Source organism: Pagrus pagrus (assembly GCF_965226575.1).
Source record: "Pagrus pagrus genome assembly, chromosome: 5".
In the NCBI taxonomy this organism is placed as follows: Eukaryota; Metazoa; Chordata; class Actinopteri; order Spariformes; family Sparidae; genus Pagrus; species Pagrus pagrus.
In genome coordinates, this window is record NC_140189.1 from 25,461,142 (window position 1) to 25,533,230 (window position 72,089).

The 72,089-nt window shown below is 41.3% G+C and overlaps 2 protein-coding genes across 3 annotated transcripts in view; both read left to right on the forward strand.

Annotated features, from left to right (window-relative positions):
* The first annotated feature begins 10,816 nt into the window (after positions 1–10,816).
* ahnak (AHNAK nucleoprotein) lies at positions 10,817–45,420 on the forward strand. Its single transcript, XM_084352659.1, has 6 exons — positions 10,817–11,063; positions 18,467–18,518; positions 23,693–23,752; positions 23,866–24,022; positions 24,149–24,366; positions 24,482–45,420. The coding sequence occupies exons 4-6, from the start codon at positions 23,866–23,868 to the stop codon at positions 44,456–44,458; spliced, it is 20,352 nt and encodes a 6,783-aa protein (XP_084208785.1). The 5' UTR covers positions 10,817–11,063; positions 18,467–18,518; positions 23,693–23,752; the 3' UTR covers positions 44,459–45,420.
* Positions 45,421–50,125: 4,705 nt separating this feature from the next.
* klhl4 (kelch-like family member 4) overlaps positions 50,126–72,089 on the forward strand; it is a 32,893-nt gene continuing 10,929 nt past the window's right edge. The window contains exons 1-6 of one of the 2 annotated variants that reach the window (XM_084353688.1): positions 50,150–50,225; positions 56,428–56,894; positions 66,017–66,184; positions 67,372–67,508; positions 68,569–68,765; positions 71,218–71,430. In XM_084353688.1, coding sequence (XP_084209814.1) covers positions 56,434–56,894; positions 66,017–66,184; positions 67,372–67,508; positions 68,569–68,765; positions 71,218–71,430 — 1,176 coding nt within the window. In that variant the 5' untranslated portion in view covers positions 50,150–50,225; positions 56,428–56,433. Of the gene's footprint in view, positions 50,226–56,427; positions 56,895–66,016; positions 66,185–67,371; positions 67,509–68,568; positions 68,766–71,217; positions 71,431–72,089 lie in introns of both variants that reach the window. The other variant, XM_084353689.1, reaches the window with a different exon arrangement.

Here is a 72,089-nt window from a genome sequence, read left to right on the forward strand (position 1 = left end):
CGAAAAGTGTGCACACTTTGGCAGAAATGCATACATCCTCGTATATCCTCATTCTACAGTGACCTTAGTATCTTAACCTCAGTTCCGGAGCGAGGGGCGTTTGTTCCAATTCGTGCACTTAAATGGGTGTGAGCTGCACATTTTTCTCCGGCACTAAAACGCAGTATTGTAATTTAGTACTGGAATGGAATGAGGGAGGTCAAAGGTGAGTCCGCTGCGGGGAAATAGCTAAAGAAGGCTGGGAGAGACAAGACGATCATATCAGTCGTATGTAGTAAACCAAACAACGCCCGCGAATGCCATCCAAAAGCTGAAGTGTGACAGCCATTGTTTACAGAAGTGACTCTTAATCAGTTCTTTCTCTGTGAGCTGGTGTCGCCCTTTGACGGAGGCTGCCAGAGTGAGAGTGGAGAGGAAAGTGCGTGACACGAGGGAAGAGAGGAGAGGTACGGCAGAGGGAAAACAGACAGCCCCTGCGCTTTTGGACATGAAACCCCATAGTTGCCTCTGGCTCATATTACCAGAATCTGGAGGTGGGGCACGAGGAGTGATGTTGTCAAACTAAAGGAAAACTATAATACGCACTACCATGACTACCAAGTGGAGAAATATTGATCACTGTCCTGGAAGAACAAACCTAAAAAATGAAATATATAATAATATTAATTGATTTCCTTCGTCATCCTTGTAGTTGATGCCCTACTTACCAATGATATTCAGCAGTGAGAATCGGAATTATTAGTCATAACAGCTGCGTAACCACTGTCTGGTTTGGGTGTGTACTGAACATTCAGTCTTCAAGTTGGCCCAAGGCTATCCATTATCTTCTAATGTAACACAGTTGCAACACTTCCTTGTTACGTATAGGCACTTTGTGGGTATGAGAACTTAAATCAGCACAATTTAGAGTTACTTAAAACATAAAAATATATTGTAACTTACATCGTTTCAGTTCTTTTAAAAGGTATTTAACAGACTTTTTCTTGCAATGTCCTGTTGAGAAAGAACAGTTTAGACCTGCATGAGCTGTCTGAACAACCAGGTACCCCAACCCCTTGATTGTGAAAGGATTGATTGCCGTTTCATGTATTGACTTGCTGTTGTAGGCGGTTAACGGCTTACATCCCACCCAAAGAAAGGGTTGGAGTGTTGGAACGTTTCCAGCTATGACTGGAATGTGCAGCTCAGGAAGGTATCTGCATGTGTTGAAGCAACAACAGATGGGTTGTGAGACACAGGGAGGAGAATCTCTTGCAAAACTCCTTATCACTCCCTTGGATCAATAATTCGGGGCAGTTAACAGTGAGCGATTGTTGGAGCGTGGAGAAATTGATGAAGCAGTAGGCTAATCAGATGCAAACACAGGTGCTACTGTGTCTCCATGAATGTGCCACATCTATGATGTTGCTTAACACTGGTGACTGATGCGTTGAAGCGATTGGGCGTTGGTTACACACCTCATGTGAGCTTTCTCCATGAATGCGTCGAATCTGTGGAGTTAAATCACTCCTGGAGGCTAATACGTTGAAACACATTAGTGTTGGGGCAATTAGTAAAACACCTAATGTTAGTTTTCAGTAACCTAACTTTTATGACTGCACAGTGACCGCATAGTTGTGACTGAACCTGCCAAAGGTGTTCCAGCCGTCAATCTGTTTAGATGTGTCTAGTGCGCAGACAGTGAAAGGCCGCGGGGCTGTATTGAAGCAACAGGAAGGGTGGAGGATCATCTTCCCTTAGAAACAATTCTAAACCTTGTGCGACAAAGTAGAGCAGAGTTCCTCACTACGTCACAAACTGCTTTGCGGCATGTGATATTTATCCATACACACACAGGGCACTGCTATGGAAACATCCCTGCAAGTACCTGCCCCCTTGCTTATTATGTTGCTATGGCAGCCATCCCAGAATAGTCTCTTTTTTTTTTCTCCCTCTCCGTCCCTCCCTCGTGTTCATGACTCACAACTCGCAGTGGAAACCGCAATTCAGTCTGTCTCTCATTCCCCTTTTTCCCTTTACATTCTTCTCTGAACCAAAGGAACAGCTCGCCTTTCTGAATCATCACTGTGTGTTGTGTGTTGTGTGTTGCGTGTGTGTGTCAGGGAGCACGCGCTGCGGGGAATTCCAAACAGATTACCAATGATGAGTTACTATGGTGATGGCAAATATCAGGCGGGGTGACCTGTGTGTTGTCAGATAGTGTATCTTGAGCACTGCACACTGTCATTAGCTGACTGTGATTTCTTCGGAGTTGTAATCTCTCCATGGACACACTCTGCTCTCAGTGGTTACTTTAGGTCCACTTTGTTTTGAGAAGTCCCAGCTTGCGGTGCGCCTACTCACAGGGCTCGGGGGGCAGGAGAGCACAAAATCACATGTATGGTAACACGTTGCACACAACGTAACAAATGATGCACGTGGTAATTAAGTTTGGGATAAACCTCTGGATGGCTTGGTGAACAGGGACACGATCTCTTGTTTTGTTTTAGTTCCATGGTCCAACTCGTTTGCCAAGAAGATGAGGAAAATCCAATTATAAGTGATGATTAAATCAAGTTAAATTGGATTCACATACTGGATATGAGGCCCTTACTTTTGCAGCAATTTTACAAGTCAGGAATTTTCCAATTAAAGCCGATGCTTCGCTCGCCTCAGTTTGAGCAAAATGAGGAACGGGAAGAAAAAACGTTGATTTTCACTCAGTTGAAGAATCTTAAAGATTTTTTGAGGTTAACATTTTGGATTATAATTCAAATATGTCTGAAAACTGTTTAAAAAATGTAATCAAAGTAAGTAAAAGTAACCAGAAGACTGTCTCATTCTGTGTTTTAGTCACAACATATGTTCTCCTACCACCAAAATTCTTGATTATTATTCGATCACAGTTCAAATAATAATCCCATTTTTAATTCCCGTTTATAATAATTGGACGAGCTCCCACTTTTGCAACCCTTCACAACCCTTCAACTACTTCTCCACACACATTAAAGCCAGCAACTCAGTTTAGGGTACGCTTTTAAACATTCAACATGCTAACTCATTCACACGGCAATTCCTTTAGAAATTGCTTCTCTTGCATTATAGATTATTTTATTGGATTATGACATTGATTGAAGACGTATTAAGATCATTTTACTTAAATGTACCACAATGAACTTTAACTTGTTATGAAACTATCTCAATTTAATAATATTGCCAATGTATGACTTCAATAACCAAATGAGACCATCAGCAAGGAGATATTTCTAGATATTCTTAATGTTTGCCAGCGGGTTGACTTCTCAAAATTGAAACAATTTTTCATGGCGGAACGCTGAGGTTCAATCGAGGACTCTCTCACGGCCTGGGGAAAGAAGCTGCTCTGCCTTGTGATAATAGAAAGTAACTAGTAACTATTTGCAAAATGACTGCAGTGGAGTAAAACATGCAATATGTTCCTCCTAAATCTAGTGGAGGATAGAAGTAAAGAATAGCAGTAGTAGTTTAGATGACACAGTTTATTTGATTACATTAAAATAAAAAATACTATGTCAATTTGAGGGGACTTAACAGCAACCTGTGGGATCAATTATTTCATTTCATTAATATTTTTATCTCCACAATGCAGATGAGAAACAGTTGTTTCAAAAATTGAACTGATGTGTCCAACTCACCATGTTTGCATTAAAGCTACTGTAAGTGTTGTTGGCGTCAGCAATCTCCTCCCTTCTCTCTAAGTCGCCACATGAATGCACAGCGGTAATCACCAGACATAGCAGCAAACTGGAGGATGCTGCTCGCTGCAGACAGGATCGCCTTTTTATGGACGTCTCTGTCCTGATTGGATAAAGTGGGCAGGGATACCAGACGATGTATTTTCTCTTTTACTGCATGAGCAGGAGGAGGAGGAGAGACATGGGTTACTGACCGTCACGCTATAATAGTGATTACTGTAGAAATACAGAGCTATTTAACACTCATTTTAATAAAAATATATCACTGACCACAGCTTTATTATGACACAACCCAGAAGTAAAAGATGTCTGTTTGTTTTGCTGTAACCACTAAACTCTCTGTCATCGTCCTGATTAAGGAATGGGCGGCTGACAGGTCAGATGCTGCATGTGATCACGCAAAACTTACAGTCATCACTGTCATTACAGAGGAGGAAGTGTGGTCCTATTTTTATTTTGTCTTTACAACCTCTGTATTGCAGAGTCAGTATTTGGTTTATGTTTTCCTGCACAATGAAAAGGAGATCTTGATCTCAATGTGACTAAGGATAACGAAATCTAATTCATGAACAGTAACAAGACCAAGAGATATCAATGAAATTAAATAGAAGACATGGCATTCTGTATTAATAAACTGGAAACAGCAGGAACATATCATAGGTCCCTGATTTCACTGCTTAATTTTGCAGTGTTTTGGACTCATCATCAACAGTAGTGCATTCATTCACCTCTGAAGAACACAAACTGGATCTGTAACACATTTCCTTTGACATTCTCCGACACTGACAATGCCTCTTTGACAATGTTTATCTAACTGTGTCTTCAGCATCAGCTGGTGAGACACTTGTCACAGTATTGACAATGTTACATTGTGTAAAAAATCTAATGAAGTCGGTACACAAAGATCTCTTCTATTTGCACACAACATGGTTTGTGTAGTGAGCGTCTGCTTTTAACAATGATCTCCCCAGATGCAAACTGGACTGCTAAAAGAATTTTAAGTGTATTGACATTTTCAAGCGACCACAAACGCAGCAAACAAGATCACTTTGAGTGAAAGACGACACTTTGAATAGGCTCGCTGTTTTTGTAAATAACCATTTGTTTCGGATTACTGACAAAGAAAGTCTTGACATTGCTGTCATTTCAGAACAAGGTGATAAATAAATCCCACAGTCACCAGCATTTTGAATATGTTTCACATGCAATTACAGAATTGTTTAAGTTATTGGTTACAACTTACAATAGTTAATTTTAGTAGTAGTTGCCTATTGTAAACTAGGGAAGAGGATTAGGGCCACTGTTTTCTTAGAAATCTAGACAATTCATCCTTGCAAAGTACAAGGATTCTCTCTTTTGACCAGATCCTAACCTTTATCAGCTATTTAATTGTTTTTCCCCAACAATTCTGACTTTAAAGGACCTAAATGTAAGAAAAATTGATTTCTGAGCCTCACTCCCAATTGGTCAAAAATTGATGTTTTGGGATGGCGGCTGACCTGTCCTGCAATCACAAAGTGTCATTTTTTTGACGAGTTGGAAATGAGACTCAAAAATCAACTTTTCTTACAAATAGGACCTTTAAACTTAAAAATCTTTAAACCTAAAACTAAACATAAGGGAGATGTCCCAAATAATTTATAACATCCTGTGCATCATGTTTTTTACACAATCAATCCTGTCTTGACTGTCACCAAAAAATAAAAGTAACTTTTTTTCTCTGAACTCCTAGGGGAAAAACAACAACAGAAGGCTTCTGTAGTAAACATGCAGAAAAAAGAAAAAAAACAAAAGATAAGAAATCACCGAGTTATGTTCTCAAATATGTTTTGGAATAAAACTCCTCTATTGTATCCCATGTTCTCATAAATTATCCTGATGACTCATAGAAACAAGCCTCTTACCAAGCACACTGCCTGCATTGTCTGAATTTAGGAAAGAATTTCTGTTAATAATCATGACATTCTGCCCAATACAAGAATTTTCGCTCTTTTGACCAGATCCTAACCTTTATCAGCTAATTTCAAAACTAATGTGAATTCCTTCGGGTTAAAAAACTCCCCTGAAATCTTTTGTCATACTCCTTTGTGTCTGATTAAACTTTCGTTACGCAATCAAATGTGCAACCTCTGCTCATCTGGCTCTCATGCCTATAATGCGCAGAGCCAAGCAGTTGCACAAGGAAATCTGATTTTCAGAAATCATTAGGTCCAGGTGTGGCGTCACTTTTATTAAGTTGTATCACAAGTTACAGTTTTGCTCAGAACGGTGCCGTGTGACTTCCCTTATGCAGACACTAATCACGCATGCACACTCACACGTACGCACACAAGCATAATATGCGGGCAAATACACACAAACACACACACACATTCAACCGTCCAACCCCATCTAATCCTCTGATTTTCCTCTCCTTTACAGTCTGAGCTTCCCTGTTTTCATTGTAGTCATGGGCTGTGAGTCACTGTGCGCCTGAGCCAAGCTATTTGCGCTGGTTCACACTGGCTGACACACCTAGGACCAGGAAACACACCCATTCCCACATATCCTTGTATTCATCAAGAGTGACCTGCCACAAAGTGGTGACAGTCAGACGGGATTCATTTTGTAAAAACATGCACTGGATGTTTCAAAATGATTTGAGACATCTCTCATGTTTAGTTTTATCTCTGTTACGCAATCCGCATATTAGCTGTCTCTTCTACTTATCTTTGCTTACTTAAGGCTATCTACTTATATTGAACTACAACTCCTGCTGTCTATTGATTTAGATTCAATACGGGCGAATCAATGAGTAATAAAGGCTTTTATCTGGGTTGACCCCATCAGTGGAAGAATGAGCTGTTGAGTAACAGTGAAAGGGCATAAACACGTAGTACAGAACAAGCAGTAGCGCTAGTCTTAATTGTGGGGTTTGTCAGGTGGCCAAAAACATTTAAAACCTACAGCAAAGATGTTGAGCAGCACAACGTCCGGACAGACATCTTGCTACGTACATGCTCAAACATAATAGGAGTCGTACGTCTGGAAGCAGCAATTGCTCTAAGCGGAAAGTGTTCTTCAAAGGCAACAACGGCCACACCTCAGAGGCAAGAAGGCAAACATGTATGGAGCTGAGCATACAGGCGCAGCAGCAGGACACTTTTGTGAAGAAGATAATGATCCTTTCTACTGATTAAGCAACGCAGTTCTGTGGCTACAACATGTAACTCTGTAGACACGCATGCAAGGGTTACTTTAAAAATACAACACGTGGACAATATAAATGATCTCTGCCTTCAATAAAATAATACAATAAAACGTAATACAATCAACCCACTCATTCACAGAATGTCTTCAGAAGTTTCTGAGCCCTACAGTAATGTTTTTTTTTATGTCAGGAATTGTTTGACTGTCCTTCAGCACTGTTTATTTAAAACACTGTTGCAGTCCAAAGAGTAAAGCAATACCACACTTCATGCAGAGTTTTTTAGGGTTTTCTGCTTATCTTGCACATGTTTGGGATTACTCCTTCACTTTTATCTCAGCATGCACACAATTACAGATAAATACATGCACACATGCGCACACACACACACACACAAACACTAAGTGGGTCTTCTTTTTGTTGGAGAGCTGCACCCTGTTTTTAAGAGAAAATAAAATCAGAGCTCTCTTGACTCAGGGTGGTGTAATGTGGCAATATTACAGTAGTAATGTGCACATATACGTCTGTGTGCCACGCCCTGTTCGGTCCTTACAAAACCACGCAGTAACTTCCTCTGTGTTTGCTCTGCTTCTTGTATGTTTGCTGTTTCACCTCACCGGCCATGGGTGTAACATGCTGGTAGTGGGGTGTTTCAAGGACGTTCAACATTGATGTGAAAGGTGAAGAACACACATTAACACATGCCTGCACATACATCTGTCCTCTTGCACACACATAACCTAAGTAGGTCATTCCCAACCAGGGGGACTTGTTCTCCAAGGGTTTCTCCTGCCATTAAGACTATAGAGGATTTCAAATAATTAAGGTAAAGAAACACCCTATATGTTTTGTAAAAAATTACCATATTGAGTCACCTGTTAACACCTATACATATCAGATTGCGCTTGAGAGTGTGTGTTGTGCATGTGAAAACTATTAGCAAGGAGGTCTAAACTGTAGAGATAATAAATAAATGGTTTAAATAATCTTAAACCATTCAGAATTCTAACAATGTAATTGATAAGAAGATGCAAAATACTGTAGCTAAAAGTAATGGATAAATGGCTGAAACAGCCAACATAGCGAAAATCACTGGATACATGAAGTACAAAGCTAAATAAATACAACAGCAAAAGAAATGGACAAATGTTAAATACATAGCTAAAGAGATGCTAGCAGATACAGATAGGGTACAAGTAATGATGGTTGAAATACATGCAAAAAGTACTGGATATATGTTTGAAATAGTTAGCTGAACTGATAAACAGTTGAAACAGCTTGGTAAAAATAATGGACAATGGTTGAAATGCCTTGTTAGAAGAAAATGGATAAATTGTGGGAAAAAAAAACAACTAGCTAAAATAAGTTAATAAATAGTTGAAACTGGTAGCTAAGATAATGAATAAATGGCTGAAATACCTACAAGTAATGGATGAATAGCTGAACATCTAGCTATGATAAAACAATTAATGGTTGAAACAGATAGGCCGAGCACACATAATGGATAAATGGTCGAAATAGCTCAAAGTAGGCTAATGGATAAATAAATGGAACATCTAGCTAACATAAAATTTGAAAAAATGGGTGAAATAGATAGCTAACATAAGGGATGAATGGTCAACATAGCTAAACGTAGGCTAATGGATAAATGACTGGAACATCTGGCTAAAGTAAAAAAATGCTAATGTAACGGATAAATGGCTGAAATGTTCAGCTTCTGCTATTCCATGTAGTAGTACTATGAATGCCACCTTAAACAAAGCAACCTAAACATTTTATACTTCAACTGTAAAAAACTATAAATGATATCCACTTGTATGTTAACAGTGTTAAACAACATTTAAAATCAGTTAAAATGGGCACATTTGGGACATGTCAGGCAATGTTGATGAGGGGGTACTTGTGTTTATCTGACAGGGGTGTTGGGGTACAAATACCAAACAAGTCTGTGAATCACTTTTCTGAACTTTTCTTTCCAGTTACGCAACGTTTTCATCTATAAACCCGTAATGTCTCTCCAAAATAATCCATAATCCCAGGCCGAATTAGTTTGAGGCACCACCCTATGACTGTGTCTCAACAGCTCATGTCATTTCTTCTATTCTTTCTCCTCTTCACTGAAACAGATGCACAAATTCAACTTTACCATGTATGTATAACTCTTGTTGTTTTGAGTTTTCCAAAACAAAAGTCAGAGTGGAAAAAATATAGTTTTTTTTAGGCACAGCCCTGTTTGATTTGGCTGACTCTGCCACAGAGCTTGTAGAGACAAAGCCTGTGTCTCAGCGCTGACTGAAACGTGTGCAGCAACAGTGCTGTGAAAGAGGAAACCCCGACACATCATTCAGAAGATCGGGGCTTTAATGTATACTTGAAATACTTGAAAATAACAGTGGGCTGGAAGAGGAACAGTACCTGTGACAATAAGAGTTTCACTGAAAATGTGACAAAGGTAAATTACAGAATCATGCGGGGAGGAGAGTTGGTCTTCCTGCTGATAATTACTGACATTACTGTTGCAACTGCTATTTTCTGAAATGGTGCCTCGAGATAAAAAACAAAACAAAACAATAAATATATAAAGTATGCTTTCAAAATCGAAAAACTCTTAAAACACATTTTAAAACTGCAAACAGAAACAGAATTATGCAACATAAAACATACAGCTGTTACAATTTAGTAGGACTTGGTTCAGGGTGGTCATTGTTTAAAAAAAAAAAGTCTCGTAAATACACTTTGCCTTTTGTATGTAAGTAAAGGACTCACTCCTGAGTCATTTTGTTAATGATCACTTTGTGTCACTTAGTGTGCAGAAGTTTAAATGCTGTAATAACATGTTTATGTCATTGTCCATCATATGATACTCATTTCGTGGTGTGTCGCTCTGTGTACTTCAGTCCTATTCTAAAATTTGAAACGAGAGCTGATGAAAAGCAGTTTTATTTTACTAAAATTAGAATCCCAACAAGTTAAAGGCATACTGTCATTCTTAGGTTATCAAATACCAACGCTTTGGGTTGGTGGCCTGCCAACCCATTGCGTCTGCAGTTATAAATATCTTGGGAACAAAGCTCAACAATCAGCTATCATTCTTGATACAACCTGGGAATAAAACTTTCTCCAGAATCACTGACACTTACAAACGCTCCGACCGCGGGAAAAAATATAAGAAAACAATAAATTACAGGCCGAGGACAGGATACAGACACTGCCTAGTGGATCATACAAGATGACTGAGAGGGTTTACTTAAGTCTATAAATATTTTTTAAGGAAAATCCTGCACGCTAAGGCCAAGAATACATTTTGATTGCTGCTCTTATCATTGTGTAAACTTTTATGCAAGGAAGTTAAAGGCTGCCTCTTGTGCATGGCTGTCAGCTGAGTCTAGTGAGGCGTGTCACTTGCTTGAATAAGCTTTAAACGGTCAACATTTTTCCTCCCAGTTTAAAAAATGATTATTGGCAGCACATACGAAGCAAAAAAAAATCTCCAAAGCGTCAAAAAGGTCTCGTTAGCATGTGCTTTTCTGCTTGAGTGACATACTATATGGCTCAAAAGAGATCTTCTCAGTCACTGCTCTCCGCTCACTTTGACAGTACAAGTACTTCGGATTAAAGCGGTGTCAAAAGCGCTGACTGCTGCATAAATCTTTATGATAAATGTAGGTAGGTAGATAGATAGATAGATAAGGTAGCTATTTCATCTGTCAATTAAGATTTATTTGTATTTTTTGAAGCAGCAGTTACTTCTCATGTTTCATATCATTGGAGCCCTCTGTGTGAAGCAGTGGGTGGTCCCACGGCTGCTGAGAACCACTCCCTCGCACCGGTCCCCTCCCCAGCATTCCCCTCCCTCTGCAAACCAGGAGCCCTACCCAGCTCTCTATCCAACCACTCTGCTCAGCCCAGAGGAGCAGCCACACAGAAAAAAAGAAGTTTAAATCAACTCAGAGACGAGGAGGGAGGGAGAGAGAGAGGGGGAGAAAACGCCCTGGAAACTTGGTTGAACGAGAAAAAGGAAAAAGAGTGACAGAGTCCTACCAGACTTGCAAAGTTGTGAGTGGAAGAAGTGCTTTTCTTGGGCTGGGGAGACGGGGCGAGGGCAAGTTTTCAAGGATGCTCAGGCTGGAGTGAGGCTTCGTGGGCGCACGGACTGCGCACAGGTAAAGATGCACTTTTTTTTTTTCTCAGACTGAAGTGAATGCTCTTTTTGTAAACTGCGTTTTGAACTTTGTTGCCAGTTGTGCTTTGCTCAAAACTTTAACTGTGCTGAAAAGTCACTTATAAAAACTGTGCCAAAGTTGAAAGAACTAAGTTGGAAAAAGTGTCTGTCCAGCATTCCTGTAATATCCCAAACGGCTTGTGTACGGAGTGTGTGTATCAGTGGGGAGACTACAGTGGCTCTTTGTTTTAATTTTATTGCATGTGTCCTGTGGTATCCTACGTTTTTTTCACGGACGTTTTACTGTAGAGAAGCTTTGTATGAGGAAAAAGCATGTATAATTACCTCAGGGTTTTCCTGTGAAGCTGTAAAGTAGCAATGATTCTGTGTGAGTATTGTGATAAGTTTTATAACCGATTTAATATAGCACAGAGGATGAGAAGTGGGTGTGTACCCACAGCCACCACATGAATGCAGAGGACTTGACTGCGCACTTCACTTTTCCTTTCCCTGCACACAAAGGTTGTTAACTGAGGTGCATTTAAGTGCTAAACCCAGAACATAGGGTATGTTTTGGTGATTTTAGGGCTTTTAGAAATAAGAGGTAACACCCAGAGTCACTCTATTTGTATATTGAGCTGACTATTGTGCAACGTGGATCTTCTTTGCATACACATAATCCCTAGCCTTTGGGTTGGCAAACTTTTTTTACAGCACTAGACTATCCCACAATGGTGGAAGCGCAGGGAAAGATAAAAGTCGTGTCTGCCTTGATGTTATCGTTCAGGTGTTTTTTCTTATCTGTCCAACGCCCTTTGCCGAGCCTTAAAAAGTAAAGGTACTTCCCTACGAGAGCCTGCAGCAACAGGCTTGGGTGTGGATTCCTCTCTTTCACGTCCCTCCACCCCGTCCCTTTTTTTCCCCTCCCTCCCTTCTTGCTTTGCTGTCTCCTCACAGAGGCACACCCTTTACTGCCAAAAAAAAAAAAGAAAAAAAACCCCATACATGCTGCGGACGGTCCCTACTAAGGCATCCAAAAGTCCTTCATTGGGTACCTAGGGAGCTCCAGCAACGTAAAAAGTACTGATAAGAACTTTTTTTTCTGTGTTCTAGCATACTGTGTAATTATCAGTCATGTGGAACGATGAACACATCTTATAAGGGCCTTTTAAATGCGGTCTGCTTTTGTGGAATGCGGCGAATCCGTCTGACGCTTCTTGATACGATATGAATCACGTTCTGAACACCTCGAAAAAGTTGGAAATTGTCACTGCTGCTTTGTATTAAGGGATGTATGTTTTCTTATGACTGACTTTTTTAATTTTAATTTTTAAAGTCGTGAGCAGATAGAGAGAGAGATTTCTGTTTCTTTCTTTTACCTTGGGTTTCTTAACCTGGGCTCCCGGCCAGGGTGTGCAGGGGAGGGAGAGGGAGAGGAGAAGGAGGAAGAGGAGGAGGAGGAGGAGGAGGAGGAGGAGGGGAAGACGGGGAGAGAGAGAGAGAGTCAGGGAGTGAGTTAGTGAGGGGGGATGGGCGGGGGGCGAGGAGGGGAGTAATGGAATGTAGTGGTTTGGAAAGACAAGCTAATTGAAACCAGGTTTGAGGCAAAGAGGAGGGAGCTCAGACTTCGCACATTTTAGAGAACGAGAGAAACGTATTTCATCCGCCCCAAAAGTTGAGATGTTTATTTTCCTGCCCGACTTACACCAAAGCGTACATGGCATCTTTCCAGGTGTTGTCACATATAGTTTGGTCTGCGTTTGACACGTGTTTGTTGAAGCTGAGAAAAAGAAAAAAAAAAAGCAGATACAAGATCCAAACCAGACGTGATCCTTTGTTGAATCTCGGTTTGAAAGTCTCTGTGTAAGTTGCCTGTCCTCCGCTGCGCCCTCCTGCCACACCCAAAATCACTCCAGTGCCGTGTGAGGGAGTGCTGCTTTTTGCTCTACTCTGCACAATCTTCTCTACAACGCGCATGTTTAACGCCTTACAGCTGTTGATGCCCGGCATTTCTCAAATTGCTCTTGTCAAGGTGATTGATTGTGATACAGGCTGCTTAAAGAAGGTGAAGAGGTCTTTGGGTAGTAGGTTGTCATTTAAGCTAGACCATGTTTAGAGTTCTTAGCGTTTCAGAAATTCATGTTTTACTTGGCGATGATGTGGCACGGAGCATTGAGTTGTGTTCCTACAGGAGCAGAGTTTAGCTGCAAGCAAGGGGACAAGTTAACACAAACATTAATATATGGAACAAATACTTCAACCGCCAGAACAGAACTGGTTCTTGACTGCCTGCAGCTAAAGCGCATGTCAGTTAACAGGGCTTCATTTGGGCCTGGGGCAGATTCAATTTGTCTAAATACCTCTTCACAAGTGTGACAGCACAGGGGCTTCGTTATGTTAAACCCTGAAGTAATGTAAGGCGGTTGGAATCCCCAAGAAGAAGCTCTTAACGGCCATCGCAGCTGCTGACGTTGACAGTGCACAGTGCCAGTCATGCTGATTTTGTTGCACTTGCCACCCATGTGACAAACAGCATCTTTACTCGCCTGAAGAACAGGACATGCCTCATGACTGTTACTTGTCTTAGCTTGACCGTGTTAAGTTATTTATCACAGCGCTCTACCAGAGCCGCCATATATTCTCACCCCGTTGACTGGCAGCACAGACGAGAGGAGTGGTGTTACTCAGTCGTACCACTGTGAAACGGAAAGAAACTGGTCTCGAGCACACTTCCTCTGCCATTTCCTCATGGGCTTGTTGAGTGGGTGGTTGGAAGGAGGGACAGCGTGGAGAGGCGAAAAGAGGGAGGTGGATGTATTGAATAAGCTGAATGAAAGAAGGGAGGGTGATTGCAATCATACTGTAGTTTATTTTCTTTCACACTAGGCATTCTTCAAAGCCCTCCTGAAGTTCCAGCAGATTAAGTGAACTCCCACTGCACAGATTGGTTCGATAAAACAATAGCAAATTTGTAGATACACAACTGTTCCCGCGGGGGAAGTTTAGTTTTCCTTTTGCTTCAAATAAACCTCTAACTGGAGTGTGTGATTTTCGAGAGTCTTTCGAGGCAATCCACCCAACTGCCACTCCCTTCTCACCCATGCAGTGCTGGTTTGGAATGTTTCAGTGTGTCCTCAGCATGCTCCGGGAAGCACCTATCATTAGCATTTCTTGCCTTGTTGTCGCCAAATAGTGATTTGAGAAGTATGATGAGACAGTCATCACCCCCTTCAGTCCCGCCCATGCACATGCATGCAATTGAGGCTTGTTTATTGTAACTACAAGCCCGGTGGGACTTTGGCAAGCAATGGATTTTTTCTGAAAAAAGGGTGTGAATCATACTTCTGATATGCCAATAACTACTGTTGCCCTGCCAAACATCTGCAGCACGACACAGTCCAAAAACAGTAAATCTTACACAATTGTTGCCATACCTGCCCCACTAACTGTCTGACCTGCACCCCAACCCCCACAAATGCTGTCACGTTGCCCCGTGCAAAGGAATGACACGCAGCATCTGTTACAAAAACTCCAGGCAGCCAAAATGTCAGGGCAGCAGGGCTTGGAATGTAAATTTAGAAATACATTCAGCCTTGTTTAGGTTTTCTTTATCTGGCACAAGATACTCAAGGATGGCACTCGTCACAATCCAGCACTCTCTCTTGCTCTAAACAACTCTGCACTGCTCTGGTGTGGTCTAAATACTGTGTGAAGTGTGAAGTAAATACAATAAATAATAAGTATGAATACATATCCTAACACTGGGGTTATGCTTCAAGTCTCACTTCTCCATATAGAGCATTCTTTTACTATGGTTGCCACATAGCCGTTCTGCTCATTGAACAAATATTTGCATTTATTCTTGTTCAAACAGCAGCTGTAGAAGACCGAAACAAACACTAATGAAGCCACTAAACTGAGTTGAAGGCGGTTACATGACTATGTTATGATGATATGGATATATGTACAAGTCTTGTGATCTCTTATTTGTATGACAGAGCTGTTTAAACTTCACACACTCTCTCTGGTGTAACTAGTTATGCCAGTTTAAAACATTTGCATCCTCAACTTGGATTTACTGCAGCTGTGCTTCTCTTTATCCTTTACCTTACTTTATTAGTTGCTCAATATTCTTGGCACTGAATCTGCCCATGGGCACCACCCCGGGATCACTTCTCATTTCAGAACCTCAGCTACAGCCAAAATGTTTTGTTTTATTTCTGCAAAAATGGCACTGCTGTCTGTTTTTTGGCATAGCCCAATATTACGTAAAATGTGTCAGAGTGATTTACTGGCACGCAACTGCAACAGTTTGTGATGAAGCCTAAGTCCCTAGGAAGACAATGAAAAACTCCCCTGAAAAACTTAGCACATAAGGAAAAAATGGAAGAAACCCCAGGAGAGGAAACTCAAAGTGAGATCCTCCCTTCTTGGATGTCATGGGGTGTAATAGAGAACAATGAGTAATGACAGGAGCCGTGAGTTATCTGGTACTTAACACCTCATACAGCATAGATCCTTTTACTTGTCCTTATATGTGACCATGAGACTTTAATATTATTTACATGAAAATCAAGACAAAGTTGAAATGTGCTCACAACACAACCCCTGCTCTTGTTTGTGATACAGACTTTTCTTCAGTTTTTCCATTTTGTGCATGACTCCTGCCAAAGTCACAATGGTTTAATCAACAGCAGGCCAAGTTGGCGTCAGTGGGCAGGCTTTGGTCTTATGCAGGAATTGTGGTTTGGTTTAGGGCTATGTGGACCCAAGTGCAGAAAAGAACCAGTTATTTTGACGTGCATTCCTTTCATATGCGTCACACATGCATGTCCTATCTGCGTTTTTTGAGGGAAGAGTGAGCCTACGCAGGGGCCTGCTGTATCTCTTGCTGTATTTGTTGTACTAGCTGCGTCAAACTACAATGGAGAGAGAGGAACAGGGAGTCTATTCTGTTGTGACAACATGACTGATTTGGTAACTGCTCCTCTCTCCTTCTTTCCGTCTCTGCACTGAGGCCTTTTTATTTGTTCGTAATCAAATCTTATCACTCACCGGCACTGCTGTGCCTGATTCACTTACAATTGAGCTTTAATCTTTGTCACACTGCTCCTGTTTACTGTTGACTAAATTGATTGGATTTGGCAATCAACCTGATGGATTGACCAAAGTCACTTTGATCAGTTTCCAGCATATGTTGTGGCCTAGTTAAGTACAATCTATGACAAACAGGTATGTGACCTCAGGCATGGAAGGGTGTGGTAGAAATGTATAGCGGTGAGGTGTAGAGTGCTGTTTGTGCATCTACCTGGTGTACAGGTGGTGATGACAATGGTGATATGAGGATGTAAACAGGATCTGTTCCGCTGATCCTGTGCTGCTTCTTAGTGTTCATTTGGGAGTGTGTGTCTCAGAGTGTGAATACCTGACTGAATGTGGTGTTCTTGTTTATTTGAGCAGAACCTGGAGGCTGGGGTGGGTGGTGGGCTGACTGCAGGGTGGTGGGCGCTCAGGCAGGGTGCAGGGTGGGCAGCATAGAATGGAGCTGAACTCAGAGAGAAAGAGGACATTTCTTTGGAGTTAGTCACTGCGGGGAGAGGCCGGGCTGCCTTCCAGCTGGCCTGACGGCTCTATCAAGGAATGTGTGTGACTGGAGGCCTGGGTGGGGCTGTGCACTGAGTTACTCCCTCTGCAAGCACTGCACAGAGGTGAAGCGACGTGATCCGCCTCGTGGACTGCGGCGCAGTATTTCTTCCCTTCCACACCGGCATGTGTTTTTGTTTACTTTCTGTGCTGTTGGTAACCACATTTCACCAACCAGTGTTTATGGGTGTAGTCTCACCAAGGTATCAGTGACAGAAGATTAGGCAACCTATTGCTTATCTTTTGCGTATGTGTACTCAGATAAAGGCATTGTGAAAAGTTTTGCTTGCATGAGATAATTTTTGTTTTTTACAAAATCACATCATCTCTTTCACAGTCAGAGGTCACACGTACACTTTATCTCTATATTTTTTTTTGCATTAGTGATCCAGACAAATTCTCCTTCAGTCCCTTAAGATTTATACTAAAAATGTACCACTGTCACTCAGCCAGCCCTTAACCTGAATGAATTCTGACGCGGCAGAGTCTGATTAATATGTCTCTGTAACAAGAGTATGCGCTAGAGAGTGTACACAGCTGCTGCGGTGCAAGTCTCCCTACACAAATACAATGACAACCACGTGCTGGCAGATATTTATCTCAACTATGTCCCATCTATTTTAGTATAGGACTCGTTCAAAACAGCACTCAACAATAGCACATTCTTAGGCAAAACCTTAAAGCGTTTCACAAGCTTTGCCCCAAGGTCGCTGGTTTTAAGTTTACTCACCTTCTGTTGTATTTAGTGTTAAACATAGGTATTTAAAATCACAGAGTTGAGAAAAGCTTTCAGGGCCTCACAAACAGTCAGTCATTTGGCAGACCTTTCTCCAAAGTAATGAGCAATTTAGTTTATTGAATGTAGGGGACTGGGGAGGGGGAGGTTAATGATGGGGTAGGAGAGCCTGTCTCAGAAGAATTTTTCAGGGGACATGTTCCCACCGGTAGATGCCTGTCTGTACACACATCAGATCTGGTTCTGTTTGTGCTTGGACTGACAAAGAGAAGGCTTTGTTTCACAATATGCCCGTGGGTTGAAGCAATGATCCTAGTAAGTCCTGCAGTGTTTTGGGCTAGTCACAGCGGGTAAAAGTAAGATTGACTTGGAATGTAGAATGACACTCTAATGACGAAGACAGTTGCAACAGCGATAATGTATTGCTAAATTTAGTGATGTAACTGCACATAATTGCTGTGATACTACAGAGGTTTTATACTTTACAGCTTGGCAGTGCAGCCTTGTCAATTCATATCTTTCAAATCTTGGTGGATAATGTGTTAGTGTATCTGTCTTATCTTCTCATTTGCAGAAGTGGGCGCTTGCTAAACAAGTAGCTGGATTTATTTACCCAAAGGGAGTCTTTGCATGACTACTTCCCAGGGTCAATACTGCTACCATAGGTTGGTTAATTATTAAAGACACTGAAGGCTCTGATTGGTCATGGAAGGTCCATTGAGCATGTGCACTAAAATGCCACGAGTAAATCCTGACTGTCAACACAAAATGTGTTGACAGTCATGTTGGGACACACCTCTTAATGCAACGGTGACTCTGCATAAGGAATATGTTGTGCTATCTGTCAATCACCAACTGAAACATGGTGTGATGTTGCAAAACAGGGCAGCATGATACGTGTGGTAAAGGTGTGTTTGGCACCACCCGTGATAACAGTAGAACTTCCTTCCTTCCGTAGAACAGGATCCTTAAATTACTTCTTCTCCTTGTCATTTAAGTAATACTTTATCTTTTTCTGTCAACAGAAGTCAAGAACCACAGCATCTGAAGCCCTTGGCCTTGCTTGAGCAATCTGAGGTAAGTGTCCTGAGACATAATCAAAGATATCCACATCTGTTATTGGTTATGTCAAGGAAAGAAAACCATATTTCTTATGACCCATCACTCCACTCCAAGGCCATCTAGTCAGTGTCACCTTAGAACAGCGTTTTATTATGTGGCTAGACGCCAAACCTCTGTTGGAATGTTTGTTGCAAAGCCTCCTTTGAACCTGGAAGGTCATGCCACTGCCATTCAGCTGTGAAAGGCCTGCGTTGTGGAAACCAGACACTCGGCTGCTTCTGCTCCCTGCGCCTCCTCTTTGCACCCCTCCTTCCTCCCCCCAGGCACCACCTGTTCCGCTCGAACCCCTTTCCCCTTCTTATGAAGCAACCCTGTCAAAAGCCTGCCAAGCTCGCGCTGTTTTAACTGTTTGCAGTCGGCAGCTGCGGTCGGTTGTATTCCTGAGGAGTTGGAGGGAAAGCTTGCAAAAGAAACAACACCAAACCCAAAGCGTATGCAGGCCAATGGCAGGCCACCAGAGAGGCGTATCCAGAAATGATCTGTGGTTGCACTCTAGTTAACAGACACTTTTGTCTGGCTGGCTGTCCTCACATTCCCCCTTTCACATACCAGACCGTAATAAAACATGATAGATAAACAAGCTCATCTGTCTCCTTTTGCCTCATCGGCTCCCTTTAACTCCTCCTCTAAATAAACTAATTTTGCGTGTTCTTTGAATATACTTTTGATGATGTCACAAAGCAAATCTAACGTGACATCAGGGATGTCACTCTCGGGCATTTCGGAAAAATAAAAGGGAAAGAAGTGGTTGATTGTCAGGTTGCCTGATCGCTTTGAGTCACAGAGTGCCTTCCTGTCTTATGATCCCAAGAACAGAGGCTCACTTATTTAGCATCTGTTTACAACAAAAGTCCATATCCAATCATATGATCTGATCAAGTTAATTGTACTTCTGTGCTCTATTTCCAAAGAAGGTTATACTGTTAGGGCACATGCTAAAGTAGGGGGAGTTATATTCAAGACTGAATTTCATAAAGTATGAGGACAGAGTCAGAGTGTAGTCTGTAAACACTGCTGCTGAGGAGAGTATTCTTTGATTCCCCCGTATTTTCATTTCTACTGGTCTGTTTTCTTCCCCCTCTTTCTGTTACCTCATAGGCTAACATTCCACAGAGCAGTTTCACAACCGTTCCTCTCCCTTTCTCACTGACTATCTCGCTCACTTTAATTTTTTATTTTTTTTTACCATTTCCTCTTCTCTCCATCTCCCTCCCTCTCTCTCTCAGTTCCTTCCTTCCCTCCTATATTGCTGTGAGCCTCAGCTCCTCCCTGCAGCTTGCTGCCCGAAATATGTCAAAGCTGTGAGAACAAGGACAGCTCAAATAGTTCACTCTCCATCACAGAGAGCCCCAGAGCGAGTGTAAACTGTGGGAGGAGGAAAATAAGTTTGAATATGAAAGGCAATTATGTATGAAAATAGATAGATGCATAGGGAAGGAAAGAAAGAAAGACAGTAGAGTCCTGAGGTTGTCTGTTTGATTGAGAGATAGAGAAATGAATGAGAAAATAATTTGTCCTTGCCCTTGTTTCTGAATCTGAATCCAGCCAACAATAATATGTGCTTTGCTTGAGATTTAAAATGCTTTTTATTCCCTGTCCCTCTCTCAAACATTGTTTCTACGCGCGAGTTTGTCAGCTATTTTTGTCTGTATTCATAAACTAAATGAAAAGGGGAGATGGATTTGTAAAATGAGCCGCATTCTGGCCCGTGGGGAAAAATTAGAAATTCTTATGTTGTTCTCTCAGGCTGGGATCAGAGGGATCCGTTTGAGAAATTGTAACTGGTGGTGTCAGTTGACCTTTGTGGTATTTGATCTACATGAGTTAATTGGGTAAACTGCCTTGTTTGACCCCTCCATACTCACACATTTCAACTGTGTTTGATGCATATAATGTTGCTGATACTGTGAGGCTTGAGGTCTTGATAGATTCATGTTACTTGCTTCAGTAAAGTCACACTGACAGAGACAATAAGCTAGAAAGGCAGGGAGGAAAGAGAGAGAGAGCGGGGTATCAGGTTGTAGATTCCTGCAAGTGGTTGGCGTCATCTTTGGCATAAACACCATCTGTAGCTCTGGTATTATCACTCTCAGTGGCCCTGGCCCTTGTTATTTAGTTCTGAGAGTCTGCGAAAGGCTATTTTAGAGAGAGAGCTTTATATTACCTCAAAGCATTGCAAGCATTTTCCCGTATTCCCAATCAAGCAGGACCAGTCTATTTATTGACTTGCGTTAATTGGTATATGGCCTCCAGTGTGTCCTTGGACCGGGTCCAGCAAACTAGGAAGACCAGTTTGCAAAAACACTCTTGTATTCCAAACTCTCTGTTTATTGCGTCGTCTTCTAAACTTCTCATTTGTTCAAAATACTGCATATTGGCAGTGTGGCAAGAGTGGCAGACGGCCGTTGACTGAGTGATGCTTGTTAACAGACCCCGTTGAAACAGCTGTTTCTTTATCTTTGCCCCAGCAGCTTGTTATCTTGCAGAACAGTGGGGCAGCTTCAGTGAATGGGGAATGGGTCTGTGGTATACTGGTGTAATTATGTTATTTACAGTGGTGCAAAATAGTATGGAAGAATGTTTAAGTGTGATTTTTAGTGATTATTTCTCAGATTGACCATATTCTGTCTGATAATTAAAAAAAATGTGAGAATGTAAAGCCAGGAGAATTAATCATAAGATGTTTTTTTCTCATAGTTTTTCTTACAAGAGAAACTTTTTATTCAGTCCTTAAACTAATGTTTTCTGATCCAGCTTTACAATTACAATCCTAACAATGCATTCTTCCTCCCAAAAAACTTGTTAGCGGCTAGCTGGGTCAAATTCTTATGAGCTGTCATATCTTATTATATTTTCAAGTATATGTGAATTAAATGGTCACGCACAGCTTGTTTTGCATCATCCCAGCAATCTGATTACATGACATTACCTCAAATAATGGTCCTGGTCTACCTATCTCAGTGTCAAGAGAGACCCCCCACCTCACCTCCAACGTCTTAGCTGACAAACATGAAGTTGTATCTTGTAATGCTCTGAACAGGTATACAGCAGTGATGCTACCAGTAAAAATCCTCCAAGCTTCCTTTCCAAGCTGGTCTCTGGTCCACCCCATAAAAACACAGGCAACCAGTCACCACTATGACTCATATCCTGTTTCTTTGTGCCATCCCGTGGATAAGCTTTTGCCATTTATACTGGCTGATTATAGACAAATAGACAATTTGCTGAAACCTACCGAATGACTGCACAGTTTAATGTGGTGAGCTGAACCAGGCAACAGCAGAATGGTTTTCATTGAAATGACTGTGCTCATACAGCTTTGTCACAGTGCAATATCTATCAAAAATGTAAAAAAAATAAATGCTGTACTATCAAATATTGACTGGTTGCACTTGGTCTTTGATCAAGTCAAATGCTCAAGCAGTGGATGATAATGCAGCACACAGAATGACCTTGCCTTTTTAAAGGAAACGATTTACCAAAGCAATTTGTGCTGTTTTGGATAGCATACTGAATGTCTAGATTCTCTATAGTCAGTGGGACCTCTGGAAACTGAATTGTTGATTAATGAAATGAACTATTAAATGGCTGGATGGCTGTAGTTTAGGTAGTAGAAATCATCTGTTAATGTTAAGGTTGATGTTTTGATCCATGTGTCGTCAAGTACATGCAAAGTATCTTAGAGCAAGACTTTGAACACAACATTGCTCCTTACGTGTGTGTATTTAAGGGAAACATATCACTTTGACACATGGCTCAGACTGTGTTGTGTAATTGAGTGTGTGGGTTGTAGAGAGTTTGGTATTAATGAAACAATGGGTTGTCTGTTTCAAAGAGGAGAGTGGGTAGGACAAGTCAGCATATTTGAAGAGGCAGGTCTGAGAATGATGTAAACAAACCTTATTATCTTTGCGAAATTTGCAAATGAATAAATAAAAAACTACGCCTGCCTGTAAATTGGCCCGATATGCACTGATAGAAAAATATAGTGAATTGTTGCATCATTGTTTTCTTACTGAAAGCGATCGTGCATTATGGCCAGCAATATCTAGTAAAGTTTTCATGTCACACAAAACGCTGGATGCTGTCACAGCAAACTTGTAGACATTTGTGAGCGTGTTTGTGTGTGTGTGTCTGTGTGTGTGTCTGTGTGTGTGTGTATTTGATGGGGGGGTATATTTGTTTATAAAAGTTGGCGGGAGGGGGGTAATTTGTTTTGAATTGTTTTCATTTTAGTGTTATGGGAATATGTGTATTCATCTTTTTGTAAATTTAGCAACTGTTTTTAATTTGTGGATGTTCCATCTACCTGCCCAGGGACTAGGGTGGAAAATAGCAACTTGCTAAAACCTGGTGCAATGCATCTCTCCTTGTTATACGCAGGGTTAATGTTTTATTGTGCACTGTCCCTGTTCAAATAAAAGAAATAACATAACATAAAGTCTAATGGCCACAGCCAATAAATTACATGATATGTGCTTTTGTATTGCTGAGTGCACCTTATAGGTCATCAGTTTTGTGAGGCAACGATGGTCATGAATACGATTACAACAAATACTGTGTATGGTAAACCTAGATCGAAACTGATATGTAGCTATCATGAATAAACCAAATAGGAAGTTTGATGTGCATTGTGTGTATGAGCATCTACAAATGTGCACTTGTTTCAGTACTACTGTTTGTGGGTATGAATTTGTGTTATAAAGAGAGGGCCTGCGCTAACGTTTTGATTTATGTGTTACTGTGCATTTTCTGCAGCTCTGTGTGTGTTTTCATAAGGCAAGGCCTTACAAAGCTTTAACCATCATTGTTCTCGCTATTGACTTTGGAGCTCGGGTGTACACACAGGATTGGGCTTCTTGCCTCAAGGCAGGGTGTGGTCTGACTCCAACCAAATTTCCAAAACACAGATCACCCAGGAGGGAGTTGTTTTGGGGGGTTAGAGACTGTGTTGTCTGAAAGGGTTTAACACCACCTAGTGTTCACCATTGGGTCTACAAGCCAGACCCACTTACTGAGAGGGGTTGGTACATGTTTACTAAATGAAAAAACATTTTGTCTAGAATAAAGTGATGCATTGTTGATAATGATTATGTCTCAATAGTGATAATTAACTTTTCTTCATGCAGGAAAACCAAGATAGAGTTTCCATCACACCAGGGCTTTAATAGAGGACAGCGAAAAACAAGGTATTTTAAAGTTAAAGTCACAATAAATCCCTTGCACATCCTCGCATATAAGTTCTTGCGGAGTGCCTTTTTTCTTTATCTTATACCCATTATTTGTATGGTTATGTTTACAGATGGCTGAAGAGGAAGAAACTAGGGAGGTGCTCTTTCCAGACTGGGAGGGTCCAGACAAAACTGGCCTGACCATTGAGCAGACAACTGGAGGAGAGATCTTTGTTAAGGAGGTGAAAGGAGAGTCACCTGCAGCACGGTCTGGAAAAGTATATGAAGGTATCAAGTTGGATTTTTTCCACAAATCGTCCAGTATGAAATATGATTGGTTTCACCTACATGTTGACTAATCTCATGTATTCTTAACATACTTTTTTTGTGCTGCTGTCTCTACTTGATTCTTAGGTGACCAGATAGTAGGCGCCACTGTCTACTTTGACAACATGACCTCAGAAGAGACAGCTGAGCTACTGAAGACATTGAACCGCCACAAGGTTGGACTGAAACTACAAAACAAATCCCCTTGCTGCTCACCCCTGAGCACACCATGTCGTTCACCAATAGGGACCCTGACGTGGGAAGGGAAGACCCGGTTTGGAGGTTCCAGTCCAGACATTATCCTTGTAAGTTTTTAAAATTTTATAATCACTGATTTGTTTGTGGGGAAGCTACTGAAAAAAACACATGGCATAATATAATTTCCATGTTCTATGCCCTCCTGTGTTTTTCTATCAACAGAGTGGAGATGATGAGGACTACAAGAGAATATACACAAAAAAGATTAAACCAAGGCTGAAGTCTGAAGACCTTGCAGAGGGAGTAGATGTTCGCACGGAGCGGCATAGCAGCACAAGCAGCGATGGCAGCACGATTACTACCATCACCCGCCGCATCACTACTTACACTGTGGATATGCCAGGTGGCATAAGTGAGCAACTTGAACTTTCGAGCCCAGAATTCAAGGGGCTAAGGCACGAATCTGGAGATGGCTCTTCTCATATCAGAATCTCACATGGCAGCCCATCAGGTAAAGTGGGAGCAGAAGAGGGAGTTTTTGAGTCAAGCAATGTCTCTTACACTGGGCCCCAAGTTAGCTCAACAGAGACACGCTGGGCCAGTGGGGGAGTTCAGACTACAACATTTACAAGAGAGGGGGATAGAGAAAGAGTTACAGGTCTCAAATTCAAAGGGCCTAACTTTGGGGGTACAGACCAGGGTGGCTTTCAGATCTCAGGAGGGAGTGGAGAGCAAGGAGACAGAAGCATTCAGGTGTCAGGAAAAACCATGACACTAAGTGACAGCACAAACACTGGTAGTAGACATATTACAATAGGAGGGTTGCGCACTGCAGAAGTAACTTCAGCTGATGAGAACGGAGGGTCAATTAGTCTGTCTTTACCAGGAAAAAGCATGCAGATTTTGACTCCATCTGTGGAGGGAAGTGTTGACACCAGTTTAGGTGAGAGGACAAAGGTGAAGGTATCTGAAAGTGACATCAGTCTCCCGCAGGGAAAGGGATCAGGCAGTATTGATATTCAGAATGTCAGATTTAGTGGAGGTTCCAGAGATATTGATACAGAATTGAGAGGCAGCAGGATAGAAGGATCCGCAATAACAATAGGCAATGTTACCTCAGGATATTCCTCAGCAGCAGGGAAGATTTCAATGGCAGATGCGGATGTCAATCTTACAGGTTCAAAGTTGAAGGGTGAGGTTGATGTCAACCTGGGAAGCACAAAGGGAGGAATAAAAGCATCTGGAACACACAGTGAAGTTCCAGGCTATGAAACTGAGGGCACTGTGAGTGGCATAAAAATGTCAACAATCAAGATGCCTGTGAGTGGAATGAAAGGAATCAAGAAAGAGGGAACTAGTGTTGAAGTTAAACTCACTGGTGATGCAGATATGTCAGTACCTGTAACACATAAGGAGGTGCAAAAACCGGAGCTAGACATCAAAGGGACAGCTATACAGATCAGAGGTCCTAATGCTAACACTGAAGGGCCTGTGCCCAATGTTAGACTTCCAGAAGCTGCCAGTGACTTCACAGCACCTGCAATCAACTCTAGCATTAAAATCAAAGCACCTAAGAGTGAAAGCAAATACAAAATGGAGGTGTCTCATGTTAAAATGGGGCCAGATACAGATGTAAGCCTGAAGAGTTCTAAGGTAGAGGGAGATCTTGATGTAACAGTGCCAAAGATTGAGGGAAAAATAAAAGCACCCAAAATAGACATTAAAGGCCCAGCTATAAACATTGAGGGGAAAGAAGGGGATTTCAAAATGCCAAAGACAACACCATTTGGGGCCAAAGGAGCAAAAGTTGACGTAAAAGGTCCTGGGGTTGACATTGAAGCACCAGAAGCTGATAGTGGGGGGTCTGATCTTAGAATTAAAGGACTGAAAGGGAATATCAGTCTGAAAGGAAAAGCAGTAAAGGGAGACGTGGATGTGTCAGTTCCAAAGATTGAGGGGCACGCAACAAAATCAGGAGCTGAAATCAAAGGACCAGAAGTTGACATTGAAGGTGGATTTAAAATGCCTAAAATCACAATGCCATCATTTGACATCAAAGGTCCAAAACTGGAAGGTCCTGATGGTAATGTTCGCCTTCAAAAAGGTAACATTGACGTGAAAGCACCTGGTGTTAAAATAACTCCAGAGATTGACATTGAAGGCCCTGATACAAACAATCAGGGACCCAAAGTCAAGATACCAACCATAAAAGGACAAAAGATACCAAATGTAGACTTTAAACTTAAAGGTCCTAAAGTGGAGGGAGATGTGGATGCTTCACTTCCAAAGATTGAAGGAGATGTGAAAGCTCTTGATGTGAATATTGAAGGACCAGATGTTGACATTGAGGGCCACAAAGGAGGATTTAAAATGCCAAAAATGAAAATGCCAACATTTGGCTTCAAAGGTCCAAAAGTGGAAGGTCCAGGTGTTGATGTAAACCTTCCAGAAGCTACCATTGATGTCAAAGCACCTAACGTTGACATTAAAGGACCAGAGATTGGCGTTGAAGGACCAGATGCAAAGCTCAAAGGAACCAAAATGAGCATGCCAACAATTTCTGGACCAAAGGTCTCCATTCCAACTGTGGACTTAAATCTGAGAGGTCCCAAACTCAAAGGTGATGTGGATGTATCAGCACCAACGATTGAAGGAGACATCACACCACCTGAACTTGACATCAAAGGGCATAAGGGTGGATTTGCAATGCCTAAAATTCAAATGCCATCACTGAACATTAAAAGTCCAAAGTTGGAGGGTGCTGATGTTGATGTAAGCCTTCCCAAAGCAAACATTGATGTGAAAGCACCTAACACAGACCTTAAATCTCCAGAGATCGACATTGAAGGCCCAGATGCAAAAATCAAAGGACCTGAATTGAAGATACCAACCATTAAAGGACCAAAGATGCCAGACATCAAAGTCAAAGGTCCTAAAGTGGAGGGAGATGTGAATGTTTCACTTCCAAAGATTGAAGGAGATATGAAAGCTCCTGGTATGGATATTGAAGGACCAGATGTTGACATTGAGGGCCACAAAGGAGGATTTAAATTGCCAAAAATGAAAATGCCAACATTTGGCTTCAAAGGCCCAAAACTGGAAGGTCCAGATGTTGACGTAAACCTTCCCAAAGCTGACATTGATGTGAAAGTACCTGATGTTGACATTAAAGGTCCAGAGATTGATATTGGAGGGCCAACGGGTGGATTTGAAATGCCAAAAATGAAAATGCCATCACTTGGATTCAAAGGTCCAAAAGTGGAAGGCCCAGATGTTGATGTAAACCTTCCCAAAGCAAACATTGATATTAAAGCACCTGACGTTGACATCAAAGGACCAGAGATTGACGTTGAGGGTCCAAGTGGTAAAATCAAGGGACCAAAATTCAAGATGCCAACTATCACAGCACCAAACATTTCCATGCCAGACATGGATTTCAAGCTGAAAGGCCCCAAAGTAAAAGGTGATGTGGATGCTTCACTTCCAAAGATTGAAGGAGATGTGAAAGGTCTTGATGTGGATATCGAAGGACCAGATGTTGACATTGAGGGCCACAAAGGAGGATTTAAATTGCCAAAAATGAAAATGCCAACATTTGGCTTCAAAGGCCCAAAACTGGAAGGTCCAGATGTTGACGTAAACCTTCCCAAAGCTGACATTGATGTGAAAGTACCTGATGTTGACATTAAAGGTCCAGGGGTTGATTTTGAAGGGCCAAAGGGTGGATTTGAAATGCCAAAAATGAAAATGCCATCACTTGGATTCAAAGGTCCAAAAGTGGAAGGTCCAGATGTTGATGTAAACCTTCCCAAAGCAAACATTGATATTAAAGCACCTGAGGTTGACATCAAAGGACCAGAGATTGACGTTGAGGGTCCAAGTGGTAAAATCAAAGGACCAAAATTCAAGATGCCAACTATCACAGCACCAAACATTTCCATGCCAGACATGGATTTCAAACTGAAAGGCCCCAAAGTAAAAGGTGATGTGGATGCTTCACTTCCAAAGATTGAAGGAGATGTGAAAGGTCTTGATGTGGATATTGAAGGACCAGATGTTGACATTGAGGGCCACAAAGGAGGATTTAAAATGCCAAAAATGAAAATGCCAACCTTTGGCTTCAAAGGCCCAAAACTGGAAGGTCCAGATGTTGACGTTAACCTTCCCAAAGCTGACATTGATGTGAAAGTACCTGATGTTGACATTAAAGGTCCAGAGATTGATATTGAAGGGCCAAAGAGTGGATTTGAAATGCCAAAAATGAAAATGCCATCACTTGGATTCAAAGGTCCAAAAGTGGAAGGTCCAGATGTTGATGTAAACCTTCCCAAAGCAAACATTGATATTAAAGCACCTGATGTTGACATCAAAGGACCAGAGATTGACGTTGAGGGTCCAAGTGGTAAAATCAAAGGACCAAAATTCAAGATGCCAACTATCACAGCACCAAACATTTCCATGCCAGACATGGATTTCAAGCTGAAAGGCCCCAAAGTAAAAGGTGATGTGGATGCTTCACTTCCAAAGATTGAAGGAGATGTGAAAGGTCTTGATGTGGATATTGAAGGACCAGATGTTGACATTGAGGGCCACAAAGGAGGATTTAAAATGCCAAAAATGAAAATGCCAACATTTGGCTTCAAAGGCGCCAGACTGGAAGGTCCAGACGTTGACATAAACCTTCCCAAAGCTGACATTGATGTGAAAGTACCTGATGTTGACATTAAAGGTTCAGAGATTGATATTGAAGGGCCAAAGGGTGGATTTGAAATGCCAAAAATGAAAATGCCATCACTTGGATTCAAAGGTCCAAAAGTGGAAGGTCCAGATGTTGATGTAAACCTTCCCAAAGCAAACATTGATATTAAAGCACCTGATGTTGACATCAAAGGACCAGAGGTTGACGTTGAGGGTCCAAGTGGTAAAATCAAAGGACCAAAATTCAAGATGCCAACTATCACAGCACCAAACATTTCCATGCCAGACATGGATTTCAAGCTGAAAGGCCCCAAAGTAAAAGGTGATGTGGATGCTTCACTTCCAAAGATTGAAGGAGATGTGAAAGGTCTTGATGTGGATATTGAAGGACCAGATGTTGACATTGAGGGCCACAAAGGAGGATTTAAAATGCCAAAAATGAAAATGCCAACATTTGGCTTCAAAGGCGCCAGACTGGAAGGTCCAGACGTTGACGTAAACCTTCCCAAAGCTGACATTGATGTGAAAGTACCTGATGTTGACATTAAAGGTCCAGAGATTGATATTGAAGGGCCAAAGGGTGGATTTGAAATGCCAAAAATGAAAATGCCATCACTTGGATTCAAAGGTCCAAAAGTGGAAGGTCCCGATGTTGATGTAAACCTTCCCAAAGCAAACATTGATATTAAAGCACCTGATGTTGACATCAAAGGACCAGAGATTGACATTGAGGGTCCAAGTGGTAAAATCAAAGGACCAAAATTCAAGATGCCAACTATCACAGCACCAAACATTTCCATGCCAGACATGGATTTCAAGCTGAAAGGCCCCAAAGTAAAAGGTGATGTGGATGCTTCACTTCCAAAGATTGAAGGAGATGTGAAAGGTCTTGATGTGGATATTGAAGGACCAGATGTTGACATTGAGGGCCACAAAGGAGGATTTAAATTGCCAAAAATGAAAATGCCAACATTTGGCTTCAAAGGCCCAAAACTGGAAGGTCCAGATGTTGACGTAAACCTTCCCAAAGCTGACATTGATGTGAAAGTACCTGATGTTGACATTAAAGGTCCAGAGATTGATTTTGAAGGGCCAAAGGGTGGATTTGAAATGCCAAAAATGAAAATGCCATCACTTGGATTCAAAGGTCCAAAAGTGGGAGGTCCAGATGTTGATGTAAACCTTCCCAAAGCAAACATTGATATTAAAGCACCTGATGTTGACATCAAAGGACCAGAGATTGACGTTGAGGGTCCAAGTGGTAAAATCAAAGGACCAAAATTCAAGATGCCAACTATCACAGCACCAAACATTTCCATGCCAGACATGGATTTCAAGCTGAAAGGCCCCAAAGTAAAAGGTGATGTGGATGCTTCACTTCCAAAGATTGAAGGAGATGTGAAAGGTCTTGATGTGGATATGGTAGGACCAGATGTTGACATTGAGGGCCACAAAGGAGGATTTAAATTGCCAAAAATGAAAATGCCGACATTTGGCTTCAAAGGCCCAAAACTGGAAGGTCCAGATGTTGACGTAAACCTTCCCAAAGCTGACATTGATGTGAAAGTACCTGATGTTGACATTAAAGGTCCAGAGATTGATTTTGAAGGGCCGAAGGGTGGATTTGAAATGCCAAAAATGAAAATGCCATCACTTGGATTCAAAGGTCCAAAAGTGGAAGGTCCAGATGTTGATGTAAACCTTCCCAAAGCAAACATTGATATTAAAGCACCTGATGTTGACATCAAAGGACCAGAGATTGACGTTGAGGGTCCAAGTGGTAAAATCAAAGGACCAAAATTCAAGATGCCAACTATCACAGCACCAAACATTTCCATGCCAGACATGGATTTCAAGCTGAAAGGCCCCAAAGTAAAAGGTGATGTGGATGCTTCACTTCCAAAGATTGAAGGAGATGTGAAAGGTCTTGATGTGGATATTGAAGGACCAGATGTTGACATTGAGGGCCACAAAGGAGGATTTAAAATGCCAAAAATGAAAATGCCAACATTTGGCTTCAAAGGCCCAAAACTGGAAGGTCCAGATGTTGACGTAAACCTTCCCAAAGCTGACATTGATGTGAAAGTACCTGATGCTGACATTAAAGGACCAGAGATTGATTTTGAAGGGCCAAAGGGTGGATTTGAAATGCCAAAAATGAAAATGCCATCATTTGGACTCAAAGGTCCAAAAGTGGAAGGTCCAGATGTTGATGTAAACCTTCCCAAAGCAAACATTGATATTAAAGCACCTGATGTTGACATCAAAGGTCCAGAGGTTGACATTGAGGGTCCAAGTGGTAAAATCAAAGGACCAAAATTCAAGATGCCAACTATCACAGCACCAAACATTTCCATGCCAGACATGGATTTCAAGCTGAAAGGCCCCAAAGTAAAAGGTGATGTGGATGCTTCACTTCCAAAGATTGAAGGAGATGTGAAAGGTCTTGATGTGGATATTGAAGGACCAGATGTTGACATTGATGGCCACAGAGGAGGATTTAAAATGCCTAAAATGAAAATGCCATCATTTGGCTTCAGAGGCCCAAAACTGGAAGGTCCAGATGTTGATGTTAACCTTCCCAAAGCTGACATTGATGTGAAAGTACCTGACGTTGACATCAAAGGACCAGGGATAGACATTGAGAGTCCAAGTGGTAAAATCAAAGGACCAAAATTCAAGATGCCATCTATCACAGGGCCAAAAATTTCCATGCCAGACGTTGATTTCAATCTGAAGGGTCCCAAACTTGAAGATGTGGATGTGTCAGTTCCAAAGATTGAAGGAGAAATCAAAGCACCTGAAGTTGACATTGAAGGTCCAGAGTTTGATATCAAAGGGCCCAAGGGTGGATTTGAACTGCCTAAATTCAAAATGCCAACATTTGGCTTCAGAGGCCCAAAAGTGGAAGGTCCAGATGTTGATGTAAACCTTCCCAAAGCTGACATTGATGTGAAAGTGCCTGACGTTGACATCAAAGGACCCGAGATAGACATTGAGAGTCCAAGTGGTAAAATCAAAGGACCAAAATTCAAGATGCCATCTATCACAGGACCAAACATTTCCATGCCAGACATGGATTTCAAACTGAAAGGCCCCAAACTAAAAGGTGATGTGGATGCTTCACTTCCAAAGATTGAAGGGGATATAAAAGGACCTGAAGTTGACATCGAAGGTCCAGAGTTTGATATCAAAGGGCCTAAGGGTGGATTTGAAATGCCTAAATTCAAAATGCCATCATTTGGCTTCAGAGGCCCAAAACTGGAAGGTCCAGATGTTGACATAAACCTTCCCAAAGCTGACATTGATGTGAAAGCACCTGATGTTGACATTAAAGGTCCAGAGATTGACATTGAAGGGCCAAAGGGTGGATTTGAAATGCCTAAAATTAAAATGCCAACATTTGGCTTCAAAGGTCCAAAAGTGGATGGTCCAGATGTTGATGTAACCCTTCCCACAGCTGACATTGACGTGAAAGTACCTGACGTTGACATCAAAGGACCAGGGATAGACATCGAGAGTCCAAGTGGTAAAATCAAAGGACCAAAATTCAAGATGCCAACTATCACAGGGCCAAAAATTTCCATGCCGGACGTTGATTTCAATCTGAAAGGTCCCAAACTGGATGGAGATGTGGATGTGTCAGTTCCAAAGATTAAAGGAGACATAAAAGCACCTAAAGTTGACATTGAAGGTCCAGAGTTTGATATCAAAGGGCCAAAGGGTGGATTTGAAATGCCAAAAATGAAAATGCCAACATTTGGCTTCAGAGGCCCAAAAGTGGAAGGTCCAGATGTTGATGTAAGCCTTCCCAAAGCTGACATTGATGTGAAAGTACCTGATGTTGACATCAAAGGACCCGAGATAGACATTGAGAGTCCAAGTGGTAAAATCAAAGGACCAAAATTCAAGATGCCAACTATCACAGGACCAAACATTTCCATGCCAGACATGGATTTCAAACTGAAAGGCCCCAAACTAAAAGGTGATGTGGATGCTTCACTTCCAAAGATTGAAGGGGATATTAAAGGACCTGAAGTTGACATCGAAGGTCCAGATTTTGACATCAAAGGGCCTAGGGGTGGATTTGAAATGCCTAAAATCAAAATGCCATCATTTGGCTTCAAAGGTCCAAAAGTGGAAGGTCCAGATGTTGATGTAAGCCTTCCCAAAGCTGACATTGATGTGAAAGTACCTGACGTTGACATCAAAGGACCAGGGATAGACATCGAGAGTCCAAGTGGTAAAATCAAAGGACCAAAATTCAAGATGCCAACTATCACAGGGCCAAAAATTTCCATGCCAGACGTTGATTTCAATCTGAAAGGTCCCAAACTGGATGGAGATGTGGATGTCTCAGTTCCAAAGATTAAAGGAGACATAAAAGCACCTAAAGTTGACATTGAAGGTCCAGAGTTTGATATCAAGGGCCCGAAGGGTGGATTTGAAATGCCAAAAATGAAAATGCCATCATTTGGCTTCAAAGGCCCAAAAGTGGAAGGTCCAGATGTTGATGTAAACCTTCCCAAAGCTGACATTGATGTGAAAGTACCTGACGTTGACATCAAAGGACCGGAGATAGACATTGACAGTCCAAGTGGTAAAATCAAAGGACCAAAATTCAAGATGCCAACTATCACAGGACCAAACATTTCCATGCCAGACATGGATTTCAAACTGAAAGGCCCCAAACTAAAAGGTGATGTGGATGCTTCACTTCCAAAGATTGAAGGGGATATAAAAGGACCTGAAGTTGACATCGAAGGTCCAGATTTTGACATCAAAGGGCCAAAGGGTGGATTTGAAATGCCTAAAATCAAAATGCCATCATTTGGCTTCAAAGGTCCAAAAGTGGAAGGTCCAGATGTTGATGTAAGCCTTCCCAAAGCTGACATTGATGTGAAAGTACCTGACATTGACATCAAAGGACCAGGGATAGACATCGAGAGTCCAAGTGGTAAAATCAAAGGACCAAAATTCAAGATGCCATCTATCACAGGGCCAAAAATTTCCATGCCAGACGTTGATTTCAATCTGAAAGGTCCCAAACTGGATGGAGATGTGGATGTCTCAGTTCCAAAGATTAAAGGAGACATAAAAGCACCTAAAGTTGACATTGAAGGTCCAGAGTTTGATATCAAGGGCCCTAAGGGTGGATTTGAAATGCCTAAAATGAAAATGCCAACATTTGGCTTCAGAGGCCCAAAAGTGGAAGGTCCAGATGTTGATGTAAATTTTCCGAAAACTGACATTGATGTGAAAGTACCTGACGTTGACATCAAAGGACCCGAGATAGACATTGAGAGTCCAAGTGGTAAAATCAAAGGACCAAAATTCAAGATGCCAACTATCACAGGACCAAACATTTCCATGCCAGACATGGATTTCAAACTGAAAGGCCCCAAACTAAAAGGTGATGTGGATGCTTCACTTCCAAAGATTGAAGGGGATATAAAAGGACCTGAAGTTGACATCGAAGGTCCAGAGTTTGACATCAAAGGGCCAAAGGGTGGATTTGAAATGCCTAAAATCAAAATGCCATCATTTGGCTTCAAAGGTCCAAAAGTGGAAGGTCCAGATGTTGATGTAAACCTTCCCAAAGCTGACATTGATGTGAAAGTACCTGACGTTGACATCAAAGGACCCGACATAGACATTGAGAGTCCAAGTGGCAAAATCAAAGGACCAAAATTCAAGATGCCAACTATCACAGGACCAAACATTTCCATGCCAGACATGGATTTCAAACTGAAAGGCCCCAAACTAAAAGGTGATATGGATGTGTCAATTCCAAAGATTGAAGGAGACATGAAAGCACCTGAAGTTGACATCGAAGGTCCAGAGTTTGATATCAAAGGGGGTAAGGGTGGATTTGACCTGCCTAAAATCAAAATGCCGACATTTGGCTTCAAAGGTCCAAAAGTGGAAGGCCCAGATGTTGATGTAAACCTTCCCAAAGCAAACCTTGATGTGAAAGCACCCGATGTTGACATTAAAGTGCCTGATATTGATGTTGAAGGGCCAGATGCAAAAATCAAAGGACCAAAAATCAAGATGCCATCAATATCAGGACCAAAAATATCATTGCCAGATGTTGACATCAATCTGAAGGGGCCAAGAGTGAAGGGTGATTTGAAAGGGGATGTTCAATTACCAAAAGCTGATATAGAGGGCCCAGATGTTACAATTGATGTTCCAGAAATTGGCACAAAGAAAACGAAATTTAAAATGCCAAAGTTTGGATTCAAGGGTCCAAAGGTAAAGGCTCCAGAAGCAGATGTGAAAATGGGAAAAGGGGATGTCAGCATCAAAGGGATGACCGGTAGCACTGAAGGTCTTGATCTTGACCTGGGATTGACTGGTCCAAAAGTCAAGGGATCCAAATTCAAGATGCCAAAATTTGGTTTCAAAGGCCCAAAGGTTGAAATGCCAGATGTTGATCTAAACCTTCCAAAAGCAAACATGGATATAAAAGGACCTGATATTGACATCAAGGGACCAGAGGTTGATATTGAGAGTCCAAGTGGTAAAATCAAAGGGCCGAAACTCAAAATGCCAACTATCTCTGGACCAAAGATTTCCATGCCAGACGTTGACTTTAATCTGAAAGGCCCCAAATTCAAAGGAGATGTGGATGTGTCAGTTCCAAAGATAGAAGGAGACATAAAAGCACCAGAAATTAACATTGAAGGTCCAGACCTTGATATCAAAGGGCCCGAGGGTGGATTTGAAATGCCTAAAATTAAAATGCCAACATTTGGCTTCAAAGGTCCAAAACTGGAAGGTCCAGATGTTGACGTCAACCTTCCCAAAGCTGACATTGATGGTAAAGTACCTGACGTTGACATCGAAGGACCCGAGATAGACATTGAGAGTCCAAGTGGTAAAATCAAAGGACCAAAATTCAAGATGCCAACTATCACAGGACCACACATTTCCATGCCTGACATGGATTTCAAACTGAAAGGCCCCAAACTAAAAGGTGATGTGGATGTGTCAGTTCCAAAGATTGAAGGAGACATGAAAGCACCTGAAGTTGACATTGAAGGTCCAGAGTTTGATATCAAAGGGCCTAAGGGTGGATTTGAAATGCCTAAAATCAAAATGCCGACATTTGGCTTCAAAGGTCCAAAAGTGGACGGTCCAGATGTTGATGTCAACCTTCCTAAAGCTGACATTGATGTGAAAGTGCCTGACGTTGACATCGAAGGACCAGGGATAGACATTGAGAGTCCAAGTGGTAAAATCAAAGGACCAAAATTCAAGATGCCATCTATCACAGGACCAAAAATCTCCATGCCAGACGTTGATTTCAATCTGAAAGGTCCTAAGCTGGAAGGAGATGTGGACTTGTCAGTTCCAAAGATTAAAGGAGACATGAATGCACCTGAAGTTGACATCGAAGGTCCAGAGTTTGATATCAAAGGGCCTAAGGGTGGATTTGAAATGCCTAAATTCAAAATGCCAACATTTGGCTTCAAAGGTCCAAAAGTGGAAGGTCCAGATGTTGATGTAAATCTTCCCAAAGCTGACATTGACCTGATAGTACCTGACGTTGACATCAAAGGACCAGGGATAGACATTGAGAGTCCAAGTGGTAAAATCAAAGGACCAAAATTCAAGATGCCAACTATCACAGGACCAAACATTTCCATGCCAGACATGGATTTCAAACTGAAAGGCCCCAAACTAAAAGGTGATGTGGATGTGTCAGTTCCAAAGATTGAAGGAGACATAAAAGCACCTGAAGTTGACATCGAAGGTCCAGAGTTTGATATCAAAGGGCCAAAGGGTGGATTTGACATGCCTAAAATCAAAATGCCAACATTTGGCTTCAAAGGTCCAAAAGTGGAAGGTCCAGATGTTGATGTCAACCTTCCCAAAGCTGACATTGATGTAAAAGTACCTGACGTTGACATCGAAGGACCAGGGATAGACATTGAGAGTCCAAGTGGTAAAATCAAAGGACCAAAATTCAAGATGCCATCTATCACAGGGCCAAAAATGTCCATGCCAGACATTGATTTCAATCTGAAAGGTCCCAAACTGGATGGAGATGTGGATGTGTCAGTTCCAAAGATTAAAGGAGACATAAATGCACCTGACGTTGACATCGAAGGTCCAGAGTTTGATATCAAAGGGCCTAAGGGTGGATTTGAAATGCCTAAATTCAAAATGCCGACATTTGGCTTCAAAGGTCCGAAAGTGGAAGGTCCAGATGTTGATGTAAATCTTCCCAAAGCTGACATTGATGTGAAAGTACCTGATGTTGACATCGAAGGTCCAGAATTTGATATCAAAGGGCCAAAGGGTGGATTTGAAATGCCAAAAATGAAGATGCCATCATTTGGCTTCAGAGGCCCAAAACTGGAAGGTCCCGATGTTGATGTAAGCCTTCCCAAAGCTGACACTGACGTGAAAGTACCTGACGTTGACATCAAAGGACCAGGGATAGACATCGAGAGTCCAAGTGGTAAAATCAAAGGCCCAAAATTCAAGATGCCAACTATCACAGGGCCAAAAATCTCCATGCCAGATGTTGATTTCAATCTGAAGGGTCCCAAACTCGGAGGAGATGTGGATGTGTCAGTTCCAAAGATAGAAGGAGACATAAAAGCACCTGCAGTTGACATTGAAGGTCCAGAGTTTGATATCAAAGGGCCTAAGGGTGGATTTGAAATGCCAAAAATGAAGATGCCATCATTTGGCTTCAGAGGCCCAAAAGTGGAAGGTCCAGATGTTGATGTTAGCCTCCCTAAAGCTGACATTGATGTGAAAGCACCTGATGTTGACATCAAAGGTCCAGAGGTTGACATTGAGGGTCCAAGTGGTAAAATCAGAGGACCAAAATTCAAGATGCCAACCATCACAGGACCAAACATTTCCATGCCAGACATGGATTTCAAACTGAAAGGCCCCAAACTAAAAGGTGATGTCGATGCTTCACTTCCAAAGATTGAGGGGGATATGACAGGACCTGAAGTTGACATCGAAGGTCCAGATTTTGACATCAAAGGGCCTAAGGGTGGATTTGAAATGCCTAAAATCAAAATGCCATCATTTGGCTTCAGTGGCCCAAAAGTGGAAGGTCCAGATGTTGATGTAAACCTTCCCAAAGCAAACCTTGATGTGAAAGCACCTGAAGTTGACATCAAAGGTCCAGAGTTTGATATAAAAGGGCCTAAGGGTGGATTTGAAATGCCTAAATTCAAAATGCCATCATTTGGCTTCAAAGGTCCAAAAGTGGAAGGTCCAGATGTTGATGTAAGCCTTCCCAAAGCTGACATTGATGTGAAAGTACCTGATGTTGACATCAAAGGACCAGGGATAGACATTGAGAGTCCAAGTGGTAAAATCAAAGGACCAAAATTCAAGATGCCATCTATCACAGGGCCAAAAATTTCCATGCCAGATGTTGATTTCAATCTGAAGGGTCCCAAACTGGAAGGAGATGTGGATGTGTCGGTTCCAAAGATTGAAGGAGACATAAAAGCACCTGCAGTTGACATTGAAGGTCCAGAGTTTGATATCAAAGGGCCAAAGGGTGGATTCGAAATGCCTAAAATGAAAATGCCATCATTTGGCTTCAGAGGCCCAAAAGTGGAAGGTCCAGATGTTGATGTAAACCTTCCGAAAACTGACATTGATGTGAAAGTACCTGATGTTGACATCAAAGGACCCGAGATAGACATTGAGAGTCCAAGTGGTAAAATCAAAGGACCAAAATTCAAGATGCCAACTATCACAGGACCAAACATTTCCATGCCAGACATGGATTTCAAACTGAAAGGCCCCAAACTAAAAGGTGATGTGGATGCTTCACTTCCAAAGATTGAAGGAGATATAAAAGGACCTGAAGTTGACATCGAAGGTCCAGATTTTGATATCAAGGGGCCTAAGGGTGGATTTGAAATGCCTAAAATCAAAATGCCATCATTTGGCTTCAAAGGTCCAAAAGTGGAAGGTCCAGATGTTGATGTAAACCTTCCCAAAGCAAACATTGATGTTAAAGCACCGGATGTTGACATCAAAGGACCAGAATTTGACATTGAGAGTCCAAGTGGTAAAATCAAAGGCCCAAAATTCAAGATGCCAACTATCACAGGACCACACATTTCCATGCCTGACATGGATTTCAAACTGAAAGGCCCCAAACTAAAAGGTGATGTGGATGTGTCAGTTCCAAAGATCGAAGGAGACATAAAGGCACCTGAAGTTGACTTTGAAGGTCCAGAGTTTGATATCAAAGGACCCAAGGGTGGATTTGAAATGCCTAAAATGAAAATGCCATCATTTGGTTTCAGAGGCCCTAAAGTTGAAGGCCCAGATGTTGATGTAAACCTCCCCAAAGCTGACATTGATGTGAAAGTACCTGACGTTGACATTAAAGGTCCAGAGATTGATTTTGAAGGGCCTAAGGGTGGATTTGAAATGCCTAAAATGAAAATGCCATCATTTGGCTTCAAAGGTCCAAAAGTTGAAGGTCCAGATGTTGATGTAAACCTTCCCAAAGCAAACATTGACATTAAAGCACCTGATGTTGACATCAAAGGACCAGAGGTTGACATTGAGGGACCAGGTGGTAAAATCAAAGGACCAAAATTCAAGATGCCAACTATCTCAGGACCAAAAATGTCCATGCCAGACCTTGATTTCAAGCTTAAAGGTCCCAAACTTGAAGGAGACGTGGATGTGTCACTTCCAAAGATTCAGGGTGGCATAAAAGCTCCCACAGTCGATATTGAAGGACCAGATGTTGAAGTTGATGGGCTCAGAGGAGGAATTAAATTGCCTAAATTCAAAATGCCATCCTTTGGAGTGAAAGCTCCAAATGTTGAAGGTCCAGATTTTGATGTAAGCCTCCCGAAAGCTGAAATTGATATTAATGCCCCTGAAGTTGAAATGAAAGGAGCAGGCATTGACATTGAGAGTCCAAGTGGTAAAATCAAAGGGCCTAAATTCAAGATGCCAACTATCTCAGGACCAAATCTTTCCATGCCTGATGTGGATTTCAATCTCAGAGGTCCTCAGCTTAAAGGGGATGTGGATGTGTCAACTCCGAGGATTGAAGGAGATATAAAAACACCTGAGTTTGACATTAAGGGTCCAAAGGTTGATATTGAAGGTCCAAGAGGTGGCTTTGAACTGCCCAAAATGCCAAAAATGAAAATGCCATCCTTTGGCTTCAAAGGTAGAAAAGTAGAAGGTCCAGATGTTGACATAAACCTTCCCAAAACAAACATTGATGTGAAAGCACCTGACGTTGAACTTCAAAGACCTGAGATTGACATTGAAGGACCGGATGCAAAACTGAAGGGTCCCAAATTAAAGATGCCAGATTGGGATGTGAGTTTGAAAGGGCCCAAAGTAAAGGGAGATATTGATGTGTCAGCTCCAAAGATTGAGGGTGACATCAAAGCTCCAAAGGTTGATATCAAAGGACCAGATGTTGATATCGAGGGCCACAAAGGCGGATTTAAGATGCCTAAGTTTAAAATGCCATCCTTTGGGATGAAAGGTCCAAAAATTGAAGGGCCAGAACTTGATGTCAGCCTTCCTAAAGCCGACATTGATATCAGAGAACCGAAAATGGATATCAAAGGACCACAAGTAGACTTTGAGAGTCCAAGTGGTAAAATCAAAGGACCCAAATTCAACATGCCAACTATCACAGGACCAAAAATTTCCATGCCAGACATGGATTTCAATCTGAAAGGTCCCAAATTGGAAGGAGACGTGGATGTGTCAGTTCCAAAGATTGAAGGAGACATAAAAGCACCTGAAGTTGACATTGCAGGTCCAGAGTTTGATATCAAAGGGCCAAAGGGTGGATTTGAAATGCCTAAAATCAAAATGCCGTCATTCAGCTTCAAAGGTCCAAAAGTGGAAGGTCCCGATGTTGATGTAAACCTTCCCAAGGCTGACATTGATGTGAAAGTACCTGACGTTGACATCAAAGGACCAGGGATAGACATCGAGAGTCCAAGTGGTAAAATCAAAGGCCCAAAATTCAAGATGCCATCTATCACAGGGCCAAAAATTACCATGCCAGACATTGACTTCAATCTGAAAGGTCCCAAACTGGAAGGAGATGTGGATGTGTCAGTTCCAAAGATTGAAGGAGATATAAAAGCACCTGAAGTTGACATCAAAGGTCCAGAGTTTGATATCAAAGGGCCTAAGGGTGGATTCGAAATGCCTAAAATGAAAATGCCATCATTTGGCTTCAGGGGCCCAAAAATGGAAGGTCCAGATGTTGATGTAAACCTTCCCAAAGCTGACATTGATGTGAAAGTACCTGACGTTGACATCAAAGGACCAGGGATAGACATTGACAGTCCAAGTGGTAAAATCAAAGGACCAAAATTCAAGATGCCATCCATCACAGGGCCAAACATTTCCATGCCAGATATTGATTTCAATTTGAAAGGTCCCAAACTGGAGGGAGATGCGGATGTGTCAGTTCCAAAGATTGAAGGTGACATAAAAGTACCTAAAGTTGACATCGAAGGTCCAGAGTTTGATATCAAAGGGCCCAAGGGTGGATTTGAAATGCCCAAAATGAAAATGCCATCATTTGGCTTCAGAGGCCCTAAAGTGGAAGGTCCAGATGTTGATGTAAGCCTTCCCAAAGCTGACATTGATGTGAAAGTACCTGATGTTGACATTAAAGGTCCAGGGATTGATATTGAGGGGCCAAAGGGTGGATTTGAAATGCCTAAAATGAAAATGCCATCATTTGGCTTCAAAGGTCCAAAAGTCGAAGGTCCAGATGTTGATGTAAATCTTCCCAAAGCTGACATTGATGTGAAAGTACCTGACGTTAACATCAAAGGACCAGGGATAGACATTGAGAGTCCAAGTGGTAAAATCAAAGGACCAAAATTCAAGATGCCAACTATCACAGGACCAAAAATCTCCATGCCAGACGTTGATTTCAACCTGAAAGGTCCCAAACTGGAAGGAGATGTGGATGTGTCAGTTCCAAAGATTAAAGGAGAAATAAAAGCACCTAAAGTTGACATCGAAGGTCCAGAGCTTGATATCAAAGGGCCTAAGGGTGGATTTGAAATGCCTAAAATGAAAATGCCAACATTTGGCTTCAGAGGCCCAAAAATGGAAGGTCCAGATGTTGATGTAAACCTTCCCAAAGCTGACATTGATGTGAAAGTACCTGATGTTGACATCAAAGGACCCGAGATAGACATTGAGAGTCCAAGTGGTAAAATCAAAGGACCAAAATTCAAGATGCCATCCATCACAGGGCCAAATATTTCCATGCCAGATATTGATTTCAATTTGAAAGGTCCCAAATTGGAAGGAGATGTGGATGTGTCAGTTCCAAAGATTCGAGGTGACATAAAAGCACCCGCAGTTGACATTGAAGGTCCAGAGTTTGATATCAAAGGGCCTAAGGGTGGATTTGAAATGCCTAAAATGAAAATGCCATCACTTGGCTTCAGAGGCCCAAAAGTGGAAGGCCCAGATGTTGACATAAACCTTCCCAAAGCTGACTTTGATCTGAAAGGTCCAGAGATTGATATTGAAGGGCCAAAGGGTGGATTTGAAATGCCTAAAATTAAAATGCCATCATTTGAGATCAAAGGTCCAAATATTGAAGGGCCTGGAGTTGATGCAAGCCTTCCTAAAGCTGACATTGACATCAAAGTCCCAGAATTAGATGTTGACGTTAAGAGTCCAAGTGGCAACATCAAGGGCCCAAAAATCAAGATGCCAACCATCTCAGGACCGAAAATATCCATGCCAAATGTGGATTTCAACCTTAAAAGTCCTGAACTCAAAGGTGACATGGATGTGTCAGCTCCAAAGATAAAGGGAGACATAACAACACCTAATGTTGACATCAAAGGTCCAGGAGTTGACATCAAAGGGTCTAAGGGTGGTTTTGAAATGCCTAAAATTGGCATAAACCTTCCCAAATCTAACACTGACTTCAAAGCACCTGATCTCGGCATCAACGTAAAAGGGCCCAAAGTCAAAGGAGATATTAAAGGTACAGATGTTAACATTGCAGTACCCACTGTCACTATGGAAGGTGCGTCTATTGATCCTGTAAAGACAGGTGTTACATTTCCCAAGTTCAAAGGGCCTAAGTTTGGAATGAAAGCCCCTGAATTGGAGGGTCCTGAATCAACAGTTAAGACACCCACGTTCAGTGTGGGATCAAAAGGTTTGAAAACAGACATTAGTCTCCCAGAAACTGAAGCAAGTCTTGATGCCCCTGATATTGATATACATGTAAAGGGGAAAAAGGGGAAATTTAAACTTCCTAAAGTAAAAGGAAAGGCAAAGAAACCAGAAATTGACATTGAAACACCAGCTATGAACATGGATGTAGACACACCCAATATCCATGTCAAAGGAACAAAGGTAAAAAAGCCTCTTTTTGGTAAGCTTCATTTTCCTGATGTGGAATTAGATATCAAATCACCAAAAGTCAAAGGTGATGGATTTGATGTAGATTTGCCATCTGCTGGCTTGAACACCTCTATTGACAGTCCAAATGTTAATTTGGAAGGGCCAGATGTCAAATTAAAGACTCCAAATGTGAACATATCTGCTCCTGATATTGATGCAAATCTAAACAGGCACGGAGAAGCAACCATGTCTGCAGGTTTTAAAGCCCCCAAAATAAATGTGAAAGGTGGTGCAGGGTTTGACACTGGTGTTTCAGGGGGCAGTGCAAGTGGTGGTCTTCATTACCCAGAGGGTACTGTAACATTTCCCAAAATGAAGATACCAAAATTTGGTATTGCTCTGCCTCAATTGGAAGGGCAGCAAGGTGGAGGGAATGTTGATTCAGAACTTGCGGCTAGTGGAGGTATAAACATACAGTCTCCATCTGTAAGTTGCCAAGTCAGTTCACAAAATGTTGAGGTTCCGAGTCCAGAACTTAGGCACAGTGAAGGCAAAGTAAGGGTGAAGATGCCAAAATTGTTTGGCAAATCAAAAGGAAAGGGCGGTAGTGCAGGTGACCTTCGGGGACCAGAGGTAGAAATGAGTGCTAGTGGAAAAGGTGGTAAGGTCTCTAAAGACCAAAGTGTACATAGTGGTAAATTAGGATTAGAGGGTGATGGTGGACTCAGTGTGTCAGCTAAGGGCAAGTCAGCCTCACTGGATCTATTTAAGAAATCAAGACATCGGTCTTCTTCTCTGAGTGATGAGGGGGAGCTTGCAGTTAGTTCTCCTTCAACTCACTTAGAAGCCGAGGGTGGTGACATTTCATTAGACCTAGGAGGAAGCAAGGTCAAAGGAAAGAAAGGCAAGTTGAAGTTTGGAACCTTTGGAGGTTTTGGTTCAAAGTCAAAGGGCTCATATGAAGTGACACTTGGTGAGGACAGTGGAGCAGGAGTGGAAGGAAGTGCAGGTGTTTCCCTCTCTAAAAAATCAAGATTGTCTTCATCGTCCAGCAGTGACAGTGGTTCAAGAGGTGGTTTTAGGTTCCCAAGACTTGAACTATCTGTTTCACCAAAGAAATGATTAACTATGGGGCAAATTAAACTCTCTCATGTACAACCAAATTCCCTCACTTAATAAGGCAAAGTCCTCAAACGTTCTTTGAAACCTAAAACGACAGTCATCTCAATGTTGTTAACTACTAGTAATTCTTTTTTTTTTTTTTCAGTAATCAGACAGGAGTGCATGAGATTGTTTAAAATCCCTTCACACTGTAAATAAGATTCATTTGTATTGTAATAATAAATATTGTTTTATGTACATAGTCCAGATTTATTGAACATAGGCCACCTCACAAAATTTTCACCAATAGTTTATTACAGGGTTAGTCATTTTGTCCTATTTCATCCTATTAAGTGAATGTTGTTAATGAACGGGTGTGGTATATTTGTATCCAGGGGTCTATTGCACAGAACAGATAGTTACAATAGTTGTTTTGAAGGAAAATGTTGTTTATACACCCAGGCAAAATCACAGTTACAATTTTTTTATGTATGAAATTATTTTACTTTCAAGCTTTGAAATTATATATTAAGTGCAGAAGCATATTTACACACCATAGAGCTGGCCCTTTATAACACATTCTAAAGAGTGATGGTGTTGTATATACCATAATTGCAAAGACAATCACTGTTTGGAAACATCAACTCTCTAAAGTGCTGTCAGTATTTTTTGTTCATTTTTCAGAAAATTCTTCACCCTTAAATTTTGTGTCATTTACAAAAAAAATATGTATTTGCTTTATTCGTTGTAAAAATGTTTTGCTTCCTAATCCTGTGTCATTTTCATCTGTTTTTATGATCCTCTGTATTTTATTTCACTACATAACAATGTCACAAATATGCAGTCACTTTTTTGATTTAATTTGTTTGCAAAAAAAATCTGTGTTGATAAAGAGTTAATGGAGACACAGCATGATTATTTGGGTCTATTCTTTTGTGTGAATTCTGCCAAATAAAAGTAAATAAAAAGATTTATAGAATTTATGAGGCTTCTTAAATCATTATTTATCAGTCCCTTAATCTTGTGATATGATATGCCATGATATGAGCAACAATTAAACAGGGTTTGTCTATATTGTGTTCCACATTACAGTAATTCTATTGTGACTTATTTGTATTATAATACTCATGAGGAATCATTGTCCAATTAATCCAACTTGAATTATCATTTGTATTTTTATAAAAAATTATACTTTAACACTGTACACTGTTCTCAACTTATGCAGAGATATAACTCTGCTAACATTGGATACAGGGATACATTAAATGCATTGAACAGTTCATTGCACCAAACACACAACAAACAGTGGACTGTATCTCTCCACAATATAATATATAAAGAGAGCTATATTCTATACAATGCATTCATACAGCATGGCATTCGGTGGGGTTGCAACTATGTGAAAGAGAAATGGTAAATTCCTCCCCAAACAGGTGAAGTCAGGTAATAGGACCACTATCTAGATGGCCAATTAAACATATTAGCTAACTGCTGCTACAGTTGGCAGTAGTTAGCGGTTACTCTGGTGATATGCTTCCCCCTGTTTGTTAAGATTTGACAGGGCCAATTCTTACATATGGCAAATTATAGATTCAAAAAGGTAAAAAAAAAAAAAAAAAAAGAGAGAGAGAGAGAGAAAGAAAGAAAGAAAGAAAGAAAGAAAGAAAGAAACCTCACCTCCTTCACTCTTCTTCCTATTCAGTCTTCCTCCTCTCCACTCTACCTGGCTTGAAAGACATTTGTAGTGACACATGCTAGCTCCTGGCCCAGTTTTCCACAGCAGTCTGCTCTGAAACTACCGCGAGTTACGTAGAAGAAGTGATACACAGCTGCTAAAGCGAGCAGCCCCCTCTGCTGGCTAAGAAGAGCACAACACGATGGAACCGTGAATCAGTAGGCTCTCCTCTGGTGGCTCTGGTCATATTTCTGCCTAGTAAAAGAGTATCTTCTGCTTTGTTATTGATCCACTATGGTTAAGAAATATGGCAACCACAAGAATAGTAAGTATGTCAAATTCAAGCCACATTAAATTAGCTTCATTTGCAAACAAAGTCCAGGGCTTTGCTGCCCAGTTTAAAAACACTCCTGGTAAGGGCCCACCAGTGGAGGAAATACTGTTTAGCCGATGCACAGCTCCCTTAGCCGGCTAGTCTTCCTACCAGCTACGGCCCAAAGCTGCAAGGTGGATGGCGGCGCTTTCCTGTCCAGCTGCTCATGAGGACCTGGTTCTTCTCAGAGATGGGGAATGCTTCACTTCACCAACTAGCTAAGTATTTAGTTGTAGCATACAGGGAATTTGCAGCTATGCTTTTAAACAAACGTTTTCAGTGAACGTTAATCAGTTAAGCATCAGAGAAGAATAAGCATGGGTTACTATATAAGTTTGCCTTATATTCTTATTGTTCTTCATACTACTCAACATCTAATCAGCTGAGGTCATGTCCTCAGAGGTGGAAGAACTACTCGGATCTTGTATTAAATTAAGGCCTATCACATTGTGGAAATACTTACAAGTGAAAGTCATGCAAAATACCAAAATACTCAAAAGTAAAAGTAAAAGTAATGATTATTCAGAATAGTCATGGGACAATAAAATTCATCCTGTCCTACACGAATGCCATTGAAGAATAAAAAAATACATTTTGATATAAAATTGCACTTAAACATACTGAAATCACATGAACCTTACTTTTTAAAAACATTTCTAGGCAATGAATACTTTAATTGCATCACAGATGGGACACACGTCTATTTTTAGTGAAAAACAAACAATTGAAGAATCTTAAATAAGTAATCATAAATCATAAGGTCTTCTTGCACCAATGGAGGATAAATAAATGGCCCTGTCGTTTTGTATGTCGTAATGTGCAAGCTGAGCCTTCAGCAATGGTGACAGGCAAGTCACATTAAAACAGGAAAACAATAAAGGACTGTACGTCAGTGAGCTGGACAGCTTTTTCAAGTCATTCATGTGAGGATATTCATGATTATCTCAATAGAAGATTAGCCTGATAATGAAAATTGTGATAGTTTTTTATAGTTTATAAAATCTTTCATTGTCCTATCCCTAATTCAGAATGCCCCAGCTTCTGATACTTAAGTTAAAGTTTTATCTTGTTGTAGAATTTGGTTGATTATCTTTTGTATCATCAGTGTGAATATGCAAAGAAACACGAAGGCTAACTACATTTTTCTAATAACTGTAATGGAGTAAATAGTACAATATTTGCCTCTGAAATGTGATGATAAAGTAGTTCAAAATGAACATGCTCAAGTAAAGTAAAAGTACCTCAAAATTGTACTTATGTATACAGTACATGAGTAAATCTACTTTACTTTTACTGTACTACCACTACTTGTTCTTCAGTTTATGTAACTATTTCATGAGCCATTGTCACTGCCAGGTGAAGCTCATATATGAACTGATGGTCATCCACGCACAATATTAATAATTAAGAAAACCTTCACAAGAAAATACTAAATCTATCTAAACTTCGTGCCAAAGGTCAAAGCCTGGATGACAAATATCAACTCATTATGATTTTCTCGTTCATGGATTATCTACACTACTCAAAATTACTTAGGGATATTTGGATATGGTTTTTTTGGTCCTCAAAAATGATGCAACATGTTTCATTTGACTTTAATTGCATATCCATGACATGCACCCATATCCCAATATCCCTAACTAATTTTGAGGAGTGTATTTCATGTGAGTTGGCTGAGCTACCTAAAACCCAACTTGCAATAACTGATTTTTTCTAGCCACTCAGGGCAAGGAGAAAACAAGGTGTGAAAACATGATGATTAATCATCACCTTTTAAGTTCATATGGTGATCCTGTTTCCAAACAGGTGTGTTCCATATTTACACAGCTGTTATGGGCCAACAAAGGCATTCAATTGCATTTTCTAGTAACTGGTGAATGTAAGTCCAGTACTTACTCTCCTGTGTTTTTTTGTCCTTAACAACCCACACATATCCAGCTTGTTAGCTGCTAAATGCTTCACTGTGTTTACCAGTCACTAGCTGTGTCTGCTGTTCAGTGCTGAGCACATACAGCGGGTTTTAGACCTTTTTCACAGTAAACAGTTGCCTGCTGTGGCTAAAAACAACACGATGAGAGCAGTGAGCGCGAACCAAAACAGTGAAGTTGCAGCCAGGCAGCTAACACATGAGGTGAAACTCATTATAAAGCTGCAGATTCCAATGATAGTCTCTTAGTTTTTCATTCTCGCATTGTTTTCACATTGTAATTTGACACACTGTTAGTACAAAATTATCAATTCGAGACATTTTGCATAACAGTTAGGTAGGGCTGCACAGTTAAAGTAATCAAAATGGCAATACGGTGCAATATCCAATCATAAGAAGCTGTAATATTTCGATGAAGGTAGAATGTGTGACAAAACAGCATTATAATCAATTACTGTGGAGCTCCAGAGATGCCCTGTGCTACAAATTCTGTTCTCCACATGTAAGAAAACATGTTTGTCTGGTGCAGATCAAAACAAATGTCCCGTCATCATGATTTGAATGACCATCCCCACTAATCATGAATCACATTCCAGTCGCAATATTTGTAAAATAAATGTTATATGCGTTTTTGATCAGGTCGTGCAGCCCTACAATTAGGGAAAGATCATCTAATGGTTACAAGTAACCAACACTGAGTCTAGGTTGTAGACTGGATATGAAACCACACGATGCCATCCTCCCCCTCCCACATCCTCCCTAACTGTGGTGTAACGGCAAATTCCTTCTACCTTTGTAAAGAGGCGGGTCATTATTCTTCACAGAATCGCAAGTGGTCGCTTGTCAGGAAAACACAGACAATAGTTGTGATGTGGTCAGACAATTACAGTTTATTGTACAGTTTTGTTGTATAGGATATAATAATACTGCACAGAAGAGACAAAACACCTTATTGATGTACATGGATCGCTTTCTGTTCATTAGCATTGTTAAAGGTGGATTAATTAACATGACTCACAAAATATCATCAGACTGTTGACAAAATTTGGGAATGTATATAGATTGGCAAAATAAAAATATTTTATGGCGCGCTGAAATGCCTGACCTAAGCAACTAAACCTCTGTGACAACTACACAGAAGATTGAAATAGGTCACCTTATAAGGAATGTTAAATACGCCACCCAGTGGTTAAATTATAATAAACCACCACTGTTTCAAGAACTTGATAAATAGCCTTCAAAACACTTCTGTGATTATTTAACTCTTTTTCTATATATTTCATCAGGCCTGAGATTCATATAATGTTGCATCATCACATGCAGTATCAAAACGTTTGTTTATTATTGACTTCTCTTTATTTGACATTATAAATACTTATTTGTACTTGGAAAAAAACAGATATGGACTCGTGTCAGTAATAATGGTTTTCATCAAGCAGCAGTGAGAGATCTTGTTCACCTAAAAACGAATCAACACAAGTGTTTGCAGGGTAAGGCTTTGTGAAAGCGGTGTTTTGCCTCAGTGACAGGATGTGATCCCAGTGTTCCTGGTTGCTTGAATGCAATTGTTGTTGTAGAGCAGAGGAAGGAACTTATCTGGAGTTTCCTTTACAAGAGGAAAGTGCTGCCTTCCTTTCTGGCGAGGCAAACATTTTTGTGCTGAAAGAGGGACACGGGTGAAGAAAAAGTTGGAACAGTCCTGCACAACTGTGAGTTATTGGATTGCAGGCAGGTCGGCTTCACTTGCCATCCATTTCAGAAGGTAACTCCACCGTTTGAATGGTGAGGAGGAACTCTAGAGTCAATTTCTCAGGTAAGAAGAACTATTACTAGTTGTAAAAAATGTTGTTATTAATTACCACAGATGCCAGTATTGACAGAGAGATTTGAATTTAACCAGTAGCACAAATCAGATCAGTAGAGAAAATAAAACAAAAAAAACCAACTAAATGCATTCTGGTTATGATATGTCTTTGGTTGTGTTCAGATGAAAGCGGTGTATGTTGTCGATTCAGGAAGTACATTAACCTCGTCTGCCTGTTCGGCCATAAATGGAACGTTAAATGTCAGTTTCTCGTAAATTTTCAACTCGTCTCTTCTGACCTCCACAGTGAGTGAAAGGCTGCATCTCATTACTGCATCCTGGTTGTGTTCATATGAGGTCAGGGGTGTAACGGCAAAGAATCAAACATTCTTACATTTAAAAGTAGTATTTTACATCATGCCTCATCACAAGTCACCATTTATGTGTATATAGTTGAATATGATACGTGAGCACGTGTTAGTGTGTGTGGTTGTGTTTGTCATTGCATTTTATATGCTGAGCTGTATCCTCTTGTCTGTCTCATGAATATGGACAGTGGTCAATAATGTTTGAAAGATCACTGCTCAACGCTGCATAAGATTTGACATGCAAGGCCGTTCTTTCATATTTCCTTGGAGCATTTAGTTGATATTTGCGAGGATCTCACAGTTGTAGCTCGGGGTGGGGGTGGGTTCCCATTCATCTGAGTATCCCGCATTTTTCCAAAATACTCCATAGTATAACCCTGTGATTAAAATGTAAAATATACACGTATATTTAATGCTTCTAGATAGTTAGCGAGGCCTGAATGTAGTGCATGCACCTCAGTTTGCTTTTCACTGATTTATATTCCATAATATATAACACAGTCCCCTTCTCATAATCCGTACCATTTACAAGACGATGACAGACACTTGAGGTATTTAGCTTACAGCTCGATAGCTAGTGCAAACAGAGAAAATCTTCCCATCTTCCACACTGAAAGAATAGCCGCCTAGGCACGTAGGTATGTTCACTGGGGAGGCAGATGTTGGATGATAATGTGGTTTACCACACCAGTCTGACATCTGACATCTCATGTGTCATGCGGAGTGCAGCCAGATGGTGTCCTTGACTCCTGCAAGAATAAAAGAGGTTGCCTAGTGTGATGGCTTGTTACTATACATTAGATCGTACCTCACTCTAATGGGCCTGAATTATTATGATACACCTAGACTTTGCAGATAGTGGCCTCAAAATACCCCATTCATTCTATGTAATAATTCATTCATGGAGAATCCATTATCATGTAATGGTAGATAATGCATTGAAGCTAAAAAGGAAAAAACTGTAGTCAGTATGTGCATGTTTTCACTGATAAGATGAATTTGAGGGAAATTACATTCTTTGCTCCCTTTTATTTTTCACACAAGTGTTTTGGCTGCACATATCGAGCTTTATTTGAAGAGCATATTGTGAAAAGCGGCTTTCATATCGTGTTGGATTTAAAAAGACGTCAAGTGCAAAGAAGTACTGAGCGCCTCCTGGACTGAAATAAAATGTGGAGAATTTTGTGCAATAACAAACACGGAGGGGATATTACAGTCTCGTTGAGTGCTGTTGTCATCAGATTACGCATGCAGCTTTTTACATTTAGTTATTGATGATTGTGCCAAAATAGAACCTACACAATTAGATTGTTTAATCATAACAGGTCAGTCATATGGGCGATAACATTCCTTATCATCCCTTTGTTCAGCTCAGTGAAATTATTATTTACATTTTTATGACTGTAGTAAAGAGTTGAGGTTAGGAACACCACAAATTTATGTACAATGTAAACGTAATGTATTGCATGTTATTACGGCACTAAATTAGACCGGTTACAGCATCACTTAATAAATCGCCATAAAAAATGTGTGGAACATACTCACACTTATGATCAATAAATGCAGCGCATGAAGGTCTTGCTGCTTTTAATGAATGAAAATCATTCATGTAGTTAAAGAGCCTCGCTACTCCGGTCGTGAAACAGTAAATGTCAAAAGGTGAAGGTCTCAGGTACAGCAAACCAAGATGGCTTCCTTTTCAGAACAACTGAACCTGTGCTGCACACAAACTCAAAGCATGTGTATAAACCCTTTCATTTACAATTTTATTTGTAATGTAAATTTTACTCTACGTTGGCTGTTTTGGGCTCCGAAATAACATTAAACAATGTAAAAATATTTTTATACATGGATAAAGCTCCCATTAATAATTCAGTGTTTTGCCTCTTCACTGTGAAAAGAATGTTTGCAGCTTATCCATTCTTATTGTATCATTAGCATAAACACTCGGATATAAACAAAGGATGATCCACACACTTCATGCAGTCTTTCAGCCTCCTGCAGTTTGTACCATACAGTTGGTTTTGAATAATGCATTTCACAACACATATTTCTTGATTTTACAGTAGTTGTGGGAAAATCCTTGTCTCCCGAGTCATCATAATCTCTGTCTCTTCTGTGTTGTTGTTTGGCATGTTTGAAGAACAAGAAGACTTAATGTAAAAGCGATATTCTCATCTAATTTTAGTAAGTGGGATTTAGCTGTAACTCACTCACAAATGGTTCTGTCAATGAGGCACGAGCATTTGTGACAGAAAGCGTCATCCTCGGCTTTATTTATAATCAGAGAATAGAGGCGATGTGCAGTCTGTGAGTGGAAGATATTTCAACGTCTTTCGTAGGTCAGATCAATGCCTGTCCCCATTAAATAACACCGACAGTTATGGTTAATGTAGATACTCGTGGACACAATAGCCGGTCGCCTCCACTCCTCCAAACCTGCAGTGGGAGGTGGTGGAGGCGGATGAGAGATTGTACAATACTGAATTCCAGCAGTTTGAGTGCAGGTTTCTCCTCTCAGCCTTTTTTTCATGGAAGTGGAAAGGAGGAACGAGCAGCGTTCATCTATTTCACAAGTATAAAATGTCATGATGTCAGTGTGTGAGCTTGTAATGATAAAAACCACGAAACCACAGTGTTAACAGGGAGCTCGGGTGCAGAACATTAACATTGATTGATTCATTCCGATGTCGAAATCTGTAAATCCTGACCAGATGCTATGCAGTATCAAACAGGTATGATAAGGCTTGTTGTGTTACGCAATCTTTCATGGTTCACAATCCATTTCCAAATCTAATTACCTCCTGCCCCATGGGCAAATACAGTTTCCTTCCACAAGTGGATGATAATAGAGTATCTAAAACACCCAGATCTAGGATGCATTTGATTTATGCTGATATTTTCCAACTTATTTTGGCTGAATGCCAATGCTGATTGCTATATATACACATATTCTTTACATCTGAATTGCAGAGAACATTAAGTCAAAGACCTTATTGACTAGGCCCTTATCTAAGGGATTAGGGATGGAGACATAACTGCATTTTCGGTGGTCAGTTAGATGACTTTACTTCAAAATAAGGTTTTAAATGTGTTTTTTCCACAGGTTATACTTCCACTACACATGCGCAAGGTTGTGTAGTGACATCAAGGTTGTGATGTCCTTTTTTTCTTTTTTCAAAAGTCCTTTTCATTACCGTGATATCCTCCTCTTCCATGCTTATTCGAAGCCGCTCTGCACCCACTTCTTCTTGCCACCAAATCGGTTGAAAATGTTGTGACTCTCAACTGTGTCAGTGCAACAACACAATTGGCTTGATATGTTTCCAGGCTTGGCTGTTATAATGCAGACAATTGGCTTTTGGGGGAAGGGGATGGGATATGTGTCAAATAACCGCCATCTCTGGCATTACAGGCTTTTCTATGCAAAATGCTTTAGGTGGTTTGTCTGTTCTCTTATAACATCTCTGATCAGACATGTAATACAATGCTTTTCTGTAAAACACGTTAACTTGGCAAAATAACAAAACCATAGTACTTGGTCAGTGATTCTTGTCATGTATTCACAATGAAAGCATAATTTTACTGATCTCTGCAGAAATTTAAATTTTTGGGCTGATGTCAGTACTTCACTTTAAAGTCTTTATTGGCCAAAACTGATGGCATGCTAATATCATTGTGCATCCCTACCCATCCAGTAGTGTTGACAGAACAACCCACAGCAGGGAGTCTTTGCTGGCAAAGACCAGTCTTTTGTGGGTTCCTTGTCATTCAAAAATCCAGAATCTATGAATATACAGATGTGTTGGACATAAGAAACACTCACGATAAGTTAATAGTGATGAAATCCATTATCGTAATAATCATGAATTAGGATAATCGTGACTATCCTCACATGATTGATTTGAAAAGGCTGTCTAGCTTGCTAACATAGTCTTTTATAGATTTCCAGTTTATTTTTAATCGCCACAAGGGTGGAGCCCTCGTCTTTCCATTCTATCCAATAACCTTAGCCTGTCAACACAGCTGACTGCACGGCTTGCTCATGGTATCCTCCACAAAAAAAGGTTACATTGGATGGGTGGAAATGTGTTCAACACCTCCAGTTTGCACTCCCATCTCTGTAAGAACAATATTCTTTCAAAGCAAAATGCCCACTTTATCCAATCAGGAGAGAGAAGTCCATAAAGAGGCGTGAACGTGACCGTGTGGAGAGCAGAAGCCTCCATTTTGCTGCCACGTCTAGTGATTACGTAGACGTGACGTAGAGAGTTAGCTAAAACATCAACAGCGCTAACAGAAGCTTTAACTTAGTATGTTTTAGTGCCACTTCAAGAGTTTTAAGCATATTTTGATGATAATCGGGATAATATTGCGAATTGCAAATATTTTTTGCCAGGATAACTGTTACCTGAAATGTTCAATTTGTCCCTTGCCTACCTCAAATTTCCACTTCGCACTTGTCTGAATTGCAGAGGTTTAAGTTTTCGTTTCAGGATTTAAGACTCAGAGCAGATGAAGGTGAAAACAAACTGTGCACACCATTCTGGAAACTGAATGAGGGATGATCAGTGCTCCACAGAGTACCACCACCGCACGACTCGTTTCCTATGCTGGTGATGCTGTCAGCATTGATCAAAATGTCCCCAAATTACCTTGTGCGATGTTCCACTGTCCCCTTGCCTTTGAAGTGTGAGTTGTGGTAGCTCAATTACCTGCGACGGTGCAGCACTAAGCTTATGCAGGAGCAGGATCTATTTTTTGAAATGTAAAAGAGTGTTTTTCTGAAGCTCGGACTGGGGAAGAGGCGGCTCACTGACCTTGAAGGTTCATCAGTATGTAGTTTTCCACCTATAATCACAGGGGGGTTTCAAGACAGTGACTGAAGGGGAATATTTTTTCCGCATGGCCACGTATGTTGAGCCTTTCCCCCGTGGGATTCTGCTTGATGTGAGAATAGCAGATGTGTGTATTAGCTTGAGATAAATTTCACTTGCCTTTAAGAGTGATGCATGTTGGTTATTTATGAGCGTTATTACCGTCTCCCTGCTTTTCTTCTTATGGATTAGCATGCGTGTGCATCCACATACGTTATAATGTATTACACACTCCTGCTAATAATCCCGATAGTACACTGTAGTTAGTAGTCTTCCTCGCTCCCTCCTTGAGCAAGCAGTGATTTACTTTGTGAAGGTGTGACCTCATCATCCTGCCTCCATGATACCCCACCTCCCCCTCACAGCAAGAGCAGGCAGCCCTGTTATCACACACACACACATCACACACAAACATACAGATGCTCACACAGGGACACACAGAACAGCAGCAGAGGGGACTGGGCAGGGCTTGGGAGATTTTCTCATTTTATTTCCAGAGTATACATGTCTATCTCCCAGAGTGTGTGTGTGTCTGTGTGTGTGCAGAGAGGGAGAGAGAGAGAAAGCGAAACAGGGGAGGCGAAGGGGAGGGAGTGTGGATCATGCATGTGCATTAACTCAGCTCCAGTGGCACAGCAGCAGCAGCAGCAGCAGCAGCAGCAGCAAACAGAAACAGCAGCAGCACAGGAGGGAAAGAGAGAGAGAAAGACAGAGAGGGAGAGTTGGAGGGAGGGTAGTAGTCTCAGGCACAGGAACAAAAGCTGCAGAGGACTGCTTTCCATCTCCACCAAAAGAACAACGGAGGAGTAATAGAAGGAGGAGGGGGTGGTCATGATAGTAGTGAGACAATAACGGAAGAGAAGAGGCACATTATAGTCAGTGAGGACTGAAACCAAGGCTCTTCTCTCCTCTGCTCTCCATGTTTTTGGGGACTCCACGTACCATCGCCTTCGTCTCCAAACCCAGAGGAGGATGTCTGTGTCGGGGAAGAAGGAATTTGACGTGAAGCAGATCCTCAGGCTCCGCTGGCGCTGGTTCAGCCATTCATCCCAAGGTTCGGCTGGCAGTGGAGGTGGCGGCGTCGGAGGGGTGGGAGGCTACATCCAACAGGATGGCCTGGACCACAGAGTGACGCCAGTCCAGGGCCGGCTGAAGAGTCACTCACGGGAAAGAGGTGTCGGAGGACTCCGGAAGACAAACAGCCCAGTCCACAGCATCTTGGCACCAACGCCAGGGCCCACACCTGTCTATGTCAGAGCAGGTCATCAATCATGGAACCATCAGCAGAACACCATCCAGGGTCTCCAGGTCAGCGAGGAATCTTCAAAGAGCAGCTCGTCGCCCAGCACCACAAGGAAAGAGGATGCCAACACCGGCCAGGAAAACGTGAAAAGCAGCACAGAGGAACCTGCAGAGGTGGAGGCCAGAGAGAGGTATGACTGTTATGAGGTGTTAGACACTTAGGAGACACAGATTTATTATGTGGCGCCACATCAGTCACTTTGCATATCATACACTCACTCAGCGGGAGCCAGATTATGGGATGCTATTTTGGGAACGCGCGCTTCCCTGACGTTTCATGGTGAAAGTATAGCTGCTAAATCAAATCTGCATCTAATTGAGGAAGTCTGACGCCTTAGGCAGCACCACAGGATTAAAAAGTAAGCATGGTTGTGATCTGGAAAGATGAGCACAACCCCAGCGTTTCTTACTTAGCACAGAACGTTCATGCTTGAAATCTGTTTCCAGCATTTCTGAGACTCGATACACGCTTCATACAGTATCTGCAGCGTTTTAACTTCGTTTAAATATTTGCACTGCCATCCAGCATCTAGATCCTTTAATTAAGGTTGGATTAAATTATCTGCCCAGCTATCATTTTCCAATTTACACAAGCTCTGCAGCTGCCACTGTGGCTCACCTGGGGGACAGCTCACTCTCATTGTCCACAGCATGTTGGGCAGGATAAACCAATAAAGCATCCTTTTAATTATTCAGTGGGCCGAAAAGCCGGGGCTTTTTCTGCTCCCTCGCCTGTGTTGTGGTCCAGATGACATGCACTGTGTGACTTTGGCCGATTCCTCAGAGTATTCAGTTTTTTTACACATCGCACTAATACGTTCTTCCAGAGTGAAAAGTGGATAGCGGGAAGGAGCCATTACATCACATAACACGTACCGGACCTATAAAAAGAGGAAGCGGTGCAATCACATGAATTATCTAGACTGCCACTACAACCACTTTATAAGCCAAAAGCTATTATAGCTAGTGGCTGGCACAGGTTATTTAATTTATGTTCCACCAAAACCTGTTTACATACCCTGATGCCAAACTCTCAACGTCATAGATGTTTTTTTTTTCCAGCTATAAATCCCTCCCCCTGCATTTCCAGCTTGTGTTTTTCCCTCCCCTGTCTTCCGTGTGATGCTACATCTTCTTTCAGGAAGTAAACAGGTTAGAGGTGTGTGGGTGTGTATGTGTGTGTGTGTGTGTGTGTGTGTGCTGTCTGGCAGAACACTAAAAGCACCTGACATCAAGGATGAAAAGACCAACTCTCCTTTTATCTTGTCTGTGACATTCTAAGGTGATTGGTCCTTAAGCTTAGCTGATTCCTGCCTCGCTTTTGTTCCGTGCACCTGGTGATGAAATGAACAATGAAAGTGAACCTGTCCCTTTGTTTTCTGAAAAGCTCACCGCAATTGAGCAGATCATCCTCAATACATACTCTCAATCTGCAGCCCAAAAATGTTGCTGTTATGGATTAAATGAACGCCACGAGCTGTGGACGCTCGAGTACCCCGAAGTGAGCATGAATTATTCCGAGTTAAGATACAGTTTGGACGATCGGCTCTTCGTGTTGGCATAATTGGCAGATGTTCGTGTTTTGGGGCCCCTGTGTGTGAAAAGTGCATGCATAAAAGATGTGCCTCACAGTGAAAATGTGTAACTCTCCGGCTCTCAGGAGGACCTTGAGTTCACGCTGGCCATGTAAAATATAGCAGAGCCGTCATATTTTGACAATGATACTGAAATATTCAAACGGTTCTGCTCTCTTGGACCATAAAATATATCCTTGGCTCAGCTGTGCTTGATTGCAGTGATATCCATTCATGAATTTAATAATCAGCGATGGAATCTTGACTTTAAAAGTCTTTTTTTATGGGTTTTATTCATTTACCAGCCAGAATTATACAGAAAATGAGTCAGAAAATGAGGCAGCAAAAATATGCCTGACACGAGTAGTTAATAGGAAAATACATGATGACACTTTTCAATCAAGGTTCAATCAAAGGTTGCGTTTACTGGAACCGCACTCACTCTGAAACTGTAAGGACTATATTCTGTAAATAATGTTTTGGGCAAGCAGTGCATCGGTAGATGGATGTTCAGTGAATTAGGCTAGTGACTGTGCGACACACCGCGGCTTGCATGTTCATCGGCGGCTAAGCAGATGTGGATGTGGATGTCACTGAGATATGCACATTCATTTACTCCACCAGCTGGGTGGCCCTATTACGTCTCACATCATAAATCCTTGACACATAATTTGTCACAATCCCTCAGGCTGAATGTAGAAATGAGATCTACCGGCTGGGAAAAATACAAAAGTTTTAGCCGTTCCTCTGTAGTTGGAAAATATGTGTCAGTCATTTTGCAGAACATGCCCCCTCGGTGATTAGTTTCATTCACACAATGTCTTCAAGGAAAACATGCCTTCAGTTTCTTCCATTCTCGCATTGATTTGGTTTCTCACTTTTGGTATTAATATTTAAGATTGTTTTTCCAACTGAACTAACTGACAAAATCAATAAAAACAGCTCTTCCTAACTCACGGCTGTACCCTTTTGAAATAATCATTGTGGTAAAAGCAGACTTATACTTTTGGCTCCACTTGATGTGTTGATGTTAGATATTAATATGGTTAAAGGGGCTCTGTGGAGTTTCTGTGTTGTGCTAGAAGCCGGTGGTTTGTTCGTGTTAGCGTTGGCAGAGAGTTGGCCGTCGAGAACTTGCATAAAGTCACATCCATCCGACTGTCCAACCGAGTCCTCCACAAAGAAATCCAAAGTCCGGCAGCATTAAACAAATCGTGCACATGCTTGTATAGGCAACCGACAGAGACGGAGAAGGTCTCATTTTTCTTCATCACATTACATCCCGCTCATATATGGACAATGAAAAAGTGATTAATAAATCTCCATTTCGACCTCTCTTCATCCAGCTGACTGACACGTAGCTGCAGAGTTGTTAAATTAAATGTAGCTGAATGAGTGGGACATGATGCCTTGTTGTTTCCCACCCTTGCTCCTAACCCCTCTACATATCTATATACTGTATATTTGTTCTGTCCTCATGACTCTCATCGAAATAACCGCTCCGCACCGTTGGCAGAGAATATACGACAGAAGTTAACCTGAATGGAATAGAAACCCTGACCTCTCCCACATAAACACTAACAGAGGCTCCAGTCAGCAGGCTTTTAGTTTGAATGATATCTCAATTCCCTCTCCACCGCCTTGGAAAAAGAAATACCACCTCCTCTCCCGCTGTCAACAGCAGTAATTCAGATATTTGTTGGATGCCTCATAACACCACAAGGCTTATAGGGTCTCGATCTGTGTGTGACACATCCAGCGGAGGCGTCCTCAGGATGCCGTAAATTGCAAAATACAGTATATCTGTTTTAATCTCCCAGCGACATCCTCAGGGGTTGGGAGATTTTGTGATCGCACATAATTGATTCTGAATGTTCTTTAACTTCGCCAAATCAGCATTCTGTTCGCAGCAAGGCCATCTCAGATGGAAGCTAAAGATCAAGCCAGAGTTTTCAGTATTACCTCTTTTAGCTTTTGCAGAAAGCTTTGAACAGTTGTGAGAAGCAATACAGCAGCATTATACTGCATGCTGGACACATTCCCTCATTTCTGTTCAAGTGCGGATCAGTCATTTTCTCCTCCAAATGGAACTAATTCAAAGAAAATAACCCCTGACACAGCTTTCTATGAATTTTACATGGGCGCTATTAGTCAGGGCCATGACTGAGTTCAACAGTGTCCTGAGGCACTCTCATCTGGTGATTTGCATTGAAAAAGAATCATAGAGGCATGGACAACAGTGATCAAGCTGAAAATGTGATAGTATAGACATTGTCATATATTCAGCTGCAGAGAGGCGTTATATCCATACGATTTAAAAAAAAGATCTGCGGAAGGATTTTGTAAAAATGCTTGTTTGTTTAGTTCGTTTCTCCTTCCTCACACTCATATATTCAGCTATGGAAAGATGTTTTGAATATATCCATAGATTTAAAAAAAAGAAGGATTGTGGGAAAATGCTAAATTATTGAATTACTGGGGAAATAACTCGCTAGTTGTAGGGTTCTCCAAATAAACATTAACATGTCAAGACAAGCTTTAAAGCCCACAAAGCTAGATTGGTTACAAATGCATATTGTATCTAGATCTACCTAGATCTGTAAATATCGCCTACAGTAGACCACATGCGACCCATCGCTTTAATAATGTGGATTAATTTGTTTACCCACCACCATCGGATGTAAATAGATTATAGTCAGTCCAACAATGATGACAGTCTCCTACACTATGTGAGTTAACCTGCCATCAGCAAAGCAGTGAGGAGCTTTTCTGCTAAGATCTGCACATTTTTCACTTACACGACGCCCCCAACCCCTAACACACACACACACACACACACACACACACACTCACGCACACAAAGACACACACACAATTTTACAATTTGCACCAAATTCCTCTGCATTAGAACGCCGAGCTCAGCATTGTGATCACAGTTAATCTACCGCCTGCACCTTCTCAAGGTAGTTCCGGCATTAATATGCTGCGCTTAACAACATAAAAAATTGAACTTTAATTATGAAATATATTCATCCCATGACATATTATTCCTCAGTGGCTTCAAACAGATATCCAATTTACGTGTGCAGAATGTCATCATTAAACTAACAGATACTTTGACTGATGGTTTATCATTTTCTCTGAGATTAATCTCCTCCTGACGTAGTTCCTTAATATTCAAAACAGGAATCGGTATCCCACCTGAGATGTTAATTATGTGATCACAGACATTGTGCTGACATGACTTCTCCGCCACACTTTCTTTCTTTTTTTTTTTTTTTTACAGCATATGCCGCTTTGGTTGACGCTAAGGGGAAAAGCTATAATAAGGCAGTATTTTATTTCTGTTAACGGCTGTGGCAATTTCCCTCTGCACTCTGTAACATAAAGGGCCCGCTGGCCACATTCGGAGCAGATTTCAAAAGAACATTCTTTCTGTCTGCGGCTACATTTCCTCCATCATTATCAATATTAAGCAGGTATGTCCGGCGTAACAATGGTATCAGAGGAGTCTCTTGCAAGCCTCGGTAAGATAGGAAAAATGCAGGGAGAGAAAAAAAATCTATTTCTGCACAGTTATCGTCTCAGCCTCAGTGCCGGGATCAAGCGATTACAGTCAGCGTATATATTTTTCCCTACACAAAGCCGAATGGCAGTACACCGACTGTCGAAGTACAGAGGCATAAAGATCTCATGGAATATATAGACTTGGCACATGCTGCACAAGGCTTTGTTAGATTCCCAACCCAGCTACCCAAGCTACTCAGCAGCCTTCAGGGGCAAATGGCTGTTCTAATCCATTTTGAAAGAGACATTTTCCCACTTGGCCCAGGCAGGCACGACTTTCCCTCTTGTAGAGGGATGGAGTTGACACTAGTTGGAATAAGACTGAGAATCTCAGCAACATGTCTGACTCACAACCTTTACAGCTAGGGGCTGACGAAAGCACATCTTGAATCGTCTGACGATATGTCTAGGAGGGCAGTTTGAGTGCAGAGAGGAACCAGACGGAAGACAGGAAGAAGGGAAATTAAACGTGATATTTTAATAACTCCACCGTGCTATTATTACTGCGTCTCTTTGTGTTTTTCTTGATAAATTGTTTCCATTGTACAGCCTTTACATAGGCAACACAAGCAAGATCCACATTACCTCCGCCTCACCTCTGTAGCAGAGATTTTTGAATTTGTAATGCTTTTTTTGTAGATCCAATTATCCACATTTTTGGTGTGATATCTTTGGGAAGGTGTGAGGAGCAAATGACAAGACTTCAGCTGATGCGTGCTCACTGAAGATAATGTCATGTGTCTACTGTAGGGTAAGGTGGGATGAGAAATAAAAGCTTGGCATTCTGTTCTGTTCTTTTAATACAGCCGGATTTACTTTCTCATTATTCCAGGAATGCAAGTTGGCACATTAAAGTAGTTTGTAGAGCACAAAATAAATCTATAGGCTCTGTTCTCCTCAAAATGCTTAGTAATATGCAATATACAGCAATGTCCCTACAGCAGTTTCTCGGGAGTAAGGTGTTCTGGGGCTTTAGTGCCCCAATAAAATTGGGCTACACCTCTGATGCTCCAACCCTACTGAAAGCGAAATATACACCTCAGAGAAATTTACTGCTCCCTAGAACGTGATACCAAAGCAATTAGTGTCGGAGAGATTGGTAGGCATGAAAAATCCTTATAGCATGCCTTGGAGCCAATACAAAGGCAATGCATCTCAGTTTTACGGCCCCATTGCTTATTCAGTCTTGTTTGGTGTTCCTCTCCAGGACTCCAGGAGTCAGTGGGGAATTATCGTGACAGGGCAATAAATTACGGTTGCATTTAGTAGAAAGTCTCCCAATAAAGATTAGACTATAGGATAGTGCAGCGACCGGAGGGCAATATAAACAATTCCCTGAGGGGAAAATGTTGTTGCTTTTGGTAATCAAAGAGGAGAAAGTCACACACTCGGCTAAAAACTTTGTAATAGTGTGTTAATCAGGACATCAATAACAGCCACAACCCCCTCCACCCTTCCTGAGTTATCAATCTTCATGTGTGCCAATACAGAGCGCTGCCAAGCATTACAGGGTTTTCAGTTCATTTGTATTGACAGATCGGTAATTTTACTAGTTTGTGCAGCTCTCATATCAGCGTACGAGTGGTAATGAGTGGGGACATAAAGTGTCGCTTTAAATAGCATTGACATTTTTTCTCGAGCTTAACGCAGCAGAAGAACCATGAGATGACGGTAAATTCCCTCAGAGTGGCAGCTTGGGTCTGTTTATGTAGCGTAACAAACAACCCTAAATGTCAATGAGTGGACTTGCTCTGTGAAGGACACCGAGCGGCCGGGCTGCATTATTTGCCATGAGTCTGAGGGATTACTTGGATTCCTGTAAAACAGCATGTAATCTAGCAGCCTGTGGGGACATGGACTCAGCCTGGTCACAATGCTGCGAGGAACAGGCTTGCTCACTTGTTAAGTCCCTGTCTTTTCGGAAAAACACACGTGCGCACACAGATATGCAGACGCACGCAGGAACGGACACAAAGGCATGCGCGCACACAGACACAGGGAAATTCTGTCTGGGAAGCTGTTGCATAGATTGCGGTGCTTGTTCGTCCCATTGGGCTGCAGCGCTTAGTTATCCACTTATGTACGGACTTTAGTCTGTAACAGTTTTAATTTCAGCTTAGAGCGCCAAGAAAGATGCAGATACGCCGCAGGGAATGGGGGATTCAGGAGTGCCATGTGTCCAAATAAGCCCTTTGTGTCTGCAGTCATTTGTTGCTTATCTTGCTGTGTTCAGCTTTTGAATTTGAATTTTTTTTTATTCCATACTTATGATAATAAAACGAAACAGTGAGTGAAATTAATTAATGCGTTTATTAATTTGTCTCGTTAAATTGAAACGCCCTTGTTTATTTCACCTGAAGTGTTTTAAGTGTTTAGTGATTATTGTTTACTTGCTTACTGTTTCTTACATACAGTATGTCTGTGTTAGCGATGCATAACAAGAAAGAATGTGAAGGAGAATTGCCTAAAAAACCCTCCAGGGGCTTGAATAGTGGCACTCTGCAGGCAGCGATTACAAGAAATAGTACCAGTAATATGTATCAATTAGATTTATAGCATAGTAAAAGATATTACTTGACAACAGTTGAGCTCATAAAACACTCGTCCATTGCACAAGTATAATGAATTAGACAAGGTCACACTCACACACATGAATTCTTTCATGGAGTATGAACAAACTATTGTTAACAGTCTAAGAACGCACTCTCATGTGATAGAAAAATATAAGAGAAAATAAACAAACAATTACATTAAAAGGAAAACAAGCAATATTCATAAAGGGGCTTTAGACTTGAGGGTGAGAGAGACTGGATCCAGTTTATGTTGGCAAACCGCATGGAAGGTACTGGCTCGATAGAAGAAGTGATTTTAGGGCTTTTCTGAGCCGTTAAGACAAATTTACAAAATGTGTCGGCAGAGAATTCCAAATTTTGCTCCCTTGGCAGATTATACTGAACTGGGATTCGGAAGTACGGGAAAGATTTGCTCCAAGGAGACAAGAGCTCCATGTGGATCAATACATATGCTGCAAGGGTTCAGAGAGGAGGGAAAACAACAAATCTTATTTGAGCTATGGAATAATAAACAGTCTTTTCTCACTCGATCTCAGTCTCTCTTAGCTTGAGGCTTGCATAAACTACAGGTTAGTAACTTCTCTTTAAAATGCAAAAATGTAAAATTATTGGCTGAAGAAAATATGTGCTGTGTTTCCTTGGTGTTCCCCAGCTTATTTCAACACAACCTTGATTATTATTCTGGTAGCCTACTGCGAAGGAAATTTTAAGTTTATTCTGCCGGCCAATTTGGATAAAAGATGAGGAGAGTGAAACAAAGTAAACTTTGTTTAAGTGCTGTGCTGTATCACCAGACTACATAGCAGCCTCTTTCCACAGGCTGTGAGATCCCTAAATTCATCCTCATCACACAAAAAGAAAGGTTTCACCTCGGAATCCAACATGGTGATCAGGCATTAAAAATAACTATAATGATCATACTGAAATAGCCGATCTTCTTGGTTATGGTCTTGTTTGCTTATGTAGGTCATACAGAGGTGTCGGGATAAAATTGATACTCTTTCATATTCATTTAAAGGTGCAGCATTCAAGAATTGGCTACCTGTTAAATTTATACTCAAAACAAATAGGGGGCAGTCTATCATCAGAGTAACCGCCTACTGCTACTAACTGTAGCTGCCCTTAGCAAGTTAGCTCAGTTAGCCGTGCAGCTAGCGGTTCTGACTAGGAGCTCAAGGACCGGGGGAGTACTGGTGTTTACACCGCTAGCACAGGAGCTTTGGAACAACACGTAGACGACCTTATGATGTCAAAACTGCTATTTATTCACATTTTGTTGTTCATTTTAGATATTTTTTTAATGCTTTCAACTAAAATTCCTACATATTACACATTTTAAAGTTATTTGCAGTACGTTTAATTTAGAAGAGACGACATACGATGTTCCATGCTATGTTGCAATGCCCAAATGATCAGAAAAAGGAAAAGTGAAAGATGTGCAAAGATGTTATAGTACAGACAGCTTTCATTGCTTTGGTCGATTACTTAGTCATGCAACACCTCTCTTCTCTTCCTCCCACCTTGCCCGTCTTCACACAGGTTGGCTTTGAGCACCTTCACCAGAATGAACACCAACTCCTCCGACGAGTACTTCCAGGCAACAAATCATGCAGAACAGACTTTCCGCAAGATGGAGACCTACCTCCAGCACAAGCAGCTGTGTGATGTCCTGTTGATAGCGGGGGATCATAAGATACCAGCGCACAGGTTGGTGTTTGTGCTGCCGCTGTCCGCTTTGATTCCTTTAATTACGCCTGCATCGAAGACAGAAGCCCATGTTGATTCACTTCATTTACTTGTTGATGTGTGCGTTCAGGCTTTGTTCTGGACGTTAGTTTGCATGATGAAACATATTTTGTCAGCCTGAACCATCTGAGGAATAGTTGAACAATCTTTGAAATACAAAGGAATATTCTTCTGATTTTCAGGTGATGCTTGACAAGAAAGATATGCAAACTCCGCGTTCACTGGTTTGCATCAAAACAACACACACTGCTGTGATCTAATTACACCTCTGCTCTTCCTCATTTCCACATTACGTTTAAGACTTGAGGGAGCACTGTGATCCGCTACATGGAGGTGTCGATATTTGGGCATCCAGGCCTCGGTTGAGCGGCTGAGTTGAACAGATCGCATGACATCCTCTGAACACTGAGCGGCATCACATTCACTGGGTGCATATGCTTATGGCGTATTTCGTTAGTTCATCCAGACAGACTCATGAAACGGAAACCAGAATGCTCCACAGAGAGAGAGAGGGAGAAAAAAGTATCAGTGACTGACCTAGTTGGGTGAAATGATCAGCTGTCTGACTGTCTGGCTTCATATTTGCTCATAAGACACAGCCAAGTAAAGCAGGGATGGTGTACAGACATAATGAAGGACACATAATATGGTTAATGCGTACATAAATATTAGAAACCACAGCATTATGGAAATATGGGTGTAGACTGTTGGACTGTGTCACTTGATCTCACTTCCTTGGGTTGCCATATGATCTCTGTGCTCCTTCATGAATCAAGCAGTGTGTTACAGGAGCTAGACAAATGAGTTAACATAATTAGAAGTCTGACCAGTGTAGTTATTAGCAACATGAAGCATGTGGGTTAATGTCATTTATCATACACTGACAAAGCAGAATGATACTGAATGTGGGGAGAACAGGAAGTTATTCCATTTGTCATGGTGACCCAGCATGGCGGTATAAATCAGTACTACAGAAAATACATCGTGATACAGTATACTGCGAAGATATTGCCCTTTCCTTGAGGACACGAAACCTCAGGATTGATTCACTGACCACTTAAAATAATCAGCGTACAGATCTCCCACAGACAAGTAAACTAATGTACAGTACAAGAGCACTAATTCACTGCGTTTTATCTTTATGGCAGACTGGTCCTGAGCGCCGTGTCGGACTACTTCGCTGCTATGTTCACAAGCGATGTGAGAGAGGCGAAGCAGGAGGAGATCAAGATGGAGGGAGTGGATCCCGAGGCCCTCAGATCCCTGGTTAATTTTGCCTACACGGGTGAGTGCTCGTAAAGACGTTCACTAGCTCTTGTAAGTAGTTATTATGAGACTTCTGAAATCCAGCGTGATTAAAATGGATCAATAAGGCAATCCATCACTGGGCTGATGGACTGGGCAGCAGTTCAGTTCAAACTGCCACATTTTACAGGAGAAATCCTCTCTGATGAGAGCTGTCCACTTCTACAGTGTTTTAATCGTAAAATAGGATAAAATAACATGATGATTTTGCTAAAGAAAATACGTTTATGTAGCCTGAGTATGATTATTCGTCACAATGACTATTGGGGAGTCCTGGGGAGTACGACTGCATATGTGAACAAAGAAGTATTAAGCCTTTTGTGACTCCAGAGGAAGCTGCGTTTAATCTTGTAAATTGCCTTCAGTGAATCAGTGGCTAAGTTGCATTGTGGGTAATGTAGGCTCCAGGTTTTAAAAAAGGGAGAAGGATGCGCGGAATAAAGAAAAGCAGCATCTCTGGTTCTGCCGTATCAGTTTTGATCATTTGTTTTTAAACTGTCCATAATGAACAGTGTTAGAGGACTGTGATGCTAGACCAGTGGACTGCTTTTCAAAACATGGCGCCTACATTACCCACAATGCTACTGGAGGCAATTTATCAGATTACATGCAGCTTCCTCTGGAGCCACAAAAGGCTGTGTATGACTTTTTTCACATTTCAGCAGTTATGTGTGGGATTGGTGGAGTTACCCTTCAAGTAGGGTTACAGTTGTATAACATGTCACTGTAACTATGGTATAAAAATGGAGGATGACTACATTTGGTACATTTGCTCACCTATGGTACTGAATTCTATTGTACTGTTTAATATTCTTTGAAAATATAAAAAAACCCTCTGTTTTCATTCCTTTAATAACAATAATACTATGATTATTTTTAATAAACATAATAATAATAATAATAATAAGTAATCTCACACTGTTGCAACCCCATTCTCAAGTATGAATGAAATGTTGATACTTCTCCCATCTCTGTGATTGACATTATGGCCGCCTCCAGTCATGACATAAAAATATAAATTTCTCGTCCTGACATTGCAGGCGTCCTCGAGCTTAAAGAGGAGACCATTGAGAGTTTATTGGCGGCAGCCTGCCTCCTCCAGCTTTCACAAGTCATCCAGGTCTGCTGTAACTTCCTGATGAAACAGCTTCATCCCTCCAACTGCCTGGGAATACGCTCCTTTGCCGACGCCCAGGGCTGCGTGGACCTGCTCAACGTGGCTCATAACTACACCATGGTAGGAGGGCGAATTGACATTGCTATGCATAAATCATTTATTTTTTTTAATAAGGGATTGCACTCTCAAAAGTGACTCTTGGTTGCGTGAATACACAAGGGCAGCTGTGGTAATGAGAGCTGTAACAGTATCGAGAGTATTTAAACATTTAGTGTTATTATATGTAGTTTCACATGAAAGGCTGCAGTAAATCTAGTGTACGGACTCTATTCACTGTGGACCTTATCTGATTTTTATTTTCCTCACATCAACTCTGATTACACACTGTATAATAACCAATGTTTTGTGGATTCAGTCACAATTCTAGCAGCATCACTCCGCATATCAAGCCGTGACATACAATGTGTCACAGCTTGCTATACTGTATAAAACACATTGAAATATTTGAGACCATCCTCTGTTTTGAGGCCTGTTAATTTAAATAACCTGTCATAATGTGTGAAGGAATGAGCCTCTGGTGTCTTTATTATTTATATCATCTTATATCAGCAGAGAAATGGGTGTGCGATGTGCACATTTGAATAGAAATGGAATAGTTTCATGCTTTCACTTTATCTAATTTGGTTATATGGCTGTCAGTAAGAAATACCACGTTACCACACATTGATTAGTGCACTGCCAGACTTGTGAAAATGCTATTTCTATATATATGCACTGTATCTGCGGAGAATATTTGCATTGGATTAAGATTCATGCACATATTTGTCAGATAACGTCTTGCTGGCCGTGCAGAAGTGACAGCGCGAGCGCGGTGCCTTATCTCCTGAAGGACATCTGCTCAGCCTGTTTACATAGACCCCATCCAGGACCAGGAGGTTAATCTAATCATCAAACTGCACAAGAGGGCCAACTTCCTGTTCAATCACTTCTGTAATGAGCAGCGAGAGCTGTGGGCTTCCTGGAAACCCATCCTCTGGGTTCTGAGTGGAGCGAGTTGTGTTTTGATAAGCTTGTTTTTTCTAGTTGAGCATGGCAGCTGAGATCCGGCTCTCACATCCTTTTCCTTTATGAAAGTTTTTTCCCCTTTTGGTTATTGTTTGAAATGACTGTATTTCTTTTGAGCAATATAACTATATTTCAGTTATCTTGATAAATACTTCAGAATTTGGATTTTGTGAATGGATCCCAATTTTGAAAAATATAAAATATAGCTTTGCCAGCCTCTGCCAATAACATGGTAATCAAAAACTTCTTAGACGGCAATTCTAGCAGCATCACTCCGATTAAACATCAGCATTCCTCCTCCCCAGAGGAACACTGTTATTACACAATTACTCTTTTGCAGTAGTTAAATCAATTAGCGTCCTCTCCCGCTGATCTTGTTTTCCGAGCAGTTTACTCACCAATGAGATTGCCAGCATTTGAAAACACATCCCTTTTAAATGGTTATGAAACAAACTAGGTTCAAGCTTTCAATTTAGTTGTCAGCCGTTTGGCACTGGTAATTACAAATAATTGGTCTAAAGCAACGTCGAAGACTTGGCTGGAATTCCTCCCTCCATGTTACCACAGCAGATCAATAGACGTCCCTCATTTCATTAAGGCTGTCTGTGTTAAGCTCTTAAAACCTGCTCTCATAATAGATCGGACCAAGACACTGTAATTTGCTGCAAGTTGATGATCAATAGCGTGCTTGTTTTTTCGTAATTGTTGAGCATCCGCCCTACAGCGAGTGCTTGATTTGTCAAAGTTATTCTGGCAGCTTAATAATTAATGCGCAGCTGCCTCGTTCAAAAAAGGAAACAGGGCGTGATTACGGCCGAGGATTGCTGTGCTTGTCTCTCGTGTGTTTTGATGTCGGGTATAACATACTGTAGAGGAGAGAGGCTGTTTTATATAGCATCATCCCTAATGGAACTGCCCAGAGACAATGTCCTTGAAGAGGTAGCCATGCAGCGCTGTAATATTGCCCGGGCTTCTGGCCAGTAAATGGAAGATCAATCTTTAGGAAGGCAATAGAGAGCGTCTTCCACAAAACTTAGAGCTGGACACTGCACTGGCGTGATGGTAATGTTGGTGTGCAGTGCCTTTCTGTTTCTCATTAAAAGGCTTGTAAAGGCTTAACGATGTCATGTATCATCAGCAGCAAAAACGCCTTACAAGCTTATGTAGAGGCTTTTTTTTGGAGTTGTTTTGGGCCAGATTGATTTGTAGCCGGCTGTTGTTTGGATGATTTTATTTAGAGAGCTAAGTGAAACAGATGACAGTTTCATCTGTTCATTCAAGAACTAAGAGAGACGGAGAGCATCGCACTGTCAGTTATTGTTGATAGAAACCTCTAAATTTGCCTTCTCTATCTACTAACAATTTGTCTTCACCTCTCTGTCCTTGTGCCATCGGTCCTCGCAGGTGTAGGAACACAAACACTCGGACACACAAAGCTGCACCGCGCGTAGCCCTCAGCTAATGACTGATGATTATCTGTCTCCTCCACGTCTCCTCTGTGTTCCAGGAACACTTCCTGGAGGTCATTCAGAACCAGGAGTTCCTGCTCCTCCCCACGGCTGAGATCGTTAAGCTTCTCTCAAGCGATGAAATCAACGTCCCCGATGAGGAAACTATCTTCCAGGCTTTGATGATGTGGGTGCGGTACGATGTCCAGCATCGACAGCAGGACCTCGGGGTGCTGCTGGCCTTCATCCGCCTGCCTCTTCTTCCTCCACAGGTGAGACAGAGGTTAGGGCCAAAGGTGTTATGAGGATCATGTATTGTTATTTTGCTGAGTTTGTAGCTGAGAACTGAGCTGTCACAATGTCTCCTGTGTCCTCAGTATCAACAGAAAGTGTCATTTTTTACTTTTGCTGCAGAAAGTCTGTCCAGGTTGCAAATTAGCTTTCTTTCTTTTACAAATGTTTTCTTAATATTTACAGAGGATTTAATTTGTTTTGTCTGTTACATGTCAGGAAATGGCGAAAAATGCCTGTAATAATTTTTAAGAGCCGCACATGACAGATTCCAATGTCTTGTTTTGTTCAATGATATTCAGTTTACTGTCATATAAGACGAAGGAAAGCAGCAAATCCTCACAGTTGGGATGCTGGAACCAGGGTATTTTGGCATTTTTGCTGGCAAAATGAATGAAGGTGCCAATTATTTTGCTTCCTCGTTTTTTGTCAATCTACCAACTAATTAAACGAGTACTTGTTTAAAGGGTAACTCCACCAATTTTACACATTAAAGTGTGCTTACAGGTCTTGGGGAGTACTACTACATTTTAGAAAAAAACTATTATAAAGCATGTCCACTGGTCTAGCATTACACTCCTACAGTATATCACTGTTGGACTCATTATGGACAGTTCAAAAACAAATGATCAGAATCGAT

Bases quoted from the DNA above. Each gene is read 5' to 3' on its own strand.
- ahnak (XM_084352659.1), top strand. From the start codon at position 23,866: ATGGCTGAAGAGGAAGAAACTAGGGAGGTGCTCTTTCCAGACTGGGAG. The intron at 24,023-24,148 runs GTATCAAGTTGG...CTTGATTCTTAG, and splicing joins GTCTGGAAAAGTATATGAAG to GTGACCAGATAGTAGGCGCC. The intron at 24,367-24,481 runs GTAAGTTTTTAA...TTCTATCAACAG, and splicing joins CCAGTCCAGACATTATCCTT to AGTGGAGATGATGAGGACTA.